The 72,089-nt window shown below is 41.1% G+C and overlaps 2 protein-coding genes across 2 annotated transcripts in view; both read right to left on the bottom strand.

Moving 5' to 3' along the window:
* Positions 1-6,761: 6,761 nt before the first annotated feature.
* Positions 6,762-49,319, bottom strand: lmx1bb (LIM homeobox transcription factor 1, beta b). The gene is made up of 11 exons (XM_061279627.1): positions 49,238-49,319; positions 48,878-48,994; positions 48,706-48,765; positions 48,364-48,483; positions 47,956-48,142; positions 13,887-14,119; positions 11,193-11,371; positions 10,788-10,865; positions 10,350-10,416; positions 8,850-9,011; positions 6,762-7,887 (listed from the first exon to the last, which is right to left on the bottom strand). The coding sequence occupies exons 2-11, from the start codon at positions 48,978-48,980 to the stop codon at positions 7,730-7,732; spliced, it is 1,347 nt and encodes a 448-aa protein (XP_061135611.1). The 5' UTR covers positions 48,981-48,994; positions 49,238-49,319; the 3' UTR covers positions 6,762-7,729.
* A 10,945-nt stretch (positions 49,320-60,264) lies between these two features.
* The window catches only part of LOC133154279 (multivesicular body subunit 12B-like), a 26,562-nt gene continuing 14,737 nt past the window's right edge, over positions 60,265-72,089 (bottom strand). Inside the window, exons 8-10 of the mRNA XM_061278867.1 lie at positions 65,027-65,082; positions 64,234-64,293; positions 60,265-60,820 (exon numbers count right to left, since the gene is read on the bottom strand). Of these exons, the coding sequence (XP_061134851.1) occupies positions 60,779-60,820; positions 64,234-64,293; positions 65,027-65,082 (158 nt within the window). The 3' untranslated portion in view covers positions 60,265-60,778. The remainder of the gene's footprint in view (positions 60,821-64,233; positions 64,294-65,026; positions 65,083-72,089) is intronic.

Genomic DNA, 72,089 nt, shown 5'->3' on the forward strand with positions numbered 1-72,089 from the left:
GTTGTTTTGATTGTGTTCTTAAATTGTCGTGCAGTGGAATTTATGTTTTATGTTTTTAACCACAAGGAGGTTTGCACAAATTGCATAGAGTTTTTGTGCAACACTGTTACGCGTTAGTAGAAGTGATATTTTTCCATTTTATTATTATTATTATCATTCTGCTGTTTTTAATCGTCATTGGTCTGTCGTTTGAAAAGCTGTCCAATCTATCAGAGCATTCCAAAATGTCAGGCGAAAAAAAGCCTAATCACACAGCCATCTCTCAAAATCTGCCAATTTAATAACGAAAGCAAATGTATACACTTCATAATGAATTTGGCTATGTAGTGTGTTGTATAACAGAGTTTCACTTATTCAACTGCAAAGTCCCGCTCAGTGGCACGGCGTTCAACACCACACGGCGTCATGTCTGGCTTGTCAGCAGAGGAAGTCAACAGAGAAGCTTCACTGAGGCAGGCATAGCAAGCGTGATGACATACACGAAGGCTGGGGCGATGAACGTGTGAACTCAGATACCGCCATACCATCCTGGGAGTCAGCCAGGCGAGAAAGCCAGGGGGAGTACCTTGACTTTGAGATTCAGGAGCCATATTCAGACAGACTGCCGCGAAGGTCTGACTTCACCACATTGGAGCTCACCGTAACTCGAGCCCGGCGCAGAGCCGCGCATGCTGATTTGCACAGCAGAAAGAAACCCATTGGCTGAGACGAAGGAAGAGCCAAGGCTGGGATTAGGCGAGATATTACTCCTTTCAAAAACATCACAGTGCACGTCTGTGTTCTCCGGTGGTGGCTCTGCCTAAGTGACTGACTGTAGTGTAATCAATATTTACTCATAACACCAACTCTGGGAGGTTATGACCTTTAGTGTTTGTGATTGAAATGGAGCTCAGACATTCACTGATAATGCCGCCGCAGTCGCTCAAAACTAATTGTTGATCAAATGTGTTGCAGTACACCGCAATGAATAAATAAAAATCTAGTTGCAGCATTTGTTTCTTTAAATGTTTTACAAAGGTATGACTTTACTAAAGGTCATGCTGTCTTTACCAGACCAAACATTTCATCTTTAAGGACATCTTCATTAAACACGGAAGAGGGACAATGGCCTTCCTTGCAGTGTCAACACTTAACCTCACCAGGAACTGCAATATTGTAAAAGAGCAAATCTCTTGCCAAATTGCCCCACAGTTAATAATTAAGCCATGACATTTAGGCCAGGCACCAAAAATCCATATGGTGAAATTTACTAACCTTTTGGAGCGCGCACCAGCGGAGGCTGTTCATGTGCACTTTATTTGTGTCCCTTTAGTCTTCATAATAAAACTGTCAAAAACACACTAAAAGACCAAGCTGTGCGCGAAGAAGGATTGTCTGCTGTTAACTGGAGGGGAGCATGAGGCTAATCAATGGGCCTCAAATCAAAGCGTTTTTCTAGGAGCTTCACCTCTAGGGGAATTGGACAGCGTTCCAGCTGATAAACGATATTCATATCTAACATTATGGATTATTAATTGCCCTGATGAACTGATGATGAGGTTGGTGCACACTACAATCTAAAAGGTCATTCAGGGCAGAACAGCACTGACCCCTGTTTACAAAAAAAATATCATTATCATGTCAGTGCGGGTCATCGAGGAGGTCAAATGTGACACAAAGGTCATTAAATCTCAGAGCAATAGCTCCACTCTAAGTACAGCATCGATTGCCTGTGTGACACAAGATTTACAGCTTTATAAAGGTCTGTATGGAATCCCGTGGCTTATATCTAATTTATATAAACAAATGAACACGCAACAAGGCAGATGACTTGTAAGACACAACCTTGAAAAAAAAGGTCAAGCTTTATTTTCCAAGAAGTAATATTTTGAATAAATCAGTGATGTTCACAAGAGCGCCGAAGCTCTCATCACACTCATCAAGGGTACATTGAAAACAAGGCAAAAATGACAGGAAATAAGCCAAATACAGAATTCCCGACAGTTTGAATTAGCTGTTGACATTCAGATTTACTGTCCACGCTTAACTTGCCGTGTACACTGACGGTGATTTATCAGCCTCACAGGTGACTTCTGTCAAAACCTGCAGCGCTTAAATATACAGCTGAGGGCTCACCTTGTCCTTTTCAGTATCCCAACGTCCAGAGTTAATGTTTGTGAGAGTTGCTGTGGACAGCAACTTTGCTCTGAAGTTCATTCCTGAGCAAGGGCAATGTTTTCTCTCCTCTTCATCCAGATCAGAAATGGGGAGTTAGTGTCTTTCTAACTGGATTGTGTTGAAACAGACAAGAAAAAAAAAGACTTCAAACATTCCTCTTTTTATATGCTAACATGTTTTAAGAAGAGGAGTAACACATAAAGTGGATCCTTACTGATGTGATCATTTGTAAATTGTCAGAGTAACCTGAACTGCACTCTGAACTCGTCTCCAAACCTTGTGGACAGGATGGTCGGCTTTATCTCGCTCACTGACAGCTTTAATACTGGTGTCCTTGAACCGACTAGGAAGTGTATATGAATCACGTGGGGAGACAAAAAGATACGGTACAATTATTTGTGTTAGCGCTGTGTCAAGTTGTTGATTCAGATCTGCAATTTTGCATAATGCAATCAAGTTATTTACCGTGTAAACATTGGAGAAGCATTTCTAGTTTTTCCTTATACAAAGAGAACATGCAGTCATCCCTCCGCCCCGCCACTTGTACTTATATCTTTATAAAATTCCACAGTAGTTTCAGCAGAGAGATGGTTTGGTTTGATTCTCAAAGCTGGATCCATAATTCTCCAGAGTATTTGGGAAAGTCAAGGGATTTTAAGATAGGTGATTGGGCGGGGCTTGGATTCCAACATCAAGAAAGGCTCCTAGAGGTTAGAAGTGCTGGCTTGTGTTAGACCCTAAGGTCATCATTCCTTCAACTCATGCCCCTGGCATCACCTTCCTCCTTCACTTCAAACACCCTGGCCACATTCCTGGACCATGTACCAATAAGCACTAATAATGCAGAAAAACGAAAAGCAAAACAGATGAGCTCCAATACTGAGGGGGATTACTGAGCCACTATCCGGGGCTCTATCTGCACCCTGGGCACTGAGAGGTGAAGCCCACACCATCTTTTCTCAGGACGGGGAAAGAGGCGAGAGGTTAAAACATGGCAGCATATCAAATAAATGTGTGCAATGAACTTTTGGTTCTCAGCATGGAGGGATACATAATGGAATGCACCTCCTTTATTTTCATTTGGTGCAAGAATTTTCTTTCATTGCAAGTCAAAATAGGCTCATGTTCTTGGTAAACCTGTGTTTCCTCATGCACATTATATCACGCAAACAGTCGAGGCAGCGGCGTTTTGAACTGCAGACTACCCCAATAAAGCAACGCACACTGCTGCAAAGACACTTGGCTGAGAGCCATGTTTCTGGTCAAACCAAACTACAGCCTGTCATGGCATCACGCAAACCCTCAAGGCACAAAAAAAATATGTGGCAGCCGCTGGTTAAATATCTCCCTTTAACAATTAACCACACAGCATGGAAAATGCCCAATGAAAACACCCAAAAGCGCCCCTTTGCTCCGGCTAGGGACTTACTGTGAACTCCTGTGAACTCTCTGAAATCATGATACCTTTAGACTGTATTTAGCCTGCAAAATATATTTTTAGCTCGTGCTTTTGTAGTCATCCTGAAAAATAGCCTTTTGAAAGTCGCGTGTATACTGTCTGTTGTAGACTTTCAACAAACGTTGCTGTTTGTTCTGCTCAGGCAGCAACGTACTTGAATTTACCGTTACAATAACAACAAATCACGAGACAGACGTTTTCTAAATGTCTGCCACCACAAACCTCCAATTGTGTTTCGGGGAGAAATTTCAGGATTTTGACTATCGAGTGAAAATATTGTCACTGGGCTCATTTCCTATGTGGTTAGAGGACAGCAGAAGAGTAAACGTGTGAAGCGTTTACTGAAGGGGGGCTCTTAATTCGCCATGAGTTCGTGTGTGTGTCCGTCTGAGGCTCCAGCTCAGGTTTCAGCTCCACTGTTTTCATATTGAGACCACACTTACCTCAACCTCTGAGAGACTTCTTTGGCTGATTCTCACCCAACGAACAGGCAATGATGTTGATTAAAGTCACTCATTGGCTCCACTGTTTGTCAAGATTGAGGTGAGGAAAATATCTTAGAGGTTTTGTATAAGGATACCATTTGGAGCCATTCCGTGCACTCTAGTTGAAATTAACTTTCAAAACAAACTTTTCAGGAACTGGCTGGTCAAATGTTTTTAAGTGTTGCCCGAAGCTGGCAAAGAACATTTGCATTAGTGATTGATTTATCGCTTTGAGTAAAGTAATAAGAAGCAGAAGTGGTAATATTAATTTGTAGTTAAGCAAAAGAACGAGAATTGTTTTCTTTTATTTACTGGGCAAATGAAATTATGAAATCAAACCATTTATAAGGAATTACTGACTGGTTTTACAATATTTTTTTCAAATATTTAGGGAGCGGTGCCTCTCCAGCTGTCTTTGTCCATCCACTTTGTGTGCAGGGGCACTACAGGCGACACCAGGAAAAAAAGCGCAACAATTGCATTCTGCGCTTATCCTTGCTCACAGTTACACTGGCCTGGTCTCGACTGGTCTTGATCAGAAATCCCCAGTCCGCCCAGTCCAAGACTGAGACAAGACCGAGTATAAATGCCTTTGATTTTGAGACGAGACCAAGTCCCTTAAAATGTGTTTTGGAGACCTCGACCAATCTATAGAACTACAACATTACATTCAATTAGACAGAGAATGTTGAAAGTTTTGTTATTTCAGGTTTGGAAGGAAATCAAATTATTATTGTCGTCAAAAACATCAAACAATTCTCATAAAGCCACAAATGGGGAATAACTTGCTTCACCGAATGTCGCGGATCGGAATGGAGCAGGGTGACCAAATGCAGCTTGGACCAGGGTTTATTGAAGGGAAAAGGTAGCTGGAAGAGAGGATAAGGGGAACAAACTAACAGAACCGGCAAACAGACATAACTTACGGGCCGACCGACAGACTGGCTAACCGAAACAGACCTGACAAAGACAGGAACCAAGAAACAAGAACGATCCGCGAGGGAGTGACACCCAGGCAGGACTTAAATACAAGACAAGTAACGAGAGGCAGGCGACTGTGATTAGTAGATTGATTGTGGGTAGACACAGGAAGGGAGGGGCGGGTACACCGACCCGGACAGAAACCATGACAACCAACACATAATAAAACAACCGGGGACAAGTCGTGACACCGAATCTCTTGCAATTGCCATTATTGGCCCTTAGTTCCCATTATTCTTCTGCTGTCTCTGTTTTCAACCTTATAACCCCCCTAGATCTCAATCAATCAAGATCTTAGAAGTGGTTAATTTTTTTTGTCTTTTTAACATCCAGTTGTCATCTGTAGAGTTTAAAAAGAAGTAACACCTATTTGGAGAAAATAAGGGGTTGGAACTGGTATGTTTTTAAATGTTTAAAGTAAAAGTAGAAAGTCGTGAGAAAATATGTCCTATATTTCTAATATTTTCCACCACTGACAAAGATGGCTCCAAATGTCACAGCATTTTGCCTCTGGGGATCCATCACCTTGAGGTGTTACACGTGAGGAGATTTTGAAACCTGGGTGTCATCTTGATAGTGGAGATTTAGTGCTGGAATGTTTCAAAACTTTGACATCTCTAGTTCCCTTTGCTCAGGGTGTCACTTTCACAGTGAGAGCATAGTCTTGCAAAACAACAAAAATATTATTGGAGAGTTTTTGGAATCTGTGCGTTCATGTGACAATGCTGATTGAGGGTGGAAGAAAACATGACTGTAGTGACAAGCCGTCACGGAGATGAAGGATGAAAGCACACCCAGGTGGCTCTTGCAAGCAGCCGCCATACGAAGCCTCGGGACCTGGGCGAGGTTTACGCTCCAGTGTTATAGGGCTACAGCCACTCCTTGCACTCTAACCAACTCAAAATGTTGGTTTGTATTTTTATTATGATTTCAATGCTGTCACCTATGGTGTTGCCATCTATCACTGTATGTACATGGGTCGAAGTAATCCAAGCCTGTCCAGTGGCCACAGCCTTTACAATATTATCTGTACCATGCGTTCTTAGAATTCTGTTTATTATGATGAATTTTAATCAGTTTATAATGTCTTTATGAATTGGAACTGAACTTGTGATACTTTGTTGTTTTTTGCATTTTTAATTGAACTAGCAATTTGTAACAATTGAAGGATAAGTGATTTTGATAATGGATGGATGGAAGTTATGAACGGTAGGCTGTGATGTTCATGTTACAATCTTTTTAGAAATCACCTGTGCAACCAAATTCTTCATACAACATACTGTATATAGCCTATTGTAGTCTGCACATACTATTTTCTTCTTTGTCAAATATGATTTTAACTCATTCTTTGCAAAACTGCTCTTTTTCAATCGGTTTCCTGAAAATCAGCAGCGATGGTTCACTTGTCTCACTTGTGTTTCTGTTTACAATGTCCACATTGCAGCACATGGATTAGGGTTTATCATAAAGAACCCAATGTCCTTGTCTGGCCTCTAACAGAGTGAAACGTATAAGCCTGCTGTCAGTTTTGAAATCTGAGCTGTTGACAAGGATTTGTGCATGACTACCTCATTTCACCCTTCCTGTCGCAATTATGAAACTGAATAAATATTTGTCACGTTATTGTTATTTAATGTTTTAAATTCAGTACTCTGAATAAGGCCATTGGTTCAATGTGATCAGGAGAAAGACATTGTTTATTCATCAAACCAGTCAACTTTGGTCAATTAGCAACTTTAACATTTTGAGAATGCACATATGACAATGACAACAAAGAGTGTATGGTCTGTACGAAATAAATAGCACATTGCTCATTTACAGCTGGGCTTGGGAAAAGGGTTAATCTTCATATTAAAATGGCACACAGATAAGTTGTGAAACTTGTGAACTCACTAATTGCTCAACCAAAAAGTTCTCCTTTTTAAATAAAGCTTCTCATTTTTAATATGTACCTTCAAGAGCCTGTTATAGTTAAATAAATAGAATGCTTTCCATTTTTAACATGCACATCCAATTTGCCTCGGAAAATTATTTACATTTCACTGATCTTACTAGTTCACCATATTCTCCACCTTTTTTTTTCTTAGTCGTCTAAACGCTTCTTCCTCTCCACAAACTCTCAAACACACAAATGTACAGTCACGCTCGCAGACATGCTGCACCTATTTACTATTAACACAATATCTAGTACCTATCCATAGTGATCAAAATGCTAGCGGTAAACCATGTAGTGTTAAGAAGAAACAATCCAAACACCACATCTTAACCGAGGGGGATGAACTCGAAATGTTTTGTTCACAATTGATCATGCACTGTATAAATTCACGCTGTTATTTGGTTTGGGAGTGTATCAGCGGCTTTAACATCTACTCGTGAACCAAGGAAAGAGTAATGTGGATCTCCTGTTAGGGATGAGCGATCCTACTGAATGGTTTCTAAGAATTAACAAGTCTTGTTTTCTTCACTGTCCTACAAGTGGTTTTGCAATCTTGGAGTAAGCGTCCACGCATAACCGGGAGCAAGCCAAAGCAGGCGTTTTCTTCTGTCGTATCCGTGCTTGTCTACAAACTCCCGAACGGCAGGCTTTAGGTAGAGATGCGCAGTTTGTTCTGTGCTGTTTTTTCCCCCTCATCCTTTCTTTGTCGTTTCATGAAGCAAAATAGGAGTTTTGCATGGAGTACAGGCGGTCGATTGGATTCCCCACACGGGCCTGCATGGAGTTGACTTCTGATGATGCCATGAAGCAGTCACTTAGGCTGGTTAACGACGTGTCACTGTCGATGTCGTGGAATGCAGAATCGTTACCTGTGTGGAATAAAGAACCAAATCTGTCAGAAGCAGAGGGATGAAAAGCAACAAATGCACAAATCACTGTAATCTTGCGACTGATGGTAGCGTTGGGAAATTAGAATGACTAATTGTCACTATGAGGAATTGTGTTTTTGTGTCATCACAATTGTGAAAACTGTTTCCTCAGATATCATCAAAGCTCACTTTTTGCGGCCCTCGCTGGGACAATTGTGCTCTGTGAGGGCGCATGTAAACAAGGGGCTTCCTCCTAAAAGATCCGGCTAATAGCAACTGTTTACGCCTTTCATAAAACCTCAACATGTTATTTCTCTAAAGGGAATAGTTAACTTTATTACACTCTGGATCTTAATGATAGTGCACAAAATGGGGACAGTGTTTCGAGACATATCTTTTAATGCCTTGCCAATATTGTTCTTTTCCCCAAACCAAAGGAGAGTGATGAGACCGGGGATTTCGGTTCTTACTATCAAGAAGAACTAAATGGAGGCAAATTATAAAGAAGTTATGAACTTGAGCAAATGGTCCCTCTGGGCTTTGTTGAGGACATCACTCTGAAAAGTGTTATTCCGGGAACATCCTGTGGATTGAAACTTGATTGACTGATATTTTCCCTCTCCTCTCGTTTGCAATTTAATGTTTTAGCAAAATCTGCGAGGAGTTGCGCTCGCTTCCTGATGTGCTGGCAGATAGGACCCCCAGTCACCCACGCTGACCGAGCACATGTTTCTAACCGCCAACATCATCAGCAACGGGATGTCTCAAAACTTGGGGGCAGAGATCTTGAAACCACATGATCCCCCAAACACAAACGCGTATCTTATCTCATGTGGGAGGAGAAGCTGCTGGCACTTAAATCAGGTTGCTGTGGCTTGAAAATATGTTCCACGCTGGGGAGCTATGAGATTGATCAATGGGGGTGGGGGCAGACAAGTAAGCGGGGGTTACTGGATGCTCACCATATGGGTTCATGTGGTCCCCGGGCATTTGTGGGGGGGTAAGCCCCTGTTGGAATGGGTCTGTGCTGTAGCCATTCTGATCCATGGCAACCAGCTGCTGCTGTGGCGGTGGGAGAGGTGTGAAGGAGCTCATCATCCCCTCCATTCGATTTGACATTACTTCTGCAAGAAAGTGAGCGCATGGGAGGACAAGTTTGCACAATGAACAAATGTTGGATTGTTTGAAGATAAATCTCCATGCAGTCACCTGTGTATGTAATTTCTTGTGTCTTTGAAAAGGCACGCATTAGAATATTCTTTTTCTCTAATTTAAAATTCCAATTACTTATTGGTGTACATTACACTTTGATTTTATTGTTTCATTTTTTGGTATAAACCATGGGGTAGTATTCTATTTATTTGTAATTACTTTATTATTTCCTAAATTACTGATAGTCATTTTCTGTCAGACAATATGATATGATAAGCCATTAACCCACAACAGAGGACTTTTGTATTGTCAGGAAAAAAAGATCCATTCCAACCCACACGCACGCACACAGACAAACACACACAAACATATATTGAGATTTTGCGAACACAAAATGTATTGATCATTTTTATTATATAGGTGATAATGATTGGAGGTGTCGAATTTTGTAATGATTTATTTAGCCATTCAAGTAAGACTAATGGGGAAAAAAAAGGGCAGTTCTTGTGAGGTAGCCACAAGCTCCAAATAGCAAACTGGCGTGCATGCCTTTGTTGGTATTACCTTGGAAACCTCCTGAAACGCACTCGGCTACAGTCCTATTGCCAGTTCCTTTGACAAACACTGCTCTGAGCAAAGTGACTGATGAAGACCCAGCTCTGGGGCTACTTCCAAGGCAATCCCAACCGCTTGCACAATTCTATCTGTCCACAAACTCTTCAAAAATAACTTTTAAATTACTTTTGGTGTGTTTTCGTTCACACATTTGATATATTTTTTAATCTGGGCAAAATGTGTATTTAACTGTTATATTTTTTTGCTTGAGAGAATTACAACTAATTGTGAACAATAAAGAAGCATAAGGGGAAGATCATTTTAGATTCAGTCTTTCAATGATATTTTAGTGCTACTCTAGTACTTTTCTTTTATATGCTCATCATGGCTTTATGTTCACGTAAAACACATGCTGCATGTAATATCTTTGCCACGGGGATATGATTAAAATGTAAAATGTAGTGGAAAGTGAATATGTGTAGGTATATATTTTTTCATCATCAAAACTTAAAGTGACACGCTTAAGTGTGTTGCTGATTTTGTACTATTAAAGAGAATAACAAAATCTTCTATATTTTTTAAAGGAGGAAGATTTTTCTCGTTTTTTTTGTGGATTTTAGAAGATTCTTGAAGATATCTTTGTTTTTAAAGATCTTTTCTTGTTGACTCATACTGTTCTGTCATACTGTAGAATGAAATAAAAGAGTAGAGCATCAGCTGAGAGTGAAAGCTCCTTGTGTGTACTCAGTCACTACCTTGCCCAAGTCTCTGGGAATTCTGTTGTTCTTGTTGTTGCTGCTGTCTTCTGGCCAACTTCTTCATCTAAACGAAAGAGTCAAAGTTGAGAGGAACTCCCAAAACTAACATGCGCTCTTTAATTTAGAAAGGATGCTTCAGGCTCTTCACCCTCGCGTGAACTGCATGAAATCTGTATCGGAGTGCATTTCATTGTCAAGAATCAAAGGATTTTACAAGATAGTCATCAGCCTGAGGGAGGGCGTAGACATTTAGTGCATCAGTGTGCTAGATTTGCAACTTGAAGTGATATTTCTTTTCGTTTTGCAGTCGTGAAAGGAATGCAGTGATAACTTTAACACACATACTTTTGGTGATTTATTCACTGGGCTCTTTCTGTTAATTCAAGATGGAAAAGGGCTGTCCGTTACGTACGCAAATTGTCTAGTTTCTCCCACCTTAGCTCTCTGGTTCTGGAACCACACCTGGACCACCCGAACACTGAGCCCTGTCTCTGCAGCCAACGTCTCCCTCACCTGAAGACAATAATTTTAAGCACCATGAACAACGTATAAACATACAGCATCATGCTATAAAACAGGGATGTTCCAGCGTTTGCTTTGTTTTTTAGGGACCTTGGAAATGCCGCTTTTTGTCGCTGGCCACGTCGAACCTTTCGAGGCACATCTATTGCAATATGTTTATTATATCAGCTTCAAAACTCAATTGGTTCAAATGAAACTTCAAATGTACTGCAGCTTATTTGACTGTATATTAAGCCAAACATGTTCAAAATGAATGAGTAAATGTCGATGTGATCAAAAATGCATTCCCAACATTATTTATTGCAGCCTCATACGTACCTTCCTGCAAGGTTTTGAGGATACCTCAAAGGATGCCTTGAAGGCTCGTCTCTGCTGAGTAGTCAAAATGGTCCGTGGTCTTTTAGGTCTCCTGGGATCCTTGCTGTCATCCCCTTTTCCCTGGCCTCCCATGCCTCCTTTCTCAGGCTTGATGTCCAATTCCTCATCGTCACTTTTTTCTGCAAGAGTTTGCATCATCAGTACGTTTGAACTAACTACACCCTTTTGTCTGTGACAGGCTACTGATGAATATACATTTATTCTTCGCTCTTCCAGAAGACTCACACACCACAAATGCATATTCAACGGACAGGCATGTGTTTTGAATATGGTTATCAATTAGTTTCAAACGAAAACTTTTCACATGCATGATTGCATTCACAGACATCTACAGCGTGCGCTTGGAGTGCACAGTGAAGTATGTCCATTTATCATTAGACTGGACACTGTGTCACTTGTAACATATTGCCCTCAGCTTTAGCTGATTTGCACCGAATCAATCTCTGATAAGAATACTATGTTAAGTTTAACAAAGGTAGTGCTCGGACACATGGAGAATGCATCTTCGACAATGAAGCATAAGAAAGAGCGAACTTAGAGTGACGTATATTTTTATTGTCAGGAGCAGGATATTAGACCAAAAGAAAATAAGTGCAAACTACATTAAAAAAACTAAAAAAGAAAAGTAAAACTCCGTGAAGGAGAAAATAGCAATGACATTGTACCACTGTTGTGAAATTTAAATTAATTTTAAAAGCCAATTTACATAGAAAAAATAAAACTCATCCAATGCACCAAAACAGAAACATTTTCGACTTTATTTGATGCACTAACATCAGAACAGCCGCATGTCGACTTAAGTTTCAGGGGCAGCTGCTCTGAGAAAATGGGTGTGTGATTATTCTGCAGGAGCGGTACGGGGTAGCCCCTCACACAATGACGTCACACAGTGAGGACCCAGTTGTTTTCATGGACTGGGCTGGTGTTTAGAGCAGAGGAATGAGCAGATATGTAGATTTGCGTTTCTTTATGGTGAGGTATTACCATTCTAACATGGCTAAAAGCTAATACAAAAAAATCTTTAGCATTATATAACTCCTTTAAAGTGAACGAATCTAACCTGAGTATGAATAAAACATTTTTTGGAGAGGCAAACATGATTTCTTAGTGTCTGGTTCTGATGTGTAAATACATTTGTCTATTGCAAATATATATTCTGTCTAGCACAGACTAAGGTTAACCTCTGTTCATGTCAACATTTTCTCCATCTTGAAATTTGGAGACATGCACAAAAGCCTGTGCGATACTCTGGGACGCGAGCGAACAAGGATGAGGCAGAGCAAATATTCCCACAAGTTGACAAAAGTTGACATAGGCACAGATGTATTTGACAAATTCCCTGCTTTTGTGCGTGTTTAAATGTGAGCCAGATGGTAGTGAACAGTGAGACTTGGCGACCTGCCTCATTGTGTGAGGAGGCTATAGGCGAGGAACACTCGAGCCGATAAGAGCGGAGATGCAGGCGTTGTGCAGAAAGGCCCCAAATCCCTTTGTCACTCACCATGATACAGTGATTTAATTCTTTCCAGCACCACAGCCTACCCACGCATGGATAGCTATTAGAACAGAGGGGCTTGGCTGAGTCCTGGATCCACTTCCTACTGTATCATAAACTTGTGCTCCCTGCTCGAATTAGAAAGCTACCAAAACAACAGATCAAGTATAGTTGTAAGCTTTTACAGCAAGTGATGTCTGCCGAATTGCAGCCGTTTAAGGATAAATCATGGTTTCGTTGTTATCTTTTCGATACGCTCACGGACCACATCTTTAGCTACACCTGCACAATCCAGTATAAGAGCTGATGAATTGGATTAATTAGAGATAAGGAATTAAAACATGTTATATTGCAGGCAACCCAAAGATTGGAAACACCACTCAGCAGTGCAGTTTGACACCACTTCAAAATATAACTAGCGATCAGATAAATAAATTAATATCACTGGCAAGACAGCGGGGTGACTGTTCAGAGGTGCAGAAATCAATTACAGCTTCGGCCTTCCTGTGTGGACTTTGGATGTTTTCTGTGAGGGTTTCCTTCGCCTGCTCCGGTTTCACACCACAACTTCAAAACAAAGACTGACCACTCCAAATTGTGTCTCGGTGTGATTGTGAGTGGTTGTTTGTCTATGTGTGCCCTGCAATTGGCTGGCGACCAGATCAGGGTGTACCCTGCCTAGTGCCCAAAGACTGCTGCGTACTCCAGTACGCTGGCCACCCTCGTGGGGATAAGCGGTTCTGATGAATGAATGCATATTGCTGCCCAGTAAATGTCAAGTACCAATAAAAACAACCTGCACCTATAATGAAAAAAGTACAATAAAATGCTACTTAAAAAAATGATGATTGTGTGAAGTCGACACACATTTTTACAGTGTACAAAAGTAAACATAACACATTAGATTGTGTGTTATACTTGATGGTAGAAGATGTGCACGTATGCTTAAAATTGTAGTCAGTGTGTGTGTGTGTGTGTGTGTGTATAGCATGTGAACACCACTTGACTCCAGTTAGGACCTCAGAGCTAGCTGTCACTGCAATGGCACCGCACGCATAAAACCCAACACCTTGGTGTCATGTGATGGTCGCACCTCAGTACTGTTCTCACTCTGCTGTGAAAGGGCGCACAGGGCTCACCTGAGTCTGAGTCATCTGGGCTGACTGAGCTGAGTAAGTCCTTCTCCCTCTCATAGTCGACCTTGCACAGCAGCTGACCCTCCTTCAGGACAAACTCGTCGCCTTTTCTCAGCTGGCGGTCGCACACGCAGCAGCAGAAGCAGTTCAGGTGGTAGACACACTCCAGAGCTCGCATCACAAACTCTGTCGGGGCAATCTTCTCCATGCACCCGCTGCACTTGGTTGCAAACAACCTAGAGATGAAAAGAAGCATTTGTTTTTCTCCAAAATTATAGTTTTACAGAAAAGTTTGAAAAATATATAACAGAGGTAAGTATTGTATCACCATATGTACTTCAAGGACTAGTGGTAATTGCTAACCTACTTGTTGCATGGGTGTAGATTTGGAGAAGATTGGTTAGTTTTTACCCACCATTGGGTTAATTAATTTTGACCCATCAGATTGGGTTGATAATTGGATTGGCCCAGGCTGAATTAGCTGAAGATGGTCATCATCTTGGCCAGTTTTGTTGTGTACTGAAGTTGAAATCAATTAAATGTAACATTCTTGGGAGATGTTTGCAGCTAGATGGCCATTGATGTTGGATGCATCAGTTAGCATATCAGAGTCCATGATTCATTACTGACTGCTGAGTGTCATATCTTATCTAACAATCTGACATCATGCCTCCGTGCTGCAACACCGCTTGGGTCGTCTGTCCAATACCGTCGTCTTCTTTTGTGATCATTCAGCAAAATGCTTGGATTGTTTCATTGGTGACTTTGAGTCATTTAATTTGTGCTTGTATGTTCAGAAGAAGCCATATAGAAATGAAGCAAGGAGGCATCGAGCGTGGTTGATGTTGTCCAGCCGTAAAGCTGGATTTATTGGCAGCGTCTTTGTTTGTCCGGGTGAGGAAGACAGCTGGCAGCCGCCTATCTATTTGTGGTGAGCATCCATTTCATTGTGCGACGCAGGGAGGCAACGAGAGGACTATTTAACATCATGGACTGTTTCGGGGCAGGGATGAGCGATGGTGATGAATATAATGTGTAAATATGAGAAGAGGGTTTTGTCATGGTAATTGTGTTCTTGGTGCTGATTGAGTGCTGATAGGGTGTGTGTGTTTGTCCGTGTTAACACGTGTGCAAGCAGCACCCGGCAGCTGTATGCATGCTGGAAAGAAGTGTGGTTTCTATTGTTGACTGCATGCAGCTCTCTTTGAAGGTGATTGCGTCACTATTGCTCAGCGCAACCAGCTTTTTATGTTACCTTAATTACACATCAACAAGTCCAATCTACCTGCATTTGACACAACTGTGCAGTGTATAGAACATGTTTAAACGTTATTAACTTTTCAGCCTTCGCACAGCAGCAATCTAGCCCAAGCAAGGTTCAGAAAATCCTATAATCTTCCATTTATTACAATAAGTTAAGAAGATTATTATTCAACTATGGAAAAAGTGGAAAACAACGTTGGCAAGTTTCTAAAACAAGCGTCCGTCTTTTCTAAGTGAACTGGCAACGTGGACATATTGTAGCTTCTAAACAAACTACTAGGCTTGTCCATTTGATGAAAGAAAAATCAGAAAGCGCTTTTTTTTTCTTTATTTGGGAAAACAAAAAAAAGCAAAAGCTCACCCTGGCAAAACTGAATATTCAGGAACTAGTTGCACATTTTTAGAAGGATTAGTGTGTTACATGCTGGGATCAGTGGAAAGAAGTGATGAATCTCTCAAGACAAGTTCCCAGCTCTAATGTTTAGCTAATGATTGACGGCTTAGGCTAAGAAAGAGAGCAAAAAGTTGAGGAAATGACTTGTTAGCACGGTTTGGATATGTTCAGGAGTCTGCATTCACCTACAGCCGCTCTCTCAAATCTTCTCATCTAGATGAAAACATTCTCATTCAGCCCCCGTTCCTTTCTTCTCTTCCGTGCACCGAGTCTAATCTTGTAAGCCATTATTTTTCTATTTCCCCTCTCTGTCACTTTGCATTATTTTTGCTGCTGTAATTCCTATTCGTCCCTTCTGGAATCTTCCTGTCCTGCTTTGTCCTCGACTCTAATCCGGACTTTCTGCCTGTTTTCAGCCCCTGGTCCCCATTCTCTGCGGGGTTCAGATGGAATAGCCATGCATGACGCCCCTTCTATGGCAACCACACCTCCACAGGAAGGCAACGGCGACTTTTCGGATGGGCAGAGAGGGCCTTTGAGAATCTGGCAGCAGAAGTAAATCCTTCTCTAAGGAACAAGGAGAATTAGCAGGGAGCAGTGGACTAGGGATTTAACCCTACCCCTCTCCTTTGAAAGGCACAGTCAGGCCCACTCCTGCGGCTCGCCACAATCAAACAGAAGAGGAGTGGGGAGGTGGCAGTGGGGAGAGGAGAACACAAACTCCCTGAATGACACAAGCAGTGGATTGTGGAGGAGCCTAATCCCACTTTAATACCTTTCCAAGTTCAGCTGCTAAAGAATGCTCTTTAAAACAACACCGCTGTGTGAGCAGTGAAGGTTGACCAGGGGGAGGCACGCCATTCAACCTCCCCAACATTACCTGATTAGTGGTTTGAGGTCCGGGGCCACTGGGCCAACGTGCCAGCGGGAGGCAGGCCAGAGGACATAAAAAATGATTTCATGTCGACAAGAAGCAGATCTGTGGTAACATTACGAGAGTCAAAATCTATACTGGGACGTCCCGCTTCAAAAAAAGAAGCCCAGAGCAGCCTATCTAGATGTATGGCTATGGTAATTTTTTTAGTAGTTGACAGATTCTTTTTTTATGTTATTAAATTAATACATGGATGGCAGAACATTTGCTCTGGCTTTGACCCTGGTGAGGATTAATGGTTCATAGAATGGATGGATGGATGGATGGATGGATGGATGGATGGATGGGTGGATGGATGGATGGATGGATGGATGGATGGATGGATGGATGGATGGATGGATGGATGGATGGATGGATGGATGGATGGATGGATGGATGGATGGATGGATGGATGGATGGATGTCTATGTCACAACAATACCTAATATATTTAAAAAGTTTGGGAAATTCTATCCTAAAACACTTGGCTATCTTCTTAGTAATAAAGACACGGGTGATACTATTGCAAAAAAACTCTTTTTAGTGATGGAAAAAGTGCAGGTATATATTTATTTCCTGGCTATTTCCAAGCTGTATATTTTCACGCTGTATATTTCCAACCTGTTAGTCAAGTGGCAAGGAAGGCAAGCAGTAGTGACAAGCTCCAAAAAGTTGTCGTTTTTTGTCTGGCGTGGTGTCATTTCCAACCTCTACATGAACCGCTGGCTGACCTTGTGGACGTGCAGCTGCCTGTGTAACATGACTCCAATTGTCGCAGCCAGGACCACCAGCATCAACAATTCCCATCCTGCCTTTCGCTTTCCACCTCCCTTTCCACACCTGAGCGCACAGATCAAGGGATGAGCGCCTCCTCTGTGGATCAATAGCCGCATCTCAAGCAGAGAGCTGTCAATATTTACCTAGGCCTCCCCGACGGACTCATATATGAAAGAAAAAGGGCCTATCTCAGCACAGAGCTCTCTCCCAGAGGACTCATCACGTCCTTCTTTTTAATCCTGTGTCCACATACCTGTAATCCCTTGTCTGTTCTTTCTCAATTTAGCTGTGATTGGGTTCATCGACTCTGACAGATTATCACACTGGTGGTAAAGCGGTGTTTTTCGGAAATATAAAAAGACACAGCCAAGAGTAAAAAGTATTATATAGAAGACAAGGACAACAGGGAGCAGCACTTATTTTGTCTGATGAACACTTCAGGCTGGCCAAGTACAGCTGAGAGACTTCAGCATCTTCTTCTTTCCCCTTTTACAGGCACTCTGGAGAACTATGCGCTATCCCTTTGAACAGATTATAGGCAACTTAAAGTGTGACAACATCTTAAGCTCTCACCGCATGCTGCCAATGATTTCCCTTCCACAGACATTACATTTAATGCTTCTGCTGCAGTGATAAACATCGGGAGGACTGGGCAGGATGAAAGAAAGTACTGAGAAGCCTAAGGGAGAAGGGGTGGGGGGGTGATGAATTGATCATGCCACATTTAGCAACACGTGCGACACACTCAGATTTTGCTGACCAGTACTCTGAGTAATACCATAACAGTTTCGGGAACAATACACCTCAGCCTCTTATGTCAGCGACTCTCATCCGAGCCTGAGGGGATAAGGATTATCTCAGCAGCAGCTGTAAACTATTACTTTTAAGATTGTTTTGGCTAGGCAACCTGCGGCCACGCCAATCATGTGAGGGTGTGACATGATGACTGTGTGACGGGTCAGAAGAAGGTCTCGGGACAGGATGGGTGACACGCCATCAGAGGTCCCTTTACATTTCCTTTTTCCCTCCAATTTGCTGATGCTAAATCTTGGAAAGGTTTACAGTTTATTTTTGATTAACTGCATTTTTAGGCATGAAAAATCATTTGAACATTTGAAAAGTGCTGTGATTATTTTCAACATAAAAATAGATATGTTAAAATGTTGCATTTACAAGTGTTGACATTTAATAATTGCATGATGATTTACATACAAAACAAAAGAAAGAAAGAAGGAAAGAAAGACCTTCAATCCTCATGAATGCAGTGCCCCCCCCCCCCCCCCTCAAAAATATTTTCAGTGTAGAATATTGCAATGGCTGACCTTGTTTTATATTATCAGCATTTCTCTTTGGACTATAGATTCATGGAGAGTAATGAAGCCAAATAAAAAGTGCCATCCTCCTGCTCCCAAGGGCTAGCTCCAGTCAGCTCTAAAAGCTGCTTAATCACCATCCCATGCTTACAACATTAGCATAATAATGGCCTTTAAATTGAGCCTCTTTGTTTTTTAATTAAACTCCCAGCAGGTAAAAGTAAAACACATTAACCAGAGATGTGTACACCGTTAATGGCCCAACGGTGCCTTCTTCATCACCCGGCTCTGGCCACGGGGTTCTGCTCGTTCCCCTCCCTGGAGCACAGCCCCGGCTGCCTCCAAAGCTCACCGGGGAGGAATGAGACGACCTGATTGCACTTGGCATGGCGAAGATAATAGCGGAGACGTGTCGGAAGTGTCGGTGCACGCGTCCGCACCTGCCTTACTTCGAAGAGGGCGAACACTTAGGGGAAAAGCTGCTCAACGGATCTTAACGGAATCTGTGAAAACACACGGCTAACAGTTAGTTTGGAGCTAAGTGTTTTCCAGGATCATCTATCCCGCAAGTCTGATAGTGTGAAAATAAATATGGCCGCTTTAATTCTATGGCAGCATGAGCTCCCAAATTGAGGAATGTGCAGCTCCTGAGACGAGTCTTCGGCCAAACAGACATCTCAGTCTGATATCTGTGCATGGATACTGCAACTGGACAGCTGCACAAAGAAATCCTAAACCTCAATTCATTATTCAAATGATGTCACTTTGGCCAGCGCACATTTTAGATTACGCAAAGCCCTAAAGCTTGCATGTAACAGGGTATGTTACTATGTCAAGTGTCTTATGCCTTGCAAGTTGAGCATGCATACGATAATGTTACACACGGGTCTGTGCGCGGCTCCGAAAGCGAATTGTCTTGCAGCATCAAGTGAGCGGCTGCTTCGCATTCACATGTATCCACTAATGAGTCTGAGGGGGAAAATAGGATCCCTCTCTTCTCTTTCTCCCTGCTCCCTCTCTGAGGGTGGAAATAATCCTCCTCCCAGCCACACAGGTAGAACAAAGCTGACAGAGTGAAAGGGACAGTGTACTGGGCAGCAGAGGAGGCTAAGTACACATCTAAATACAAGAGTAAGCAGACAGGCACATAGGATGCTGTTTGGACAGCTGCTGTTCCTGAGTTTCCGAAATGTGTGTAACATCACATTTTTTCCACCTCCATTGAAGAAAAGGGATTGCGGTAATGGAATAATAATGAATTTTCACTGTAAAGATTTACAAAAACACAAAATTATCCCTCTGCGCAAATTAAACTAAATTACTATTAATAATAATAATAATAATAATAATAATAATAATAATAATAATAATAATAATAATAATAATAATAATAATAATAATAATAATAATAATAATATATGGGTGAATAACAATAATGATAATAATTGATGGGTGGATAATAATAATAATAATGATAATAATAATAATAATGACAAGAATTTAAGAATAATATGAACATGACCAAGAATATGTATAAATATGTCAAAGGATTATTGTATTATATTTCTGACTACATGCGCAAGGAACAATGATGCATTTTGCAACCATTATGTTTCTGTTTGTCCTCTTCCAAACTAATCTGCATCAGATAACAATTGAAGGCTTGGCCTGGTTGACGAGCCACTGGGAGCAATTGCAGCTTCTGAAAGAGCTGGGAGAGCACAGAGTGATGGCTACAATAAGGCTAATGGCTATCACATGTTATAGAGCTCCAACTGACTATAACTGCACACAGAAACACGGTTCCCCCTTGTGCAACTTTCTGCAAATTCGGCCTTTACAACACAAGCGAGGCACTGATTTATCAGCGAGTTTGTTTTGATACTGTAGTTTGCAGTGCTATTGGTCTGCCTTATATGAGAGCTTCTTTAATATTTTGGCCACACCAGGACCTTTAAATACATGTACTGTGCAAAAGAAATCTTAGTCATAAAATATAAACTGGAATTGTTTTAGTGTCATGAACTACCAGACAGTATTTTAATTGTATGAACGTACTTGTTGAAATGTTCAAATGACTAGTCTTGACATGTATAATTGATACTTTCCTGATTAAACAATTATGATTTCATGTCTAATAAAGTCAAATTTAGTTCACTTACATTATTTTTTAATCTATTAAGCAAAAGAAAAAAGAAAGAAGAAAGAAACCCACACATTCTATATTGTTTATGAAAATAAACTTGCCAATCCAGTGCTGGAATGGTTAAAAAACAACATTTGGATTGGAGGGCTTTATAATTACTATTGACCCGGAGGTTCTGTGTATAAGAAATAAAACAAACAGTAATATGAGGTGTTCTAAAGCACAAGTCTACAAATATGCAAAGACAGGGTCTGGTGGAGAGCATCGCGCTTTGGCTTCTTTTCTTCGCTCCTAATCTGGGGTTCTACACAATATTAAGACGGCTTTGGAGCCACTTGTGACCCAGCTGTGCACTAATGAAAAATTCCACAGTACTGCGCAGAGGCCAATGGAGCTTGACCCCTTTCCACCACGAACCAAGCAATGTCCATCTTGAGGAGTTTACCAGTGCTGGAAGATACTGGATTAATAGGTATCAAAGAAGAATGGGAGACAATCTGGGAAAGGCTGTGAAAAGCCCCTGTGCGTTCCCTCTCTTTTCTTTCTCTGCAATCTTGTGTTCTTCTGGCGTATTGGCAGAAAGTAAAGAGTTTGACCAGGTCTTAAGGGGCTGAGATGATCAGGAGATCATTGTGATGGATGTAGAGTGTATGACGGAGCTCTGTTTACTTAACAAAGATTCAGTCTAAGACCAAAATTAGTTTGAAGAGAGAGAATGTGAGGCAACCAGGAATTAGATGTTTTTTCACAAGATCAGTGTTTGTATGCGTGTGATGGCACTGCCCTTCATCCTACACAGCCTCATATATGACGGAGAAGTGTACTGACTGCAGAAATATTTTACAGGGAGGCGCCACGAAGGATGGACTCCAACCACAGAGTCCACCCCCATTGACAAGTAAACGTTTTAATGGGAGACAATCTGGGACAATCTTATCAAATATTTATTTATTTATTTATTTATTTATTTATTTATTTATTTATTTATTTATTTATTTATTTATTTATTTATTTATTTATTTATTTATTTATTTATTTATTTATTTATTTAAAAATGTGAAGACATGTCTGTGTTTTTTTTTTTTTTTTATCGGGACTGGTCCTACTCATCTTTGCAACATTGTAATGCAAAATGATTTATTCGAAAAATTACATTTGTGTGCATATTGACCAATAAAATAAATTGCTCACATTTGCTACAGTACGGCATAGCATAGTTTAGCATAGCATATTAAAATATAAAAAATAATAATAAACAAATTAATAATAATAAACAATAATAAAATTGTTTACTTTAATACAGGGAAACAAATTGCTAAATTTGGACATTTGAAAGATGAACATGAGCTGTATCTATTGCAGAACTGATGAATAAACTTGATAAAACACCAACATCAAATTCAGTTCTAATTATACTAAATACTTTAAGCATCAAAATCACTACTCACCAATCTGGTCACACACTCTAAAAGGCATCCTATAACCGCCTTTAAGGAATTCAATTTATATTAAAAGTTACAAGTTGCAAGCATAGGCTGGAGAAAATGAAAAAGGGATCGCAAATGAAAAATAAACAGTTGTTGAAAGACAGGATGCTTTAAGACCTCGGGGCTGGGGATTAACATTCAGATTAGCATTCAATTAATATGTTTGAATTTCTGATCAGCAATCCTCTTCAAAGCACAAAATCCCAAGATTAGCATGTGTTATGCTAAAAGTCTGTGGGCTTTTTTGTCAGAACATAGCTACACTAGCCAAACAAATATGTCTGAAGAGCTGACGTGGATGTATGGCTGTAACCATGACCACCGAATAGTAGTTTGGAGCCTTGGAGAAGGGTGCAGTGCTGGAATGTTTCAAAGAGACAGAGGGGTGCGTATACACACACACTCACACACAGACAACCAAAAACCTGCTGTTTCACTAAAGAGTATCAGCCACAATATTAAGACCACCTACAAGGTCCAGAGGTCTTTGGGTCGAGAGATGCAAAGGTTATTCTCCATCATTATGTGTTTTTTTGATATGCACATGATCTAATTGTGACCCAATACATGAAGCGTACAACATCCAACTGCAAATGAGGCATATTATATATTACTAATATAAGTGCAGTATATGCAAAGAGATGAATTTAGCACAATGGGATTTTTCAAATCAGAGGCAAATTGTGTTGAGTGTTCATTTTTTAAAGCCTTTGAAAGGCAGATGCAAACCAGGTGAAAAGTTGTGTCAAAGTAGCGTAACAAAAATAAGAGGCGGCGGGGAGAATTTAGAGCTGTAATCATTCATGAAATGAGAATTGTGAAAAGATGTCATCTGTTCAGCAAAGCAATCTCGGAGCTTCTGAATGATCTAAGGGCTGACATTGAGACAGTCACGAGGAGTCATGCCATATCTACAACGACAAAACTACTGAGTCGAGTTGATGTGAAATGAGTAGAATTTCACATCAAACTGCCACACACTAAGCGAGCAAAATTAGAGAAATCAGAAAAATAAAAAGTGGCTTTCATGCACTTTCTATATTCCCCAAATTAGTACTACTTTTTTATTTAACCTATATTTACCCAGGCAAACAATTAAGAGCAAGTTCTTATTTACAACTGCGGCCTGACAACTCTAGTAATATGATTGTTTGTTTTGTCCACAAATACTTCCAATTACATAATTTGTTTCTTTGAGTTTGTGGTTCATTCCCAATTATTCCATTTAATACAGGATACAAGCTATTAGGATGTTTTGTGTGGAAAACCATTATGACGGAGGTGAAAAACCAGGCTGTGGTCTTCCTGGCCTACAGATCTCTAATAAATTCCAACCCAGGACAACCTGTTGTTTGCCTGAATATATATAAATACTGCACAGTACTTAGCACCAAAGGAAGAAAAAACAATTACATTTTAACTTTGATTATTTCACATCTGCTGTTTTGGATCACTTTAAGTATGATTGACATTTCACAATATTTCACAAGGACAACCAATGAATTGTCTCTCATCGAGATATCTACTTAAACGAGCATTGTGTTTTTTTTTTTTTTTTAGTCTTGAAGGTGAAACATCATCTCAATCAAAACAGCTCGTTTCTGTGAAACTATTTTGCTCTTCTTGCCTTCAAGTATTCAAGCATGCAGTTGGCCTTAAGCAAGACTTAGAAGTTCTCTGATGTCTACCCTGTTCTTTCTCTTGACTTTTGTTCAAATACCCGACCCTGACAGCACCACACCCCCAATCACACAAACGCACACCAAACAGAGCACCTCTCTGTCATGTGTTTGGCGGTGTGTAAAGTCTTATCTCTCCAGCTGGAAGAGAACAGGTTTGACAATATTCTCTCTCCTCCACGTGGAGCCTCGGGGCAAATAGTGGAATGGCAGAAGCATGGCACGGCACGTTTGCTCTTTCCACGAACCAACGAACAAAGTTTCTGCATGGCCCTACGGCGCTGACTTCAAGTCACCTTAGTTGTCATTGCCCGGCTCTTGAAGTGACTGCATTATGACCCTTAACACAGGCCGGGATTTTGTCATCCTGCTTTCAGATTAATGCATATGCCAAGGCTTAAAATAAGTGGCTTCACAGCTTTTTGCACCTTGTTAAAACTCATATCAACAACGACAATCTCAATTTTTTTTTAAAAAGTATACAGAAGCGCCAATTGACAATCAGCTATGATTGAACTACATGTGGAGCAAACATGTAAGAATATGGCTTTACATGCAAAGGTTTGTTGCAAAAGATTAGTTTATAATGCAAATATAGTATTGCACATGAGAAAACACATGGAAGGAGCAGACTTAAAAACTAAAACTTAAGTAGTTTGGTGTGAACAGGTTTGAGAGCCCTGACCTCAACCCCATGAAATGCCTTTAGGACTAACCCGAGAACACCATTTCCTCTAACTAACGTTTCCCTTGATGAATGGAGAAAAAAATACGACACATTAAAACTGTAGAAAAAAATATCAGGCGAGTTTTAGCTATCATGGATGCAACACTACAATCTCATCTCTTTTTCTATTTTTACTTTCTGTAGGGTAAAGGCCCGGTCTTGTAATACTTTGGTCTATATTATGTATATGAGGCATATGAGGCACAGTTTAATGCTTCAATATGAATTCTAAAGCGAGGGCAGCAGCTGTAGTTATGCATATTTGGCTATAAAGGAGGACGTTGTTCATCTCCCTGCCACTCATTGTTCATATTATTGGGCTGATATGGATCCTTATTTGTCTTCCGATGCGATAACAAAGTCTCCCGCCTTGGTGACACCCCCGTTCAGCCCTCTCAGCAAGGAAAAAGGTTTTCATTCACGCACAAATTTTACACCCTCTTTGGATCCACGTGCGTCTTTGTGTGCTGGAGAGCAGCCCATTCTCTATGGCTGTCCAAAAAAGCAGCTGTTTCTATAATGCTGTGGCAGCACTTTATGTTGCAGCATGATAAATGAAGGGGAAGGAGGAAGGCTGCAGCTGAAACACACAAGCAGAAACAATAGCATGGGCGTGTCTGTGCGTCGTAAGGCTATGTCATTTTGCTGCGCGTACACTCTCTACTAGGGCTGGGCGATTAATCGAAATTTAAATTGCGATTATGCAATGATTATTATGCGAATTATGTTGGGCTCTCTTGATCTCTAAATGTTAGAATTGAAGATAAATGATTAATGTGCAGACGATGCAGTGTGTTTGCAAGTTCCCAATGTTATGGAATTACTGTTAAAAGGACTAATAATTACTATTATTTCATTATATTCTTATTTACCTTTTAACACATTTCTATTATCGTTGTCCTTTCTAATCATATTTAAAGTGGGTTTCTAGGAATCAAGGAATTTTCCTTTCTGCAAAATGCAAGGGTACAAAGATCCAAAAACTGTCTTTTTGTCTTATTTCCTTATTTCCACATGACTTGGTATTAATATAATCCCCGAGATCCCAGGTTAGCCCAGTTTGTCCCAATACTTCTGAAGATAAAATAAAATAAATATGATAGTCCCTATTCTAGTCTTGTATGTATGCAAAGATGTAAGGCATATAATGTGTAGATGTAGCAGAATAAATTGCAAGAGCCTTGAATTCCACATCATATGTGCAAGGAATTTTTGTAGTTGACAAAAAGAATAATGTTCAGACAACATGCAGGAATAAATGCACATGGGACTATGATGATGGCTTTGAGTACAGTAGTTGTGTTTTAGTGTGGTTGAATAAATACCAAGTTTGTAGTTTAATAAGTACTAGGTTTTGTAAATCAATAATGCTAATAATAATGATTTTACTCTCAATCAAAATAAACAACTTTGTTTTGTTTTTTCCACAATCACCCAGCCCTTGTCTCTACAGGTTAAACTCCCGGAGCGCACTCATAGCTACCGATTACGAGTGTGTGTTGATGCATGTGCGGGTTAATAGATGAACACAGGCCACCAGCTTCAGTGCATACCCAAGGGAGTGAGCGGTTGAGGTGGCTGTCCTACTGGGACCCGTCGCTCCTCTGTCCTCAGGGCAGTCATCTTCCTTCCTACCACCACCCTAATGACACACCCCCTGAGGCCTGGTCACCCCCACAGGCTGCCGCTCGCCTCCCAGCTTCTCCCTTCCCGTTGTCCTACCCAGGTGCCTGTCAGAGGGGTGTCTGTCCCGCAACTGGTGTAGCTGTCCACATAAAGGCAGCAATCCCCCTCCCTCCCACCATAGCCTCCTCAAAATGGCCTCGGGCTCTCTGCCTTTCATTTTGAAGTGGCGCGAGCCAGCTCCGCAGCAGCCTGGGCCATCCGCCTGCAGCCTCCTCCATTGTTTTGCCTCAGAGAAAGACTATTATTTCAACTCAATTTACTGTGAGTAAACATTGAATGATAAGGCGGCCTGTCCAATCCCTCACACACACTCAGACACGCACATGCCCACACCACACACACTTGAGTGTTCCCTCCCTGACCGTGGGCTGTAATATACACGGCCAACAAATCACTGCTCACAGGCCCTTGCTATCACTGGCTTAAGAATGGAGCACACTAATTCACTTTCCAACATAGAGCATTGGACAGGCCTCATGTGTTTGAGAATATGGTGCCACCACCAAGTGGCATTTAAAGGGCTTGTGGCCCTATGGTGGACTGTTGTAAATTGTATGCAACAGCATTCCCACATCTTTAACACATGCAAAACATGCATGGCCTGCTAATATGCAAATCACTAAACCGTGATTCCAGTTTCTGGCTCTTGGCTTAGGTACACTACAGTGTCATCAAAATGGAAGAATTTGTTTCCCCAAGACAAAGGATTAGTGATGTAGCAGCCACAACACAATTGCATTAATTAATAGCGCCTAAGCCTTCTTGTGGCCAACCCCAACAAATGATCTCACAATTGTTGCTATTCTTTCCAACAGATGAGGCTTGTACACTGCTAATTTTCTTTCCAGAAGAAAAGCCTGTGCGCCTTACTTCCGTGAGAAGCTGTGCTAGGTCATTATAATAATAATACCAAATTATCAGCCGTCTTTAAATAGCTGTCGTTTGTACCGTGGCAGCCTTAGCTAAGCTAATGTAATTATTTGGAGCCTACTTTATCTTAGGTAGAAAGAGGCTGACACAGTCACACACACTAATGTGATAAAAGCTTTGCATATCATGGCTTGATTCAAGGATTCGAGAGGTGAGTGTTTATGACAAGGTAATAATGGCTCATGAAAAAAGCCGGTCTGTGAATTGGTTAGTTAAGGTATGATGGATGAGGGCAAGCCTAACCTTATTTCCAATAAAAGTCTCTTGATTTCTAGAGGTGAAGATAATGAATTTGATGTAATTAGGCCATCACTCATTTAATTAAGAATGGGAGAAACCTGACCCTGTGTGCTCCATTTAAGTGGGCAATACAATAATGACATATGTGCAGTTCTTTTACACTGAAAGAAAGAAATGGCGTGATGTTAGCAAATGTTTGCACTTAGCCAACCCATCTTTCACAACATAAGGAGCAAAAACATTTACAAAGAAAATGCATATTACTGCATGAAAGAACCAAGGACCAGTGACCCCATTAAGATACCGTTTAAAAGATATAACTAGATTTACAGCTATAATGATCCAATTAAAGCAGTGATTCATCATCAGATTATTAAGGATGTTTGCAAGGCCCTTATGCGGTACAGTAATGGGAATGGGCTACCTTCTCCTAAATCCTCTGGGTGGGTCCGCTCCTTACACTGCCACGGTAATTTCTTTAACGGCAGAGGAGATCCAGAGAACAGCCCCCCTAAAGGCACCCACCGGTTCCCTCTCAGTGCGGCCCCTCACAGGGTTGACACCTCTCATTATAGCTTCAACTTTTCCACCTCGGAGAAAAACTCACTAAACTTGATCATTGTGGCAGCCCCAGGTGTTGCATTTGTCATCCTGCGACTAACTGGACACCCTTGCAAGCTGATGTCGAATATTCCTTTTTCACAGTTGGATATGGGGACCGGCTGTGATCTATACCTCAGGCTGTGTTAACATTCAGCATGTGGATGGCTAAAATATGTGAAATCAGCCATTATGAGTCCACATACTCACAGGATTTACAATACTTATCATTGCCACTTCATCCCATTATGCTCCTTGAAACCTGAAAACAAAACAATGCACAACTCATAGATGCTTATGTAGCACACACACACACCACATATCCAATTACCTGTAATACACAGTTGAGTTTATCTCACTCCCAGTCATTATCTAAATTGCCAACGTATTATTAAAGCACCTGTTTGAGACGTGTATCTTTTTCTCTCCTAATAGAGCCCAAAGGGAGTGTTGTTTCGGATGCAACCCTCTGTAGAGTCCAGAGGAATCAGCTTTACAACCATTTTCCAAAACAGAAGCATGGGAAAGTGCACCACACCTCACCATTATGCACTGAACAAAAACGTATCTGTCATGACACAGCGAGAGGTGCAATCGAGAGATTAATTATGTGATTGTAGAAAAAGAGCTCACCCCTCAGTCAGCGTTGCGCCTTATTACATTACATTGGCCTCCGGAGAAGGCCAATTGACTTTCGAGGCACATATAGCTTCTCCACAATGAGCCGTCCACACAGCAACATCGACGCTGATTGAGAGCAGTGACAACATTTGAAGGTGCACCACATTTACTGGTTTGCTGCAATTCCCGCAGCATCAAATTAAACCGCTTAAGTTAAATACATCACTAGGCTGTAACATGGGAGTCAATTAATGTTTTGGATAGTATTTGTTTACGCTCGTCGGACAGAAGTAGCTCTGGACTAAGAAGTAATTCTCGAAAGGTAAGGAAAATCAGAGGGCAATGAATTTGAAACGAAAATGATCTGACCAATATATAAAATAAGTGAGTCAGTCATCCATAAATGCCGAATTTGGTTTTTGGTTCAACACCAAATAGTAGCGGAATGGATACCCACATCCTGCATGTGTTAATTGTGTCAATAAAGCAAATAAAGTAAATAAGATAAAATTAATAAACATAAACGAAAAAAAGTCCAATGAAACTAAATCATAATTTGCAGCTCTATCCTGATCAATATCAATCTTCCCCTCAAAAGCTTGATTTTGAAATTGGTGAGTCTCAGCTGTGGCTGACCACAGGTCTTGAGTAAGTGCTATCATTGTTTTATGATGTTTTACTCTTCTCTTGGAGTTTAATAAAAAGCTGCGGTGCATAGCAGCCGACCCTCCTCAAATGCAAGAGTATCTCAGGAAGTTAAAAAAAATGAGAAAATGAACTATAATAGACTGGGGGAATACTGCAATACCCGATATATTCCTCCAGTCAAACTGTTTTCTCTCAAGACACTCTTGTGTCTTTCGCTTGGTAGCCACACGTGTTTAATCAGGAGCCCAAATTGATCCAAGTCCCAGGACCACCACAACACACAGAAGCAGAAGTGAAAGCCCATCGCATGCTTGCATCATTCAAATCAAGTCCACGCAAGAGAGACAAGCTCATGACACTGCCCACTCCTCGGAGAGCCATATATGCAATTGCAGCATGGCTGAAAGGCTGAAAATGTCTCATCCATAGGGACCCTCACAAGCAATAACACAATATGAGAGACAGACAGCTAGATTGAATAGGGGGACAGCTAGACAGGCAGAGATCAAGTCCAATCCCGCTCCTGTCATGAGGCTGGATGTTCGGTGGTCAGGCTTGGCTAATCTAATTCCTGTGCTTTCCCACAAAAAAAAAAAGAGCCAAGTGCCACTCAGGAGAAGTGAATGTGGAGACGAGAGGGGCGCTGGCGCTGGTGGTAAGCTTGAATAATTATGAATCAGGGAGCTTAACCTTCAGGGGAGTTAATTTGAGGAGCACTGGGGATAGGGGAGTGGGACTCTTTATTTCCCTGGGGTGCCCCTAATGCCATTGTGAGGGAATGGAGAGATCAGGACACGCAGCAATATTGTGTCTGTTAGCCACCATATGACGATCTGACCCCTGAGCCTCGCTCACAATCACACCTGCCGTCATCGCGGCTAATTTGCTAAACATATCAATAGCGCGCTGCCGCTGGCCTTTTCTCGACTGCGCCGAGCCATTGATTCAGTCGCTGTGCCGAGTGACAATACCTGACCCCCGAATCCCTCCAACCCCAGCCGACCCAACCGCCCACTGGCCCGCCTAGACAAATCAAATCCTTTAGTAGATAGCGAGGCTTACACATGTACTGGATTTGGCTCCGCAAATATTAAGGGAGTTGTACGATAAGATCATAACTAAAATCAATCAGTGTAATATTTCCTGGCACTTGTTCAACAATTTGATGTCAATCTTTTATTTGATTAGCACCGCCTTTAATCTTTTTTTTTTTTTTTTTTAAACACCCCCACCTGGGTTCCCAAAAACAGAGTGAAGGCCAGGGGAAGACAAAAAGCGGACAGAGACACAAAGCCAGAGTTTGATAAATCACATTATCAAGACTTGGCTCAGCGTGAGTTGGAATTCTTTTATTTGAAGAGGGGCCTCTTGTCATGTTTGTAGCATGGAAGCTGAAAGATGGTCTGGGCGCCTGGCAGAAAGACCCCGTTGTGTGGCAGCGGACGTCTTTGGCAGCACAGACCTTGACATCTGGATCCAGTTTGCTGGGAGCACACGCAGACACGCCTGACTCTGCCAACTGGGAATCTCGCTCCTTTGATTCCAACTCCCATGGTCTGCTCTAATTGTCATCCCTCATTATTTAGTCAAAGGTGGAGGGATGAATCATAAACTATTACAGAGCAGTGACATTTCCTGATCCTCCCCAACCTCACTCCCTCTGCTCATCTCAGCTGATAAGAACGATGAATCTCATCCACGGCCCGAGTGCAAACATCTCTTGTATCTTTTAAGGAGGAGCTTTGCGTTCTTCTGAAATCCCACAGATGCAAGAGGGGAGGGGCTGTAGTTGCCGCTCAACTGATGACAGTGTTCAATTAGAGGAGGGCTATTTGCTGTCTGAAATGTCGGTAGATGAAAGTCTGTGTTCAAATTGGGCCTTAACAGCAGCAATTGCAGGGATTACTGCAAATAAAAGCAGCATGTTTTCTGCGGTAGTGTAAGGAAAACAACCCCCCAGGGAGGGGCTCAAATACTATTTTGTGAGTGAATACTCGGGGATGTTAATATAGTCTCAACAAATTTAATTCTAAAATCTAATTAAGAGTCTTTGGTGCATTTTAACACATTCTTTTACCAAAACAAGCACCGGCCAGAACATTAAATATCTTCCAGTCACGTAAAAACTGGACCAAAAATATAGCCCTTAAAAATAATCGGGATAAAACAATATATTTCAATAATAGTACTGAGTTTATAATTTTATCGTCAGTTTTTAAACCAATTCATTTGTAGCTTCTTTCAAACAAAACTTAATCACCTCTTTGAGATTGAGACATTGTTTCAACCAAGATTAGTACGATGGCATAGAATTATTTCAGTTACTTCAAGTACCTTCAATACATGTAATATAATCAATTATTATTGAGTAATACAAATAATACTCTAGTACATCAAATCTAATTCAATAGTACACGACATTGATAATAATAATAATAATAATAATAATAATAATAATAATAATTCATACTAAACATTTTAAAAATACTTGTTGCAGTTGGATCAGCAGGACCATGTCATACTGGACAAAAAAAAGTAAGATTTGAACGTACACAGTAACTAATGCACTTTCAATGCAGCCTTCTAATCACAAAAGTTTACACAATTTAATTATGACCTCTGAACTGACAGCTATGTTAAGGCATGCAGCACTCACCAAGTGAGAACAAGTTTTGCTGATGTAAAGTTGATCAAGGACATGCCGAAGCTTTGATGGTTTTGGAAGCCGTGAAGCGTGAGTATTTGTTGTGCTGCGGTGTGTACGTTTGATTGTGTAACGTGCCCTGTTCATTGCCGCTCAAGTGGAAAAAAGTGTGTGTCATGTACACACAATATGACATCCTGTGTTCAGTCACTGACTTTCTCATCTCAACCAGTTTCACACTAATAATATTTTTTATCTTTAACAAATAAAATATAATTGCAGGTGAACTGTTAAAAATGTAATGTTTGTGGAATTGCCCAAGATGTTATTAGTGGAATAAACATTCGGGGGAAATGGAGGTGTTTGATGAATAGTGTGTAGCGGGGGCAATTATAGGACCAGAAGACTAAGGGTGCTGGGCTTCTACACAGGCAAGGTAAATTACATTTTTTGTACATTTTAACACAATTTAATTTGCACACGTAGTGTAAGCTTTTATTTTTTTCTAGGTTGTTTGAAATGGAAATAATACACAGAAAAGAAAAACAAAAGATCTCTGAAATTTTAGGGGTGCTGGGCAACATTGCATTTTTTTTTAAAGGGCAGGAAACACCTATGGTTTATATTATCGTCTAATTCCTTGTGGTCTGGACTCAAACAAATATCAGTGTCCCCTTAATCATATTACATGAATACAGGACAATTACATGTAATGTTTATATAATAGCTGCAATATTCCACACCTTGCTTTGACTCATCTTTTTACAACGGCCACCTCTCACTCATCGTAGAGTAAATGCCATTTTTCCTATTGAATGCTGAGCCCAGCAGCAGATTGAGCGGGCTCTGATTTCAGTGTTAATTGCGTACGTCCACTTAAGGAGCTGACAGCCTGGAGAATGAGGATGCTTGCAGGCCTGTGCAGCACGACACTCATCCATCACAGCCTAACCGATTGCATCCCTCGGTAGGCTCAACACGCTAACACCATTAGCTCTACTGCTGGGCATCTAACTAGCACATCACTCACACAGCTACATGCTAACAGCATTACAGCTAATGCTGGCCCTCTAACTAACACATCCGTCAAAGGACTGCAAATCCTCCAGCGCAACCGAATCACACACTGTTGTGGGACACAATCAGCCGCATTATTTGGCTACTGTTATTTGTGTCCCTCTGTTGTTAATGTCCTTTATCTCTGAATGCCACTGATGTGATACTGCACTTGTGACCGTATGGTTGAATGAGCTTGTCTCTTTCGAGGGAATCGTTTACATCTGATTGTGATTGCCGATTTAACAATGACAATACACCTCTTGGATGATTTTTAATTAGAACAAGAATCAGTGAAATAATGGTGTATGGAAACCATAAAGTGGGGAAGCGTCCATCCATGGGATGATTTTCTTGCTTTATTTAAGATCTGTGCCAATGTGCTAACAGCATTAATGAAGTTATAAAGAATTATGAGAGGAAATCAAATTTGCCTCGCCACTTGAGCGCCACAAAAATGCCAAACAATAAACTACCAGATTGCAAATTAGATCAGTAAAAATATCAAACACATTGCAGTGCAGGAAAATCCATAATTGCATTTAGAGCCTTGCCGCTCCTGAGGGAAAAGACACTAAAGATCATCAGCAGGCTACATGGGGGCCGCTATTGACAGAGTGGTAAAAATCGACAGGCTAACTAAATAAACACTGCAGGCTCCATTAAATATTCAACTGCTGAGATTTGACAGTCTAGCGTGCCTGCCTCTCCCCATTGCCTCCATTGGCTTCCCCCTGCAGCACATCTTTTCTGTCTCCCCTTCTCCTGCACACACACTCACACACACACAGCATCCGCACACGTACTCTTGCTCTTCCCCCTCGCTCCCCCCCTCCTATGTGGCTCCTGACAGCAATAAATGATGCAGTGCCTGAGGGTGCTGTACCAGTGGGAGACCTGAAAGGATAGAGCAGGAGAGCAAAAGAAATAAAGGGGAGACAGCCTATGACCAATGGCCATTAACCAAGGCCTGAGACAGGGCCCTATGACATCCAATGATATCTTCCCCCTTAATACACACTCTTCTCTCAGGCAGAAGCACACACACATGCTCTGTACACCAACACATTTGCAGGAGAAACACATTGAAAGTCTGCTAGACCAAAGAAACGTTATTTTTGTTTGTTCGTCAATGTAAAACCCTGCAAAACAAATCATCTGGAAAATCGTGGGGTGGCTGGGTACATAAAGTAGAACAGAAAACAAAGGTGCATATTATGGAATTGGTTATATATATATTTTTAAGGCTGCATCTTTTAAAATGAATAAATAATGAATCTTAAAAACAAGTGTTTCCGGGAAATGACTCTCTGTGAAAGGTTATAGTTTGGAGCTGATCCAAATTTGAGTTGTTGCCACTTCTAGTTTATGTTTCAATACTACAAAGACTGTCAAGCCTGTTTATACAGAGTAGTTACGGAGTCCTCATTGTTGCTAATTTGAACAACTGACTGAAATAAAGGTCACACCTAAAATTCTTCCTAGAAGGAAAGAAAAAAAATCCACATGCCACCTACTCTTGTAGCCTTTGGACAAGATCTAATGCATTCATCAGTTGTGGCGAGGCGAGTGACTTTATGCAAAAGAGAGATGACAGTGTTATTGCACAAGGAATATCAATGGAGTAATTACTGTTCCATGGCTGTTGGCTCACTGCTGCCGCGCCCAGCCACTGCGCTTCATTTCTCAGCCTTCCTCTCAGGGGAGAGATGAGCGGCGGGCTCCTGAGAGCAGAGCTAATAATGGCAGCTCGGATACAGGCATGGCTTAGACGAGCCCCGGGGTCCTGTGCTGCAGACTGCTAAACGTTGCTGGGGTCTCAAGAGAGCCCCAGAGCAAAGATGAAATGATTAAAAAACAGCCCGACCTGACTGACAAGCTGACCAGCTACCTATAACTCTTACGTGGAGGGTCAAACTACCAGTATGCTCTTCAATCATAACAGTGGGTGAATTCTTTGGACATTAACTTGTGATATTGAATGATTAGAAGAAAAAAAAAAGAAGATATATATGGCATAACACCATGCTCTCTAATAATACGCATAACAGAATATTTAATAAAATAATTAATGGTTATTTACATCAAGTGGCAGTGTCATCTATAGGGCTAACTACAAAGCCATAAAGTATGTTTAAGTGCGCCATCATAATAATTACATCTCATGACTATGATCTATGGGCCAAACTGCTTTGGCATGTGAAGTGTCATCAAATTAGTTTTGGGGCTTAAACATAGCATTCTTTTAAACGTGCGATACCAGTGAGTGCCTGTAACATGTCATCGTCATCATCTTTACATGTGAGGGAATGTGTCATAAATAAAAGCTGTGAGGGGCTGAGAGTTCACCTGGTGTGAAGAAGGCAGCGAGGGGAGAGATGCCAAAGAACAAAGGCGGGGATAGGCCCTGGAGCTTAGTGAGCTAAAGGAATGCTTCTCCCACACACCTTAAAGAGGAAAAAACTTCTACTACAGATTTAGGATTTGTTTTTTTTCTTCTGAGTTCAAGGTTGAACTTTAATATTTCCGCCACAATGTGGGACATTTCGACATGCAACAAACAAGTGATGATGAAAAAGGTGATGCCTTGCCATTTGTTTCCAGGTCAGGTGTATCTGTCACACTGTCCTGACACCTCATACATCTTGCAGGAAAGAACCAGCTTATCTCCATACTTATCTCACCAGCAATAATTCCTACTTATAGCTGTAGCCGTTAGCAAATGGTTGAACATGATGGGAATCGCAGACCCGGGTGGTACACCACTCCCACACCAGCAGTTACACACTGCCAGATGCCACTGAAGCAAGTCACGTGATTACTGCAAAAAGAAAGATTGTTGACAAAGACCAACCCTGCACAACCGGCGACGTGGCTGAACGTTGAGTCCATGATAGACCCACCGTTGACACCTAGTTTTACTATGATTCAAAATTTGAAACGCAGATGAACGGCAGTCGCAATGTCATAGATGTAATGGCCTATCAAAAACACCCTGAGGTATCACGTGATCTTTCACAACAAAATAATAACAAAACATTTGAATTGTAACACTTTTAAGTCCTTGTAATACCAGTGCGACAGACACACGGTACAAAAATATACTGTACAGACATATGAAATAAAATAGTGGGGTGCATTTAATTACAAAAATTACATTTCCAGGTGCCAAGCAAGATCCCGCTGGCCCCTGCCAAGCTCTATCAATACAGTATATATAAATACATCTTAGGGCTGCACGATATTGGAAAAACAGCAGCAAACTAAGCAAGCACAAGGATTATGCCCAACTATTGGGTAGCGGTGTGCATTTAAGTTTGCATTTGACTGGTCAAATTCAGATAAAAACATACAATTCCATGATAAAATTGTTGCATGTCTTTGCAATTTGCATATTGTATAGGGTATTATTGCGATTACAATATCTTTTCGATAAACCACGCAGCCCCAATACTACATACTACTTTCATCATAATTCTCTCTCTCTCTCTCTCTCTCTCTCTCTCTCTCTCTCTCTCTCTCTCTCTCTCTCTCTCTCTCTCTCTCTCTCTCTCTCTCTCTCTCTCTCTCTCTCTCTCTCTCTCTCTCTCTCTCTCTCTCTCTCTCTCTCTCTCTCTCTCTCTCTCTCTCTCTCTCTCTCTCTCTCTCGCTCTCTCTCTTTCGCTTTCTCTCTCGCTCTCTCTCTCGCTTTCTCTCTCGCTCTCTCTGTGTGACACCAAAGTTTTGAATGGTAGTGTATATATATTTCATATATATATATGTACATAATCTTTTGGCTAAAACTTAAGACTGTGTACTTCAAAGACAAATGTGTGGATATAGTAAATAAAACAAATTGGGGACCTAGAAAGACGGGAATGTAACATTGCTGTGCAAAGTAAGAGTTTCCATGAGCATTTGCCAAAATACCATTAAATGTTATGGGCACACACAGCATGTTGGTCAGCACAGTGGGAGAATGACATCTTACACTGTGCAGGGCCTCATTTTGGACCGTGCAGACGGCTTCAAAAAGAACTTAACTGTCAGGGAAAAACAGCCTATCCACTTAAACAACGGGGAAAAAAACAACTCACTGTGACATTAAACCAAAAGGAAAACATCATGCCTTTTGCATTGCAGATAGTTATGCAATATTATTTTACTATAAGCCACAACAAGCTGATCCTAATAAGAAGGCGAGGCCAAAGGCTGTTAACAAGGAGAATCAGGTAGAATTCTATAAAAGTAATGATGCATAGCGGCAACACTGTGACAGAAATAATGGAGCTCCACTGCCCATGAGAGATGGTTCAAAGGCACTCCAACACTTGTCAGCCACAGTTTATTACTTCCCTGAAATATCTGTAAAGGAGGGAACCATTGAGCAAAAGAAAACTGTTTTAGAGCTGGTGGTGTAAATCTTTTTTAATGCTACTGCGTCGTAGTGCCGCTTCCAGAAACCGCTCGCTGTTTCTCCTTCCCCATGGTTCCCTCATTATACATTGTCTTGAAGAAATGGCGACCTTTTCACTTCACCCTCTCGAATATTGCAAACTGTAAGCACTTTCCAAAGTTCGAACTGCTGCCATGACGTCTGCCAAGATTCTGTCAATTGCAGTTAAGTTTTTTTCGCTCTTTAATTCCTGTGGCTGTTGTTAAAGGAGGCCACGACACAAAGCCAAACTTGTGATACACAGAAGCATGCTGTTAAAGTACAAACTTGATATGGATATTTGTGATATCATGCGGCACGTTCTGGTGGCTACTGCGCTACTAAGTCAACTTCACTCAAAGTATCACCCCTTCGATCAAGCTTTGGATGTTTTTTTTCGTGCCGAGAGGAAGGATTTAGACATGAGTCCTGAAGCCCTCCTCTAGCTCACCCCCAGGATAGGTTGGTTCCTAGTGGGATGTTTTTGTGTGGAGAGGCCAACTCTCTTTCTTATCTTTCTGTCATCTCTGTGGGACAGCGGGGCATGACTCCTTCTCTGGCTCCAGAGCCACAGGCTTCCCCTGGACACCAAACCGCTGCGCCTGGCTCCACACTCTTTTTGTGAGGGTGGTTGTTTAGGGTGTGTCAGAGCCTATTAGCGCCAGAATGTGTGAAAAAAGCAGAGCTGGGTGTAGCAGAATTTGTACAAAAAAAAAAAAAAGAAACCGTTTTTATGGCTCATTTTGCCCGTCTTATGTGCCAGCAGCGCTGGCTTTACCACATTAGGTAGTGCAGGCGGAAAGAAACTTTTGGACAATCATGAAAGAGTATGAAGGTCTGTTTGGTCTATTCTGCAGCTTACCTAAGACCATCTGAATTTTCTGAGTTGGTAAACCACAACCCACTGTATTATTTTATTATTTAATCAGATCAGATTAAGGGCACTTGGGAAAATTCAAAAAAACATTCACATATATTTTTGTCCAAGAAATGTCACCTGTATTTTTGTAGGTATATATTATTAAACAGTTATATATAGTTACAGTTATATCTTGGTATAAAAACCGCCCCCTTTGAAAGACTGCAAACTTTGCTGTAAAATTGTAATCAAAATGAAATTCTATCATAAAATGAGGAATAGCATCATTTCTGAACGTTGTTCCTCAAATAGTTATTGAAGTCGGAAAAGTGTCATTCTGGACCGCTTAATCTACACTCATGTGGGAACTCTGTAATTTGGAAGCAGGACTAATTTTGCTATGAATTTATGTTGCCAAAACAAATAGGTCTGCACCATTGTGGCTAAAGGAAACTGTAACTTAAATGGGTCTAAATTCATATTGTTTAGCTCTCGCATCTCTCTTTGTACTGTGTACTGACGCTTTTGACCTGGGTCCTGCAGCCGTGACTTTTGGTTAGTATAAGCAGAATGCAACTGAAAGCTGCCAAGTTGCCTTCGTGTGATGTTTCCAGGCAAAGATGGACCAATTAATCTGATTATAGTTGCAAATCCTCTGACATGTAAAGGACCTTGCGCAGCCATGTGCAGTACAGATGTGTATGAGTCACGATGTACCTGTATGTATTATAGCAAAGGTATGGCACCATGTGGCGGGTAAAAATACACACTACGTTCTCGAAGATTTATGACAAACTTCAAGTGGCATTTTGCAAATATGAATCAGTCTGATGAATGGGAATGGAATTGTTGATGTGAGAGATGTAAGAAGCTGTAACTGCATATAAGCAAAAAAGTGGCCGCTGTTCAGAGGTGCCAAATTGAAATCCGCGCTAAAATAGTAAATGGTCTGTCAAAGACCTCAGTCTGTTTAAAAACACAACACCCATGCTCTGAATGGCTTTAAACAACCACTTTTCATTGGCATGGCAATACGAAACGGGAGATCCTCACAGCGTCAATCTTGAGATGCGAGCCAGTCACAGCTCCATGTCCCGGCAGGACTAAGTGAATGTTTGTACCACTGACTGCGGCGGCCTATCAAAGGTGCTGAGGAAGTGGAACGGGGAGCTGACAGACAGAGCCTGATACTGCACTTCCACTCGGGTCCAATCCCCAGCAAACCCCGGTGCTGACAGCCAGGATATAGCACTCATCCACAGGCCACAGCCCAGACGCTGGGGCCCAGCAAAGGAGAGCGAGGAGAGGGCCGCTTGGCTGATGATAGAGACAAGAGGGTTACGGGGGCAGTGGGGTGGGGGGGTACGCAAAGGCGGTCTGGTGGCACGCACCGCGTACCGACTCCCGAAGCAACATGACCAGCGGGAGAATCCACAGACTATGTCGCTTGCTGCCAACAGCATGTCCAATTCTTGGCCAAGTGAAAGACCCACTTCACAAACACGCAAGCGGCAGCGCTCCTCACGCAGTCGTTCGGTTACACACAGGCGAGCCATTTCACACAGGAATGCAAAACACACGATCAAATGAAGAGATAAACAGGCTGTATTAAGAAACTGCAAAGACACATTCAATGCAGAGACGCTTTAGATGGCATTTTTCCTAAAACCATATTTTACGGTTATTTAGCAGACTCAGATTTGAGGGGGAAACCATTGAACGCAGTCATAACAGATGGTGACCTCACTGTAGTCTCACTGGCAGTATGTCATTACTGACATTAAAATTCACACAAAACATTCATCCAATTTTTTTTTTAACATTTTGGGTCGCTGAACCTCTCGTGCCAGATGAGTCGATAAACATGACCTCATCAAAACTTCAGGTCTTCTGGTATTTGTTGCAAAGCATATCCTTAGAAGTGACTGCGAGTCAATAAATAATGTCGTCTGAGTGTGTGCAGTGCAGAAGCACTACGGAGTGATGGAGGTTGAGAGGCCACTGGTGACCTCTGCTGCATGCTGCGAGAGGGCTCCGCTAGAGATGTCTCTCCAGCTGGGATCACAACACAACTTCGAAGCTCTGGTTTCACGGAACAGCTCCGGCGCACCCCTGTGTGCTTGGGCCTGCAGGGCTAACGTGAGACAGACAGATACTCGGGGGGCCACTGTGCTTACTCAGCCCACCTACTCTCAGGAGGAGGCTGCGACATGTATAGGGCCCAAAGATTGATTGGGGGCTCCTTGAGATGGCATATTTTGTTCTCGTCCTATGGTGGTGTTTGAGCCAACTAGGCCTATTTCTGTTGAGCCTTTGCACTAAAACAAAATGATATGGCCAAAAGTATAAAGACTATGCTAGTAATCGTTAGTTCTCTTTGAATATTAATTCTTCATCTTCCCAAGTTATGTTGAACAATTCTATGCTTTAGATTTTGTACTAAGAACTTGACTTGACCTTGGACCTCAATCCTATTTTGGATGAACAAAAAAAAAAAACTAAATTGTAAACCAGGCCATGAGAGCCTGTGCTTTAAGGTTGAAACAAAAAACTTCACAGGCTTTGTAATAAAACATTAATAGAATATACAAACCAACTTTGAATTCATAGCACGTTGAATTCTCATAGTCATCGACTTTGTGTGACCAAAAAGAGCTGCAAGATGCCATGCGCTCCCACAAAAAATTCTTTGGAATCTCTTCCAAGTTTTATCCCTTTATCCATCAGCCTCTGAGAGGCACTATATCAGTTTGCAGGAGTCGGGAGTCCTGGAATTTCCCTAGAAGATGTATTTGAAGCAGCTTTCAGAGAAACATTAATCCACTGCAAACAGAAGAAGAAATGTAGAGGAGCAGGAGGAAGGACTAGCTGTGTACAGCAGGGGAGTAGGGCCTAGAATATCGGTATCCTAGGTACACTCGGATGATTTCTTTTTTCACGTCATGCATGTACAAGATGGGCCTTTAGATGGCGGTTGCCTGGATGAGGCTCTGGGAGGAAGACTCATCTTCTGGACCCCCCTACTCCCAACTCCACCAAGCTTTAATGCAGACTCTTCACATCTGCTTCGGCTTACATCAGCACCTACCACGTCCCCATCATCTCCACCTCCCTCCCTCTTCTTCACTCCCCCATCAGGATCATCCAAATATTTCCCCTGGCTGCTTTTTGAAGCTTCCATGGGTCACGGGACCTTATGCACAAATCATGCTGGCTAGCTGTGGGGGGGCTGGTCACAGGGAGCGAAGTGAGTCAGACTCAAAGAAACCCAATCTGCACTCTTTTCTTACAGAGTGAGTTTTCTTGCCAAGAAAGCCATCAACAGTCAGCACGCTGATGCTAACCAGCGTATTTTGAGAGCTGTCACTGTAGATGCCATCCTGGCAACAGATCGCAGCCGAATTCCCTAGCCACACCAGGCGGACAGACAGAGAGTAAATTCAGCGAGTCTGACAGCCTGCAATGGTTTAACATGGGGTTTAGCCCCAAATACATGCTCTGGGTTGATGTTGATGGATGGATAACCAAATCCATCTCAGTGTTGGCAAGAAAACATAGATGTTGGTTTTTACACTGTGACACCAGGCAGATATGATGCTGAATGATGGATGACTGAGAAAGGGTCTCAAACAAATGCAAACTTAGAGAATGCTGTGAGCTTCTCATTAAAACAAAACAAATCAGACTCTAAGACTTATAGAAATACTACATCTAATTCCAGACTGTAGAAGAATGAGCCAGCATGAAGCGATCCTTCGACTTGCAGAGGAGATGCTTGGCAGAAATCTGCAGTGCTGGTTAAAGTAATCACATTGGTCTCACTGCATCTGATCTGCAGTCTAACAGACTTCCAAACAGTTGAATGAGTAAATAAAGTGCCCCAAGGGAGTCCCGCGGGAGATGGATTACCACAAGGGTGCGCACACAAAGGAGCTGATGCCCCACAACCCGATGTGAGCCGAAGACAAAAGCCAGCGCTGGACCTTGACCAGCGAAGCGGCAAACTTTATTAATCTCATCCTCGACTGAATTGCAAGTACGAGATGAGCATATCGTCTGCTATGTGCAGGTACATGCTTGGAAATGAACTCCGTGCCTGCGTGGATGCAAAGCGCGTTTGTGCCGATATTTCGTCATCACTGTTGTGCTTATGTTGGCGTGGACATGTCCGCTCGGGTGCATGGACCACATAAGATGCGTCTCATGCTCACTTGGCTGTGGAGGCCAGGTCTCGGGGGGTACTAAGGGCTCTGGCATTCTGTGGCCTGGCCCCATTCTTCCTTCTTTTTGGGTCTGACACAAATAAAAGGATTAGGAGCCCCCGTTTCCGTCAGACCCTCTATTCAAGACAAAGCTCTGACCAGCTTAGTGTCACACTTAATGATAAAAGTGCAGATCTCTGTCAGTCACTTTGGCGCAGGAATACCGGTTTTGGGGGGCTAATCTCCTTTGATGAAGATTAAATGTTGTAAGGTAGGAAAGACAAAGAAATGTGTTTTGTAGTATCTGTACAAATATCTAGATTGTTAAAATTTAGAATGACGGTCAGCCAGCGAGACAAGTGCTAAAATGGAAGGTGAATGTGGGCCGGTGGAAGGATCTTAGATTACAGACAAAGAGGGGGGTGGGGGGGGGACGGCAAGTGCACACGCATATTTGCCCACACCCTCCCCAAATGTGGGGTGCACATTGGCAAATGCACTGCTCTGCCCATTGCCATGTAGAACTAGAATGTGTGACATGAGTGTGAGAGTAAGCCTTGAGCACACAAGAGTCTGAATGCAGCACTTGCCACTGTGATGCCAGTCCTCTCTAGTGTATCTGTGAAAAGCCTACGTGTTGGAAAAACATTCCAGACTGGGATCACATATACTCGGCTGGGGCCAATAGTGACTCTGGTAGCCAGCAGCAGAGGCCGGGTCTCCATTTCTCATGCGCGTTTCAACGTCCCGCCTGAAGAAACAAGTGGGGGCTATTTCCAAACAAATGTGCCTCGCACATGAGCAAAATGAGACAAACGGATGTGAAATGTTATTGAAAATGCGGCAAAAATTTGCACCAGCACGCCCGTGACAATATTAAACATGAAACATTTTAGTGCAGCCGCATTATAACATTTTAAATCTCTTGATTTAAATGTGTAAGTGGCAAATTAAGCGGCAAATGATAATTGAAAACATTTGCTCAGAGAAATTCAGAAGCAGTATTTCACACATTTCGACAAAATCTAATTTGTAAATTGCTTTTAATGGGTTGTGGTTGCTTTCCCTTTTTGTTATGAAAAGTTGTCATGCTGTGAAAATAAACCTGAAGGCCTGAGGTCTTGGAGCCAGTAATGAAAATGACTCTGTTGCCAAGCCTAGGACTTTCTCTCTGCAGTGTCACTGATTAGCTTACCCGATTGACTGACATGTCCCACTGGCTGCCTAACAGCCGGCTTTGGGAGATGAGGTTAAATTGTGGCTACCAACAAATTGCATGCTTGAGTTCCTCTGGACCCCTCCGCTATCATGCAGTGTAATGTGAGCACACCAGGCAGATCCCTCTGCAGATCCTTCTCCTCCCCTGCACCACTGCACCGACCACGCCATCACACACTCATACACGTGCGCGCGCACACACACACAAACACGCAGACACACAGTGCCGCACGGCCTTCTTTTTCACATCCTTCGCCACTACTCTTGCCTCTAAAGTGGTGATGGCATTACCATGGCTAGAGCCTCTGTGGCTTCACAAAGCATCCTGCAAAATGCTTTGTTTCCCAACTGCACACAAATACATAAACACACATTTATTACCCTGTATTTAAGTCCACTGAAAAACGACAACAGGCAATGTCTTATTAGAATAAAGCTTTATAAAATCATTTAATTTAGTAATAGAAGTATTTTCATTACCTTTTTATATCTGATGTCGCATTTTTAATACCCTTAAACACAGCAAATAATATGTATTAAACAATGTGAGGGTATTCGTTATTTTCCTCTATTAATATCCCAATTTTTTAACTTCACGTAATACCACTACAGGCAAATGGGCCAGAATTTGTGATAAGGCAGAAGATGCAGCCGAGTGTGCTGCTTGGTCAGGCCGGCCCATGTTGACTTAGAACCCAATACTTCCTTAAAGAGGAACAGGGTCAGTGTGAGCTAGCTGCTCACTGAGCATTAAAAATCCCAGCAAGCTGAAGCAATATTATGCAGCTTAGCTTTTCTAACATTACCTAAGAACAGAGCTGAAAAATAAAATTGTATCCTTTATACTATAAAGGATAACGTTTATAGAGTAAATTATGAAAAATCAAATGTGAAAAAAAGGTCTTCCACAAAGGAACAAAGATGAACTTGGAAAATGCTTGGTTGTTTTTAATCCCAAAACGTAGGACAGTCTTTAATTAACTTTGAAACTAACCTACTGGGAAGACAACACAAAGAGCATCTTTTTATTTTTTTTATCTTTAGTTTTTGGTCTATGGGCAATAGTATGTACACAGGCCGCACGGGAGTGTCCCTGGACTGAACGAAATACACACAGGCGCGCACACACACGCACAGTGGAAAAGCGAACACAGAAAGCCAGCCGTCAGCATCTATCCGGCACCACTGCTGCAGCGTCACAAGCTCAGCTAATTAAAAAACAACAAGTTCACAGGAGGCAACTCCAAACAGTTCTAAAAAGGCAGCTCTCAGCACACTTGGGGATCGTCCAGCATGCATGGGAGGTGAGACCGATTCTGGGAGCTCCACTTTTATGGCTTCATCACTGCTGTTTTGATCTACTCCTCATACTCATATGACCTGATTTGAAATTTGGCTTACGTTTGTATAGAAAATGTCTGGCATTCATAAATGCTGCTGTCGCCACTTTTGGCTTGTTTCATCAAGGGTCACTACAGAGAAAAAACGGTTTGATAGTCAAATATAATTATGCATTTCAATACATCCATAATAGCTGGCTCTAGGTTATTCGGTGTAGTATGATGAGGGTTACATTTGTAGATGTAGCCCATGGCACTTTCTAACGAGGCAGTCTATTACAGGGGTGTTGCCCAATACCTCGGCCCACTGATGGCCTCACTACATGGATGCATGGTTAAAGGAAAGGTCCCTCTAGGGAAATGATCTCATTTCTAATGATGCGTGATTGACCTGCGAAGACCAGCGTGCAAACACAAAGTCTCTCAGGGTAGTGTAATTCCAGCGCCTGTCTCGTTCAAGCTTGTTGCTGTCGACGGCTCTGACTGCCATCCACCCGAAAGCTCTCAACATGGTCATATTCACCACAAAATAATATTTTATGTTGTGTTTCTTGTTTGGAGATGTAAAAAAAAAAAAACTAGCTCTGTTGAAGTACATTAAAATCCTATTTGCCAATTTTGATGAAAAAATAAACGGTCAAACATAATTTCATATAAATTTCAATTTCCTTAAATTTAGGTCAACACAACAATAAACAGTGGCAGGGTCAGTGGCATGGTGTTAAAAAAAAGAAAAACATATGGGATAAAAGGATAATAAAATCCAATCTTGTCACTATATAATTGCACTATATAGAGTAAGACAGGTTGAACCGTGTTGGTGGGAGTTTTAATAACACGGTACACAATTGTTTTCCCCTGTCTACCCTTACAGCTGTACCAAAGGTGTGAAAAAAAGAATGCTTGCCAATTCCTTGATTTATTATAGTTGGTGAGAGCTGATTACGAAGCATGAATCAGTTGCTGTAGGAATGTAATTAGGCAGGAGAACCTAGAACGCTAGGAGCTCTCCTCACAGCCCCAGGCAGTTTGTGGGCTGACAAATGCATCTTAAATGGGTGTCATAAAAGTCAAAAAGGTGCCAATTACATCCTTAAATATCCCATCACTGCAAGTGGAATAAACAGGAAAAGGGGACACTGTCTGTCTTTGTACGCGAGTGTGTGACATGCGGGCCGGACCCTCCGCTGAGCTGTGGCCATAAATATGGAGGAGTAGGGGGTTGAAAAGTGTATGAAGAATTAAAAGATGTGTTGAATAGCAGCATGTGAGAAGGATGGCGCCCAGCGGGTTGTTGTTGTTCTGCCAGGCTCGGCTCTGATTTGATGTGCCACACAAGCTGACACCATTCCCAACATTGATCGCAAGGACAAAGGGAGTTGTTACCATTTAAGAGGAGGATCCAATGTATAAAATGTTCCAATCTTTAGAAACACATCGCTACAACTACAAATAGGCCTTGGTTAAAAAAAGGAAGAGGACTGAGGAAGAGATCCTTGTCTCGCTCTCTTTCCCTCCCAGCTTCCACCACCTCTGAGCGTTGACGCCATGACTCTGGTATCCCATAGTTACTGCTATGATTTTTACCCCCTATTGTTATCCCGCAACTACACTGTGACAAAGCTGCTTGAATGGCACACACGGCAATGGATGTAACTCTTTGTTGCTTGCAAGGTGTCTAGCAGGGAGCCACCATGTCCCAGTAATGAAAGTAGATTTGTTAAAAAGACCGCAGACAAAAAGGTGAACATTTGATGACAAGCATGAAAAGCTCCATGCAATGAGAAACTATAGAGCACCCCAGGGTCGTCAAGGCCCAAAAAGCAGTTAAATCTGTTGCTAAACTGCAATATCTGCTCCAATGCTATGTGATCAATGTAACAACAGCAATCGAAAAAAAGTACATACACATATATATATATATACATACACACACACACACACACACACAATAGCACATTAAAATAGTAATTGTAACAAAAAATCTGTATTTAATTATCTTTAAGATAGAATTGCTTTGCTGTCTAAAGACATGATCAAATCAATCATCAAATCACTGCGGCTTCAGTTATAATTACACAAATGTATAATTTAATTTTTTTTTTCAATGGGAATCTCTCAGTCCAACAGTAATTGGTGAACATCATCAAGTTATGCCTTCTATTGTGTCTAATTATGATGCTTTGTGTTAGGAAGTGGATATAGTCATAACCGGCACTCTAAATATTTTAATGACTCACATGCATCTTTTATTTGGCGCATGTTGAAACAAATGAGGAAATACAATTCGGTGTAATTAAAACACACACATTTATGCAAATATAAAATAACTAATACACTGCTGACTTGAAACTACAGATTTAGAGGTAAATTAAAATACAAAATACTGGTTTTATAGAGGCAAGATTTTCTTTCATTGTAAATTGCATGATGATCTTGGAAACGTAAAACATAATAAACTAAGGATTCCTGAATAGTGTTGGGCCGGTGTATGCTGATGAATTTTTTTTGTACTTATAATAATAATAATAATAATAATAATAATAATAATAATAATAATAATAATAATAATAATAATAATAATAATAATAATAATAATAATAATAATAATTAAATGTCTCAAATACATCTGAGTTTTAGAGCAGGCCTACGCAATTGCAGAGGTGTTGTATATGTCTAAGACGGCAATTGTAGAGGTTTTGTTTATTTCTAAGACTGCTCAGCATAAATTGCTTTTTTTATTATTATTATTTCTAGATTAGGTCTAATAAAATGTCAAACGTGGTTTAGCGCATTTCCCGAATGATGCGTTCAATACATGACTCACAAGCAGGCCAAATTGTCACCAAGCATCACCAAAACGCGCTCATACAAAAAGAGGAGCAATTGAAGAGGGAACAAAAAAGCAGTTCTTACTGTTGGTAGTCGTGCTTGCAGTAAAGTTTCCTTTCTCTGAAGTAGCAGCTGGTGATGAGAGGCTGTTGACACACTGTGCACTGCAAACACTCCTCGTGCCACGACGACTCGTTGACCCTCATCAGAAAGCGGTCAGAGATGGGACGGTGGCAGCCTTCACACACGGCCTGGTGGTGACAGTCTGTCCCTGGAAACCAAAGTAAACTTTAGTGGGAACATCCAGTTGCACGTGTATCAAAGCACAGCGTGTCTTTAAATTAAAAAAAGAAAAAGAAAAAGTCCAACGCGGTTTCAGTCACCAAGGATGCAATTAACGCAAATTAAAAAAAAAAACTATAATTGCATTTTCACTGGCGTTACATGTTTTGCTAATTTGTATATTTTTCTTCTTCTTTTGAACGGACTCACCGAGCATAACACCCAGCGCTTGTCCCGATCGCAGCGGATGCTCTTCTATTTTTATGCCGTCCAACATGATGCACGTCTCGGATTGTTCTCCCACGGGGAGTCGTTCCAGTGACACAGGACCTGTTGCAAGATCCATAAGAACACACAGATACACACAACGGGCACTGTCAGGGTAGAAATTAGTCCGACAAGCCGATCGGTCACAAAGCGGCCGTGTTCGGAACCTGTTGAGCCGCCGCCACCACCACCACGACTTTGAGAGACCAATAAAACATCCACCATGGTCGTGAGTGTATACACGTCACAGATAGAAAATAAATGCACAAAAGCGCTCGCTGTCACCTGTAAAAATCAGAACAGAAGACGCGTTTACGTGTTCTTCGAGAGCCGAGCGCTTCGGAGCTGATTTGAGGATCCAATCAGAGTTCGTCCAAGGAGAAAAGAGCAGACAATGAGGTCCAAAGACAGCAGAGTGGAGATGTCCCGGCACCAACCCATGCAGGAGCTTGCTTACTTGCTTGCTTGTGTTCGTGTTGCTGTTCAAGTCTCACATCGTGATTGAGGCGAGTGGAACCTCCCACTCGTGCATGCATGGCTGCACTTTTTTCACTCCCCATCAGGAATTGGGATGCTATTGGAGCACAGTGCAGTGAATCCACGCGGGCCAACAACAATAACATTGCACAAAATAATGGTCATCTCGATAATAGATCGTACGGGCCTTATCTCACGCTTAAACAAAAACGAGAATTTAAGGTTGTTGTTTTTTTAATCTAGAAAACAAGTCAACTTTAGGGTGATGAAATATAAAATCATAAATGTCCTCGCGTGTAATTTAAACGTATAGGGCGCGCGTGCGTGCGTGCGTGCGTACGTGCGTGCGTGTGAGCGCATCACATGGTTTCTTGGGTCTTTTGCGGACTGTTTCCACTGCAATTTGCTCACTCCTGTTAGTGGATGCACCTGGTGATCAGAGGTGATAACCAGAAGATGGAGCCAAGGATGACCAACGAAATTCATCAACGTCTAAATCATAACACTAATGCTACGACTAATAATAATAACAACAACAATAATAATAATATAGACAAAAAAAAAAACATTTAATCATAAAAAGCGGGGTTTTTTGCCATCATAGAACATTCTGTATAGTTAGATATTATTACACGTTGGTTTAGGCTGCTTTTTTATATAACAGTGCAATACACGCAGCGAATTGTCTTAAAATTACGTAATTTACGTATGTTTTTTTAAAAATCCAGGAACACAATCTAAGCACACGCAGGCCAGTGCTCCGACAATAACACAAATTAATTATAATCGATTTCCGTGTATAGAAAGGAAAATGCACGTATCGAAATAAAAATAAAATTAGCGGTCTGGTTGTGATTATTATACTTTTTTTTCTTTGCAAACACCATTCATTACTTTATATACTAGCCTATTTATGAGTAAATCACGATGTGGAAAAGAATGCAAGCATGTTGCAGCTACTACTACTACTACTACTAATACTAATAATAACAATAATAATAATAATAATGATAATAATAATTAACGAATGCAGATAAAGCGGTGAATTAAATACATGCCTTTCTGAGGGAGCTGTAGAGTGAATAAATCTTGTTTTTCGAGGCCTTTGTAGAGCATCCAGGCTGTGACCTGCAGCCCACGTCAGAAAGTAGAGCATATTGGTGGGCGCGCACTCTGCTGTTGACATTAAGAATTGCAGGACTAATCTGAAAATACTTGACTATAGCGCAATAATTTAATAATAACTTGCAACGTTAATGATTTCATTGATTGTCACAGATGCGCCTCCAAAATTGCATGGGCCACCTGACAGTCATAACGTCAAGTCTCTTATTTCCAGCACTTTAGTAGGGGGTTGATTCCAACCTTTCACTATATTCGATTATGGTACCACCGAACACCATTGGAAGCTGAGCATTATCAATACATTTTAATCAATACACTTGAAAAACACCCGCATATGTAGGCTGCGTATACTCACAGGCATTCAACTCTGCAGGTCGCTTGTGCAAATGGGATCATTAATTCAATAAATCAATCGTGTTTTAATGAGCCCCTGCTTGACAAGCCCACGCTCACTTAAAACAAAAAAAAAGAAAAAAACATGCAGCAGCAGTGCCAGCAGGTGTGGGAACACAACTAGAAGTTCTTGCTAAAGTTGAAACATAACGCCCTGCAAGCACCCACAACTACAGTTATGTTGGGTGCAGCCTGAAGGTAAGAGATGTAGTTTGTATATAATACAGTTTGAAGAGGCCGTGCACAACTGCATGAGACGAATATTTAACATTTAAATTCATGCACCTGCATGCTGTTTTTAGAGACTTTTATTCTCATTATTAGGCTATTTTAAATCCGACGGTGAAATATAAATTTCAGATCATGCAGTGTTTTAAGAGTAGTGTAGAAGCTTGCTTTAAAGTGTAACATTTTGCTGAAGCTGTCCCATCCAAAAATTGCCGGTCAACAATTCGATTGAAACAATTGCATACACAATAAAAATATCAATGTTGTTATTTATAAATAAAAACATTTTATTGTAGAGTCTATGCACTGCACCATGCACGTGCAGAAAACGTCAAACATATACAAAATGCGGTCATGTTAAAATACATTTAAACACGTGCGATGTAAGGTAACGTTTTTTTTTTTAGGGGTATGGCTTATTTAGTCCAATAATTAAATACAATTTGGCAAATTACATAGGGTCCACGAAGGACCAAGTCAATTATCGAAATCTAAATTGTAGAGCAAGAATTTGAGGTACTGATGTTAAAGATCACTGCATGTGGTTTGTTTTTTATTTTTTTTTTTTATTTTATTTATTTATTTAGTGACAGTATATATGACAGTTTTTGTGGCAACACGCAGACATCATTCAATCGTTTGGCATATTGCACTAAACATGCATCTTAAAAGCAGATATTTTATAATGGTCAGACATCTAAACATTTAAAGCTCAAATCTTTTTTTTTTTTTTTTGGTTTTTTTTGCATATTGTTGTGAAATAATAAAAACCGGTCCTGAAGGAAAGTATTTTCTCAGTGTAGGAAAGAGCTGTGGAGGTTTCCACGGCTCTTATCTCGTCGCTGATCAGCGCTGATGCCTATTGGAGGGCGCAATTGGTGACGAATCAGCTGTAATTGGACCAGTCTTTCGCGGAACTCACGGAACGTGCAATTTTAGTCATTTTACGGAACATATAAAACCACAACGACGTTCTGCCAAACTGGGCCCATGCATGCATGCCAGTCGGATCTTCACTTCCCTCTCACCTGGTTTTGACTGGGGGAGAACTTTGGATTCACAAATGCGGTTGAATTGATCACCATGCTGACAGAGTTATTTAAAATAAATAGCTTGCCGTAAGGCAAGAGAAAACATGCAGCTCGGTGCTCCCTCTCAATCATGCGCGCTGTTCTGCTTTCATTCTCCAGAACTGCCTTCACTGCCCTGATACAGGCTCAAAAATGTTCCCCGCCTGCGGATTAGGCAAAATCACTGCCAATAGACACCTCTATTTATTCTTGATCAACTGAATTTAACGGGATTTGCCATACGTAGAGAGACGAGATAGCCCGACAATTAGAATTCTGGACAAGTAAACTCGCATGTGATTCCAGCAAAAAAAAATAAAAAAAAATAATAATAATAATAATAACAATTGTAATTGTTGGTCGTACATCGCTTGTGGCCAACCTGCATGCGCGTAATATATCTTAATTTATAACTTATTTATTAGGAATGATTGTCTAATTATAGTCGCAAAGTGCACTCAAACATTAATTAAATAATAAAATATTGCTTTACTAACTAGTTCGTTGGAAAATAAGAGATGCTATACAGTGAAAAAGAAAAACAGATATTGAGTGGTATTGTGTTGTGTATTTTATTGTTTGACTCACCAATTTACTGAAAAAAATAAACGTTTTAAACAAGCTTGATGATAAAGCATGATTTTGTCTGATGACTGTGACTTCCTTTAATACCGGGATTTAAATTGACAACGTTATTTGAAGCCAATAACCTGCCTGGTGTCCTAATTACAACATTGCCTCCTGGTGGGCAAAAATGAATAATACAACATAGTGCTACAATTACACTACAGTACGATACGATACCGTGCATCTTTATTCATACAGCGCTTTCACAACCAGTAAGACATCTTAAGGGAACTCTGCGCAGATCAATCTTTTTCAAAACTTAAAATACTAAATAGAACCAAGGCCAAACGTAATTCATACTCACAGTATGAATAGTCAGTTTAATATTTAGTTTATTTCGGATTCCCCCTCAATATTCATGCATTTTTTAATAGGACAAAACGGTGGAATATTTAAAAACGAAAGAAAAAACTAAACATAAAATATGACGTAATATGAATTCTGTGGAGGTAGTTGGACGAATGAATGAGTTCAATAATGCTAATGTTTTATAGGTCTTTAAATCATAAGTCACTTGCAGTTTGAAATGGCTCACGATTAGTCATTCTGAGGTTACACGACAACGATACATAAAACGGTCCATACATATAAATGTGCATTCAATTAAAGTCGTCAGTCATTTTATCAATCTTTATAAAATATACATACATACGTACATACATACATACATACATACATACAAACATACATACATACATACATACATACATACATACATACATGCATAAATGTACATTCATTCATTCATACATACATACATACGATAACGATAAAGAAACATCGAGATAATAGAAATACCATTTGTCATAGATAAAAACATGGAAACTCTAAAGGTATTAAAATGTATTTGTGTCAGTTTTCAGGGAAAAAGGGCGCGGGTAGGGGGTGGGGGGGTGTATATAAAAAAATTGACAGCAAAAGAAAACACGTTGCAAATCATGAAGTTTCATTTGTGGCACAATGATCAAGATATTTTGACATGCAAAGTGTGAAAAATAATATTTCAAATGCTTTTGTTTTCTGTTAAACAATTACAGTATTGCCTTTTGAAAAATAACAACTGGCAAAATTTAAAACACTTAATATATATTGGTCGAATTATTTGATTTTTCAAAGTAAATGTTTCAAAAGCTTCTCATGGTTTTGTATTATTTTTTGAAAAGTTATGGAACACTCCTCAAGTTTATTGCACCACAGTATTTACCACCGGGATTTTTTTGACACATAAAGTGAAACCACCCCCGAAGTGATGAAATTTATCGGGTTCAGAATCCTAAATGAACTGAGAATAATTGAACCACCAATACAATCTTTGGGATGTTCATCCATAAGTCAGTGGAACACCTTGACATGTACACCACCTCTTTCGTAGCAGTCACGCATGCCTGACCAAGATCTGACAAAATTTCGGGAGTCACTGAAGCACATGCGTTTCTGATGCCTTCTTCAAGCATAGGGAGATCCCGAGGCCTTCATCCATAGGCTTTCAACAACAACAAAAAGTCTCATGGCGTGAGATCAGGTGAATGGGAGCCCAATTTCATGGGAACACATCATTAATTCACCAATGTGACAAAACCTAATGCGCTGGGACAGTCAGTTTTCTCCGTATGCTTCAGGAATTCTGTGTCCCAAACTGTCAGCTGCAGCTATCATGCAGCAAGTCATTTTCCAATAAAATGGTACCCCGCTGATAATGCCTTCACAATGCCACAAGTACACACATGCACACACACGATAGCCAAACAAGCCTCTATCTGAACACGTACGGAAAGACCTGGATAATTTCAGATAAAATGGACCCCTGGGCTCCAAATGCCTCCAAGATACACACCCCCACGTGAAATTTGATTTTCTCTGACTGTTGATGAGTGCCTTAAGAATCTTAAATCTCTCTATAACAATATGCACCAATGAGGTGTTAAGTGGAAGGACCACACTAAAACAAAGCAAGGCAGTACTCATTGAGGACTTTGAGAAAACATTGTAAAAACAACGGAACACCAGCATGGGCTACTGTGAGAAATGTAGCTTTTGATTTTAAATTTAGCAGATCTCTTTGCACAAAAAAACAATTGTTTACTTAAAAAAATGGCAGAAGAAATTTAAGACTGCAGAGGGTCAGGAGCAGGATTTTAGGATGTAGTATGCCAATGACGAAAAATGTGACCTTTGCTATGCTGCTAATTTGCAATCCATACGTTCTTTTGGAGAAATAAAACCAATTCATGTTCAACCAGACTGCATAAAAGTGAGCGGTGTTTGAAATACTTTCCCCCTTAAGTTAACTGGGTGAGGAAGATGGCCATCCCACACTGATGCCTGCTTCTGTTGCTCATTCAGGGTTCACTTGGTGCAGTTCTGGAACTGCGCCAAATGTTATGTGCCTTTAGACAAATTGCGTTGAGATTTGGCGGCGTATAAATAAAATAGAAATGAAGTTGAATTAAATTAGCCATCTAGTTAGCTATATAAAAAAAGTGTTACTCTACTACAAACTAAACCCACAACAATAGACAAATACAGTTTGCAATTCTGTTTCTACATTTCCACATTATACTGTACTCGGAAAATAATTTTATATCACGTTTGGCTTAATAATACAAAATCAAAATTAATTGGAGGGGAACTTTAACAATAGTACAATTTGACATGTTGCATACATGTTGTGTATGCGTCCGTAAAAATGCAACTATGTCTAAAGAAGGTAGAAACCTCCCAGATGTTTCGCAGCTGTTTGTATCTGATGGTGAAGATCCAGACAGCATCTGTCACAGGATCAGGCCATTTCTAATCTGTCCAGAACATTGGGCAGAGAGTACTAAAAACCCATCAGGTGCTGAGTGCCGCTCAGCTCACAATGTGCTCGCCACCGGCTCGGCTGGCTTCAAGTTAAAAACTAAAGAAGGACAAAGGAAGAGATGTGTTGAGCTCAGCCTGACACATAGGAAGACTATTTTAATCACATAATTTCCCTTTTAAACTCTTATGAGTGGAGTGAGGGCGATTGCATTGAGGAAAAAACAGAAAAAAACAAACAAAGGCTAACTGAAGTTATGAGGGTAGAGCGCCTCAGGCAAGAGACTGGAGCTTTGAACTCGAGGTCCAACACAGCTTATTGAGGTCAAGATCTGGCAAACACCAAGCAGAACTAACATCACTATAATCTGGACACAAACAACTTTTTGAGCCATAAGTATTTTTTATGAAATTACTTCTATATGGTACGAAATATAGCTACTCTATGTATCTAAGAGAAATTGGGTAGACTATGTCTAAATGTAATTTATGCACAGTATGACAGTATCTTCAAACTGGGATATTTTCCAGAAGTACAGGAGTAAGTAATATGTTCTTGCACACAAATCCATACATTGGAACATTGCACAACGACAATGAATCGTGCCAAAACACACAAAAACAACAATTTCCCAGAAAATCACACAATTTGGAATTACAAGGAGAATATAGTTATTTTCATAAAACTTGAATGATTTTTTTATCAAGTGCCTCCACACACGAAATGCTACTAATTGTATTGTGATCATTCTCATTTACCCCCCCTCCCCCCATTTTATTTCAAGAACAAAACGCCACACACAGGAAGCAAATCTCAAATTCCAATCTCGCTATGACTGCTGCCAAATTTCACTTGACACAGCGTTGACACGACTGCACCTCCGAGATGTGTTTAGCTAACATTCTAAGTTTAGGAATGTCTCTGGATTTTTCCCTTCCTGGGTTCATGCGCCTAGTTACCAGCCGGTCAACCTCGTGGCCTTGTGAACTGACCCTGTCCTCCCTCCGTGGTTTGAAAGAAAAAGAAACCCAACTCTCAGGGGAGAGCTCTGACTAACAAGAAAACTGCTGGCCCGAATCTCTCAGAAGTGCTGTGTTTTCCCACCGGACCACTTTCAGCTTAATAAACATCTTAACTAGCCAGAGGTCCCGCGGGAGCTGCTGGGAAATCCTCTGGGCAGTCAGAGCTCAGGAGCTGGCCCTTTATTGCATCCAGGTGCCTGTTAAGAAATGCTGGCCTGCCATTAATGTCAAATAAAATGCAAGTGGCACCTTCGAGGGTGGACAGGGTCAGCGCACCTGTCTATGGACGAAAGCTACACTGGCACCTCCCACCCCCATGTCCAAACAGTTTGATGTCGCAGTCTTGCTGTGCTTTGTCACAACAAGTCTGGTGCCTAATGCAATCAAATGTATGCCAGGGTCATAGGCATATTTTGTTTGACCTCTGCCAACTACTTGGCTGTTCAGTCGAGGAAGGCTATTGAAACGGTCTCTCGTTAGGGTACTTTCCGTTTGTTTCTGCCCACACCAGTCCGACTGTAGTATGTGCACGGTGCTTGATCTGGACAGGAGCAAAAAGGGCTAATTGTCCTGCAGGTTGTGGAGAGACCTGCAGGGTGATCAAGCGCTTTGATCAGACTTAAAAGGAGTTAATTGATTTCTGTGTTACAAGAGCCGGAGGCGGGGCAAAAGATGCTTGCTGGTCATTTGACAGAATATCTTCGAGGGGGATGCGGGGAGGGATGAAGAGAGAGATCACTTCACACCCGACTACATCCTCGCTCAATTATAATAATTTGACTCACATGTGGTGGCCGCAGCATGGCAGGGGAGAGCGTGGGGGCTGCATTGGGGAGGAGGAGGATCCGCGTTCTGGGAGATCACTCATGTAACCTCACATTTGATGTCCCGTTGGAGTGCAGCCAAGAGGCTTGTTGAGGTGGCGGCGGAGCAACGACCACACGGCTAACCTCTCACTTGGAGTCTCTGTGGGACATGCCGACCACGTTAGATGATGTCAGAATGTAAATAGAGAAGCAAGGGTCTTCTGGAACTTCATGACAGAAATGGCTTACAGGCGATTGTCTCCGGGCGGATCATAACATATTTATATCATCATTATTGTGTGAATAGTGAGACTTTGAGATGTTATTTGGCACATTATTATTCTTCTCAACCTAAAAACTTCCTTCCTGACATCAATATTTTTTATGAACTGAAAGGCTCTGATAATGATTGAACCAGATCAGCAACATTCCCATGAAGTCATCTCAAAACATTTACATGTATATGTATCCCATGGGCTCACTCTCTTGTCCTCATGTATGGGCTCAGAACCCCAAGAGGGCATAGTTGCATGGAACCTGCTCATTGCTTTTTAAACAAATTTCAAAATATTATGCCACCTTTTACAATGCGTTCAGTGATCAAGTTTGTACCTCAACTTGCTTGACAATCAAGTCAAATTACCAAATTGAAATATCCATTTCACTTCCTTATGAATGCGCATCTTTGAAAATGTCATACCTCCCTCCTAAAAAATAACATTTCTGGAAATTCATTTTCTGTACAGCTTGTCCCCACGGGGGTCGTGGGCGTGATGGAGCCTATCCCAGCAGTCAGCGGAAACCCGGAACTGGTTGCCAGCCAATCGCAGGGCACATAGAGACGAACAACCATCGGCACTTGGGCTCACACCTATGGGCAATTTGGGGTGCTCAATCGGCCTACCATGCAGGTTTTTGGGATGTGGGAGGAAACCGGAGTTCCTCGGGAAAACCCACGCAGACATGGGGAGAACATGCAAACTCCAAACAGGGAGGGCTGGCGGTGGAATCGAACCCGCATCCTCTGAACTGTGAGGCGGACATGCTGACCAGTGCTTCACCGTGCCACTTTTTTTAAAAACAAATACACATAAAAACAATCAAACAATTCGCTGTTCTCCTAGATTTTGAGCATATTGGGTTCATTTTACCCAAGATTGGGTTAATTATTCTGGTCATTAGTCTGGTCAGGACCTGTTTTGACAGGCATTCTGCCTTTCCTCCTTCACTTCTATCTGTCTCTGGTCACCCAAGTGCAGGGGGAAACAGGGCCGTCAGAGGGAGAGTGGCAAGCTAAGCCCGTCTTAACACGGCATCTCAAACCACCTCATAAATATGGGCTTCCTTTTCCAATTTCCAGGCAGCCAATCCACCCCTGTCTACATGCTTGCACACCGCTCCGTGTCATGCGCTCGAGTGTGAGTGTAAAAATGACCACGGGACATCTGGCGTACTCGCAGAGGGTGGAGCTTTGATGTGCAGCTCACCAGTTCAGCTCAGCTTTGGTGAGCCAAACCCTCTAAAACAACACTCCAGCCACTGAGCCACAAGTAGGCCTGGTGGGTCAGAGATACGAGCAAAAAAACTTTTAAAGAACAGATCTGCCAGTTGCACAACAGCCTTCAATTATCTCTTTGGTCTTGCAATTTCTTCTCAGAACAAACACACACATACTACTATTTTAATTTCCAAGTGTGGTCCAAAAAACATTATTTGACTTATCATACAGGCGTGAATGGAAAATGGAAACCATCTGTGGCAGCTTTTTTTTTTTTTTTTTTTTTAAAGGGGTTATTCTAGGCACGCAGCTCTGTGAATATTGTTTCTGTGTGCCCATCTGCAGACTTGCCTTGTTTCCAAACGCGATATAACAACACACATCTGTGCCACATAATCTGGAGCAGAATCGATATCTCTTATGTTATTAGATATATTTATTTATTTATATTTTATATTTATTTATATATTTATATGTGTATTTGTGTTTGTCATGCAAATGCTGATTACGAAATATATTAATATGTGGTAGATCACTACATACTATGTCTTCTGAGAGCAGTAAATGGGCTGTAACAAGTTTTGCTCTGATCAACCGGTCAGAAGATGAAACAATGTTAATGCTATCCTGCCAATTTGCTCTGAGAGGCGAGGCATATCATTATGCAAATTATTACTTTTAAATGGTATTTTCTTTAGTATAAGAGTAGTCAGGTATTTTCTGTGGTACGGATACGTTTGTAGAATTTAGTACTGTTGTCAATGAGGACCCACATTATTTAAATTGTTTTAGACAATAGAGACAGATAATTAAACTATGCTCATTGAATGGTCAGTGAACCATATTTTTTTTTCCCGATACAAAAGTATTTGCTGCACATTGCTGTTTACTCCGTGGGTGTGTACTTATTTATTTTAATTACACATGTTTCTAATATCCCTTGTCTGATTTGAATGGCTGTACTTCCTGTTACACAGGGTAGGAGTGTAAGGAAATGGCTAAGTAAATATTTACATGGACGGCTTGGTGGTGCACTGGTTAGCACGTTCACCTCACAGTTAGGAGAGTGCGGCTTTGATTTCACCTCCGGACCTACCTGTTTGGAGTTTGGATGTTCTCCCCATGTGGGTAAATACCCAGATTGTCACTGCTACACCAGCAGCAGAACTGAAAAGATAACACAACAAAAGTTATCAGGGGATATGCAAAAGTTGAGCTGAGGCAGCTGGACTCTTGGTTTGTCCAGATTGGTTTGTTGGTTTCTTCTTGAGTAAACCTGTGTGAATTACCATGCCCAGGATGACTGAAAGAAACACTACAGAGACACCCAAGAGTCATCAGGGATGGTTTTTAGAAAAGACAGCTATTTAGTTAGCAACTCCAAGTCTGGAATGGAAGAAGTTACTTGTGGTGCAATCTAAGTAGATGTTTTTTAGAGTCAAAGTTGCAGTACTGTAACAAAAAAATCATCAAAAATATTTCCACTATTCCCCCCTGACCATTTGTTTTGTGTGAACCTTTTGCTTTACTATTGAATGTCATTCTGTGACGCTTGTGCAGCTTCAGGGAGAAGCTAAAAAATATTTCAACCACATAAAATTAAACCAGGGGGAGGTATTACTGTACATATATAATATACTCAGTTTACAGTAATAACATGGATGAGACACAGTGAGTTGGTTAAAAATAATCAAAACTATGTCAATCCCATTTGTTTGTGTCACTGGGTGTGTCAGTGTCAGTGTACTGTAACCCATAAATTACTGCATATTTGGTCACTTTTACTGCTAGTCTTTTTATTCACAATTTTGTCTGTGAGACTGTAGGAAAAGGCATGCCGTGTATCAGAGCTGACATGTTATAATATTTGAATGATTTTCTTTAAGAGCTGACTCAGTTGATGTGTCACTGCATTGAAGTATGGGCGTCTGGGGTAAAGGCACAGCGCCTCAGAGCTCTGCTCGCTCGTTCTGCACACTGCATGATGAACTTTGTGATGGAAATATATTTCTGCTAGAACATGCAGACCCCTGAGAGCTGTCTGTTTGTTGTGCGTTTAGTCCCTCGGAGGCAACCAAATGTCAAAATCTCAGCCAACTTAAAAATACCCACATTAATTAGATACATATTTTTTTAGCATTTCACTATATTCACATTTTACAAAGGCATATTGTCAAATACATTTGAATCTAAACATTGTACACAGCCAGCTTTTATAACAGTAATGCATCTTATGTTTTCTCTTTTTTCACTTAATGACGATCCTTTTGTCCACAGTATGGTCCCATCATGTTGAAGGAAACCAGAGGATGTTATAGCACAATGCTTCGCTCTGTGCTGAAGTTGTAGTGGAACTGCATGAGGAGGAAATATACGATATTAGTGAACACATATTGCTCCAGAGAACAAGTGCTTCAATGCACTTTGACACTCAAATCCGATTAGCAGACAATTATTTCGACTAGTTTGAGTTAATAGCATGAGCATTTCATTCAGATGAAACACGACAGTAAGGAGTGTCCATATATACACGTTTTTGTTCATTTCAACAGTACAACACTCAGAAGCGAGAATGGGAAGGGGAAAAAAGTTTTACTGCCCTCTTCTGGTGATATCACTCTACTATGTGTCTCTCAACATTTTACTGAGCCATGCTGTATTTCCACTACTGACAACCTAATAAAAATGTCACAAAAATAGGCCTATACAACACGAATGATCTCGATTCCTACAAATCTACCAATAAAACAGGCCTGGAAGTTGATGATACACTTGCCGGGGGAGTCATTCAAATGTATGTAATTGAATAGTAAAAGTAATACAATTGTAAGAGCATTTACATGTTCTGCCTTTATGTATATATATGTCAATGTCATAGTCAATAAATGATAAATTTCAGACCAGTTAAGTAAAATTGGATATTTCCCTGCAGCACACTGGAATTCATTCCATGCCACAGCACAGTGGTTGAAAATCACTGCCCTTTAAAGGTCATGATATTAAGTACTATAGCTCTTTAGGTCAGAATTCTATACTTTATTGCCCGAATCTAAATGACCGATTAAAAAAATACACATAACACAAAACACACAAACTTCTATTTAATATGTAAAATATAAAACCAAAAATGTCAATCCGAAACATGCTGCAGGGTGTTTGAACGTGTCTCTGAACAATGTGACGTTTCCCCAAACCGTTGTACTACTGTATCAAAACACAAGAGAGCGCTGTAAGATCACTAGACTAAACGCTCCAAGCCTAACAAAAGCAAACGCACGCATTTTATCAATTGAATTGCAGGTTCTCCCTGTCTAAATACCTCCGATTTTGATTTCCATCCACTTGACGGATCCCCCAAAACCTGTCACATATCACAACCCGGTTAGTGGCGTCATTCAGGCCTCCACCGCGCGAGAATTCAGTTTCAACTGCTGGCACATCAAATAAATAATTCCAGTAGAAATGTACGTAGGCTATGTATGTATCCCATGTATTCAGATGTGGGTGAGTCTGTGTGGATGATGGATGGGGGAATGGGGTGTTATCGGGGCGAGCATGTATCAATGTCTGCCAGTTTTACACATGGGCTGACAGGACAGTGACACACTAGAACATGGGCGGCAGTCGCCCAGACGAGGCCAGCTTCATTTCCTGTTCCTGCTCCACTGCCAAAAATATGTGACATGTTGTCTTCATTAATTCCACCTCTATTTGGAGCGCACCCTCTCACACCACGCGCACACTGTCTATCTACCTCAGTGCTTCTGCACTCTTCTATGCTAGCACACATCGGAAGAAACTACACTTTCCCAAAGCAACGCTGAAAGGCCATCATGCATAGGTGCTAATGAAAATCCTGTCATGTGTGCACACACATTTCTGCATCTTCACACACTCCCTGCCTAAACTAAAATCATTAAGGCGGCCGCCGCCGACATCTTTCAGTGGAGCATACTACATAAAGACGTCACTTTAAATTGTGTACTAATTAACACTTAAAAAGACACAAATTAGATATGCGTGGCTAAGAGCAATTATAATATCCGCAAGTTTTGCCAGTCAATTGGGAACCGAAAAGAATGCCTAATTGCTGGAACCAACATCATTTTAGACGTATAGCTTAAGTGATGCCAGTTAGGAAATGGACCTATCTACAGTTGCGGCTGCAGCATTCCAGAGTCAGAGAGCACATTACTCTCAAGCATCAATATTTTTAAAGGGGTTACAATCAGAGGCACTTAGAGGCAAAGTGCCACTTGTTTCAAAGGATGTCATACGTACAAGGAGTAACAACTTTTGGATGAGAAAAGAAGACAGTTGCAATGTTTTTTTTTTTCTAATCAAATACCGTATAATCTTCTCAAAAGCTCAAGAACACGCCAACAGTCAAACGAGCCAACATCTCTGATGCCAGAAAACAAGTGCAGAGTTTATGTTGGTTGAAATGAAGCAAAGGCACATTAATATTTGATAATTATCACAACTACCTATTAGGGCATTAAAAATATTAATTAATTTTATGGCGCATAATGGATTTAAGTAAAAAAATTAAGAGTGAAACGGGTTTGGATTTTTAAGGCAATGATTCAAAGAAGTATTGTTTGGCCTTGTTGGAGGTCTGTGTTCCTCTGATGCTATTCTAGTTTCCTATGAAAATCACAGCTTGTGTTATGTTTTGTAAAAAGTCTCGCTAATTATATTTCTCTCCTGCTTCTGCAGATATCATCCTGGGATAATAACAAGGGGACGCTAGAAGTAAAAATAACACAATTGTGAGGGATGCTTCCACTTGCAAACTAATTATCAAGCTAAGCTGCGACTTCATCCTCATCAGCTAGGCCACGCCATTAATCTTGTGCTGTCGTCCACTTCACTAAATCCAGCGTGTTACACTATCTCACATTTACTTCATCAGCTCCAGTGCGGCGGTAATTAATGATTTCTCATGCCCTTCCCTTCCCCAGCTCAGCTCACCATGTGTCCGCCTGCTAATCACACCCGCTGAACAGAAAAGAAGGAGGCGAGGGAGCGACGAGTAGTGGAAGGAGAGGAGAAAACGGATAGGATGAGCAACCTGGTTGGGCTCACACGCTCACAGTGCGCATACATATGCACGCACACGCTTAATGCCTACTTTGACAGTGAGCTTCAATCAGATGACCGTATGACAGCATGGCGACTGTGATTTGGATAGTTTGTGACAGAAGACAGAGGCAGAGTGCAGAACAGACACCTGGTTTGATGAGGGAGTGTTTGCTCCGTATCACATCTCAAACCCAACAGCACCTGTTCTTTTACAGTGGTCTGTCACTTTCTGGCACTTCACATACCACAGCACCGTGCTAATGAGAGAGAAGGGAGTGGAGGGGCTCTCCCTCCATTTAAAGCACACCCATGTACTGCACTATACAACACACACAAGCTACAGTGTGGAGAGGAAATGGAGCATGTTCTCCACGCAAGCTCAGGTTTTCCCGGAGCCCTGCAAGAAGATCAAAACTTCAAGAACCTACAACATTCCGAGAGAAGCTTGATTGAACTGTTTGGGAGAAGAATTGGGGAATAAAAGTCAAGGGCTTTGGAACAGTAGACAAAGCTTTTAGGAGGGAATGGCTGCCTAGCCAGGGCATGCTTTTATTCAATTGGGGCTTAGTGGAGCCAACAGGGTCTCGCTGTCTCAGACACTTAATTACAAGCCCAAGACTGTTTGCTTTGCATTCTGGGCCAGCGGCGGCAGCTGCAGCCGAGCGTTGCAGCCTCTACTCACTTCCTCCTCGATCTCTGCCAGGGATTTGATCGTAATGCCCATTAAATTGACTTGCTGCATCTGAAATCAAAAGCATGGAGAGGAGGGAGAAGAGAAGGGGGGGGGGGGGAACACAAGGAACATGGCGGTTAGGCTCATGGCTAAGTAAGCATGCTTAAAATCTTTAATCCTCTCCCTCTGTGTCAATACGAACCGGCTATGGTGACAACCGCCGCCAGCCAGCCAAATGGACTGCATTGAGCCAGCGCTGCCTGAGTGCATGCATTCATCACTCAGGGTAAGGGAAAGGAAAGCAGATGAAGCAGATGAAGGGATAAGAGAAGAAAGAAACAGGAAAGAGATCGGTATGGATAAAAAGAATTGAAAAGACAGTGGTAGAACGGTGGGAGAGTAGAAATAAGAGAAAATAAAAGATAATCTAGAAATTAGGAAAGTAGGAGGTTGCAGGAATGGAAATTGCAGTGGAGAAGGGATGATGGGGAGAAGAGAAAGAGAGGGAATGAGTCAGAAAATCAGATGAAACAAATGTTTGCATTTGCGTGTATATATGTCTGTATGAATTGAAAACAAATTTAATGTCATGTGAAGAATATGTTCAGCCTGTGTCAATGTGACCGACATGGCAAGGGTTACACCAAATGAATGGATGGATTTTAAGGTAAAGTTGTAATAAAATGGGTGGTTACAAAATAAAACTGCCACGACAGTAGTCTTCCTCTGGACTTCAAATTGTGCCTTGGCTATGGCTATGGTTATAGTGATTTTTACTAGGAAAAAATTAACATGATTTTACCTCTTTTGATGTATCATAAAATCGCTGAGCGACCTCAAAGGGCACACCGTCCATGGCTGTAAAAAAATAAATAAAAAAGTATTTTTAAAATGTGACTTCATAGATCAAAATTGACCATTTTTTCCCTTTATTTTGAAAGTTTGAACAAAAGTACATGTGGCATAATGAAGCAACAAAGCTATCAACATCTCCAGGCCCCCCGACACCTCCCCTACCCATCTATGGAGACAAGATGAAAGCCTTTTCTTATTCTTTGCTTCTCTCCTCCAACCCAGCCCTTCCCAACCCTCTTCCACTTTAATTACTCTTGATTATTCCTGATTTTGTCTTGTCAGAGAGATGTTCAGCTCACAAACAAAGACACACTTACACCCGGCACAGAAAATTTGAAAGAAGAAAGACAAAACGCTGGATATGAAATTTGCATGAAAATAAGCCTCAGCGTTCAGCTCACAAAAAAAGGTAGATTGAAATGAGGACTTGCCAAAAGCACGGTGGTATAATTAGCATTTGACCAAACAAACGAGCTTCAACAGAGCTATAATTAAGCAGGCCTGTAATTAAGTGTATGCCCTTTATCATAATGATCGTGGTTAAAATGGTGTGATGGCTGCCAGTTGATTATTAATGGTGTAACCCAATACTGCCTGTATCCTGCACTGGAATCAAGGTGTCACCACTGTCAGGCTAGAGTGCAGGTCTTTGTTTATAAGAAAAACATTAGGGCACAAATTAACACGAGGTGACAAGAGATACAAAGCCTCTCGGTTCAGACTGAAGGAAAAACTGCAGCTGCTTGGCCTCATTAAAATGAAGAATTCAATTAAATAAAAATAAGACAACTAAAAATCTAGAGCTACGACACGTGATGCAAAGTGCTTTGACAAGGGCCCCAAATATCAGCAGGCGAAGTGTCCAACTGGTGTTTTAAAGGCGCTCGGCACAGAAAAAATAATTTTCAAATGTAAAGTGAAGCTGCTCCTGATTAAGGGTTTTGCGGTTCTTTATAGGAAATTCCAAATTGCCTCCCTTTGGCGGGCTTGACTGGGGAAATTTCAATCCTTCTTGGAGCAAAATAAAAAACTCACAATTTAGGACTAGCAAAATAAAATATATTAAGAAAAAGCAAGAGCATTGGATAACAATAGTGTACAAAAAGAAAAAAAGAAAATAAATAAAATAAAATAATATAAGCACATACCTCAAAAACTGAACCGTGACATAGCGGAGGTTTACTGTAATAGCTGTAGTCTGCTACGTAATGGTTTTAGCAACGTTTACTTAATATTTTGCAAGTCAAGTCAAATGTGTTTATATAGCCCTTCATCACAGAAACGTTTCAGAGGGCTTCAAATAATTTCATTTTTGTTTGTTTTGTCTTATTACAATATTTAAAGTATTTGGAACTATTGGCCAGTATTTTTGTGTATGTCTAATAATATTTTGACAGAAAAAAAATACCATTACTAATATCAGTATTGGTGTTGATGAAATTGCAAGAAAAAGTGTCGATATTGTATGGGGTACAAAAAGTGTGTTATCACCAAGCCCTTGTAGATATGATTACTTGTTTAAATTAATAATAAAAATGAAATAAAAAAAAAAAACAGAGAAAACACATTCACTACTGCTGTCACTGAGAGAGGAGAGAGGGAGGGAATACATTTGAATCAATAGGCGGCCATGGAGTACTGAGATTGCAGCGGTTGATGGATCTGTGTGGCGTGGACAGATGGCTGCACGGCACTGAAGGCCAGGGAATTTCCTTATTACATTTAAACCGGGTCTCACTTTGTATTCCACCACCGTCCATACTAGTAGGGCTATCTTACATCCAGATGAATGAAAAGGTGCTGAAGATGACTTGGTGTTAAGAAATGGATATCTGCGCCACGGCAGAATCCAACACAAAGGGCAAAAGTAATGTAAATACAATCTTCTGGCCAGGAACTCCATTATAAAGCATGTTGGAGCTGCTCAAAATGCTATGGTCCATTACCTTATGCGTGTCAAAGTATGGAGGGATTGGGTAGTTACTTGGCATGTGGAGTATGTGAGAGCAGTCAATAGGAAAATGTCACCTCAGATTTTTGGTGTGGTGACTGTGATGATGGTGATGATCATGGCAGTGAGCAGAGAGGTGGCGTTAAGTAAGGAGGACCCCATGGCTTGAGTGATTGTAGTGTAAAGAACGGAGTCAGCACAGGCCCCGTGTGGATCATTGCCTTATTAATGGCTCCGTCAGGTGCGATGAGCAATGGCTGCATTGTCATCTCCAATCCCTGGGCACAGATGAATGGCTGTTTCAGGGCGGGAAGGGCTCCCTCCAACGCCAGGTTGAGCACTAATCCCTCACCCCTCCGTTGTAGGATGCGCTGTCGCCCAGGACTTGTGCAACGCACCATTGGCTTTCCAGGGCTCCGCATTTGTATCTCAAATAATCTTTCCCCATTGATATGTATAGAAAAGCCATTAATCAGTTCCAGCTCCCAGAAATTTGTAATGTGCGTTTTAGTCAGAAACCAAGACATTATATTATACTGGCTAAAGACATACAATCATGACATTAAATAGAATTAAAATTGTGCACGCCTTGGCCACCTGGAGGACATATGGCTTTACCACGATGCTCTTAAATAGGAAATGCACATACAACATTGTCCTCGTTGTACCAAAGTACTGTGATATAGGCTGCATATAAGTTTTGGGGAAAGTAAAAACAAAAACGTTCAACGTAATACAATGAGTGTCCTATGAAGTGTTAGTTTGACATGCGTGTTATATATGCGTGACAAATTTACAAGTAAAGTTGCTCAGAACATTCTATATTTATTTTATTCAAACAATGTGACGCAGCCTGCTTTCCATGTGTAGCCTGGCTAGACAATGCACTACCTCTCATGTCACTGTGACTCTCAAATTGAGGGGGATTCTTTATGCAGACCACAGAAATGCTATTCTAGTTGCAGAGTATACGGCTCTCTGTCACCTCTGCAGATAATGGTGAGTAGAAGCCAAGTAAGCTGGAAGAGGACCCCCCCTATGCCCACTCACAGCCCTTAGCCGCAATCTGACATGAGAAATAGTGCCCAGGCCTGACAGCATCTCGGAGACATATTGTAGTTTATTTTGTCGCCCGGGCATGCCATCTGTGCCATTCCAATGGAGGGTGTGGGCTCAGGCTGCTGAGAGAGCGAGAGGGTGCCAGGCTGCGGGTCCCTCAGTAGCTCCGTAGCCACGGCAGGTCATTAGTCAAATTGCCTAATGAGAGAGAATACAAATGGCCTTCTACCCTGACAGGAGGAATTTTGGAGGTGTCAGAGCTCCTGACCCATGCTACGAGAACAGATGATAGCTAGTTGCTATTTTCAGATTCTTTTAATGACTCCATGGCTCAATCAAATCCATTATTTTTATTGTATCGCTCCACTGTTTTCCTCTTTAATTAAGTAATTTCCTCTTCCTCCAATAAAGGGGCATTTCAGTGAAGGAAAAGTCTCTAAAATGGGAACTCTATCTATTGAGTGAATTATTCATTTAATTTCATATTATTTATATGTTCACTGGGGCATCAGCTCACATATGAGAATGCATATGGTTACTGTCTAATTAATCAATTCCTTTCTTTTGTTTTTAAGTTTGTGGGGCTTTTCGGACATATTTTAAAGAATAGTAATCGACAAAAGCCTTTTGTCTTTTACAATGCTTACACACAATGTTGCACTTTAAGGTTTAATAAAGAGAAAACTTTTTGGGCAATTAATTGAACATCTTATTATTGTAATTATAATAAAATACCTCACTAAATATGCAGTCATCCTCAGCACTTTAGTTACAAATTCAAAATGCTAAATTAGAAATCAATTTTCCACCCGAGAGGTGTAAGAAACTTGGTGTAGAATGGCCCACTTACCGCTCCATCTTAGACACACATTTCTAAAAATCGGGATGTAGGAAGGGAGCCAGGAGGCAGTCCCAGATGGACTCTGGCCCATCAATCTTCCAGAAAGTGGGCAGAGTCTATGGTGAGTTTAATGCTCAGAGGATGAGGTAAGTTTGGAAACTCGAAAACCGCTGCACTAATGGTGTTTGAATTTAAAAAGAGTGGAATACGTTAATTTTCATGGAACAAAAGTAGAACAAAACCCTTTCAATCATTTTTCAATCTGGATGATCTCTTGTCCCTGGCTCGCTGTTGTGAAACTAAACGAACTACCAGACTTTAATCAGCAATCAGCAACACTGTGTCTTTTCCGACACTGCCAAGGCACCGCACCGATCCCCAGCTGTGGCCGCTGGTAAATGTGCAGCTGAATGTCTGTATAAATGGGCAGCGCCTCTCTGGACAAGTGTTAAAGCTGGCAGAGGGCTGACACTAAATTGCATGTGCCGGATGGGACACAGCAGACGGCACAATTACACAAATCCCCTCTTAATTAGCACTTCTGCGGGCAAACGAACCAGTAATGATGCAAGGAATGTGTCGAGTTCCAGAAAGCCTAACAAGAAAGGCCTACCTTTGGTGAACACTCACTCATGTGGTTATGGTTCCCCTGAATGAGTGACTAATGTGTGAGTCCTTTTGATCAGTGCAGCTACTTGGGTTAGCCTGCTCTCCACAACCCTGAGCACTCAGTGAGCAACTTGCCCTCTGTACTGTGGAACAGCGGGACCCACATGCTTGTGGTTGGCGTTATTAAGTTCTCCATGCTCACAGTACCAGGCAATGTAAAGTGGCATCTCATGCAGTGAGTAATGAACGGTGCCAGAGTGGAAGCAGGAGGGATGACAGCCAAAGAGGCCTCCTTGGCAGCCACTAACCTAGGCACGCACCAATTTATCATCTCTCAACGCCGATCCGCAAATGTAGTTGCGCCATTTGTCATTAATTACTCTAATAACAACAGGATTTTTCTCCAGGATAAAACGGCAACACTGATTATTAATATCGAAACACAATTGGGTTTACTTATTGCTCTGTTCATTGAAAATGGTAAAACCGAGAACAGAAAACTCCGACAGGTATTGTCGTGCCTTTACGGTACGAATAAAATTGTAAAATTGTTTGAACTTCTTAACAGCAAACTTTTACACCTGCCGGAGAAGTTTTCAGCATAACTTCCGAAATTCTCAGTTGCCCTTTTTTCCAGAGCGATTTCATCCCTGTGTTCTCGTTGTGCTTCCAAAATCGCATCAATGTATTAGAAAATCATTCATTACAAACTTAACAAGTCAGCAGAGCCATTAAAAGATTTAATGGCATATTTGATCATAAATCTTCTTAAACTATATTTAATGACTGGACTTTGTGAAATATTTTTATCAAGTTCTAATTAGATGTGTGATAACAAACCCTGCTGTACATGAGGCAAATGAGGCAGCCATGACAGGCCCATCCATTGAGGCTGTCCACGTCTGGACACTGGAACTAATGGAGCTCTGCTTCTATCTCAGGCACGGATAGAAAGCAATGAGGGATGAACCTCAGGACTCCAGTAAGGTCTGCAAACCTTACAGGCATTTAAAAGTCCGTCATTTAACAGTTAAAGGGGACCAGAATGTTTAAGCCGCAGGTCCCTTACTCATACATGAGCAACTTAAAAAAAAATAAAAATTAAGATTCACAGGTGATTGGTGCACAAATTCTTATTGGTAACATCAGATTAAAATCATTTGGGTTTTTTTTGTCATTAAATCTAGTTAGCAAAAATGTTCATAATTTTCCAAGATTAAAATGGGAATCGATTAATTAAAAAAAATACTGAACTATGATTGTACAATTCACAATACATTTTAAACATTAAAAAACATTAATCAGACAAACACAGAGCAAAGTACTGTGCCTTTTGCTGACCAGGAAAATTAAGAGGCAAAACTTGGATTTTAAGAGCGCTCTTTTCATGTCTTGATGTAAGCTCTGGCATTACTTCAAACATCAAGATTGATTTCATAGAAATCCTATTCCATCGAAAGGAAAAGCGCAGCAGTAAATCTGCCCATACCTCCCCCATAACACTTCCATAAATGATTCATTCAGTTCAGTTTAACTGACGCAAAACAGAATGTCAGTGAGCTGTGGCTGCCCGAGTCGTGTTGCAAGTGGAGTACAATCCCGTGCAGAAAAAAAGGTGACAAAAGACACAGAAGAGAATGGCATTCACTAAAAAGAGCTTTTCTGGCACGAGCTAGAGGTTGTATTTTATTTAATTCCTCAATTTAGATAACTGTGTTATTCTAAAATATTGGCCCGGCAGTATATGCAATCTATCGCTGAGTGAGAGAAGGACTCAAATGATCGCCTCCCCCGCACAGCCTGGCTCAGACCCACACAGCAAAAATAAGATGGAACTTTTGTTTGAAACCTGATGAGAAACCTCTTACGCCAAAATAATCTTTTTTCTCCAAGTTAGTCAATCAAGCAATGATGTAGTTTGGGGGGAAAGAAAAGAAAGGAAGTAATTTTGCTTAATCAGTGAGCACCATCTGGAACAATTAACCAAATTCCACAGAACTCAGAGGATAAGTCATATTGACTTATTAAAGATCCAGAATTATACAAGTTATAAATCCTTGGAAAAACCAAGCCTACGCCTGCCTGTCATGACTATTTTAACTTCAAATACAGTGGAATATTTGATAAGGCTGAAAAGAGGAGATTAATATATGCAAATTATGTTGAGCATTTAGAAGCCCCCCCACCCAACCACCCCAACAACTGTCTTGCTTTTTTCCTGTCTCTTATTACAGGGCTTTATGTTTTATTCATACACCAACTTACCTGTCATTCCATAAGCTGTAATATTACGAGGGTATTATTAAACAGCATAAAGTGGAGCCTTAATTGGAAAGCGCCATTGCATTTTTCCAATTATTTGCTGCAAATTAAATGAAGATGCGCACACTTTAATAAGAATTCTAATATTGTTTCCTGAGACTCAGAAATCACTGACACGCTGTCAAGATATTTTGCGAACCCAAGTTAATTTTGAGCTTTCTATTTTTTCTCCTCCTCTTCCTCTGAAGGATGAATTGTCTTATGTCTGTTAATTGAACTTCCTCTAAT

The sequence above is a fragment of the Syngnathus typhle genome, linkage group LG5 (assembly GCF_033458585.1).
Source record: "Syngnathus typhle isolate RoL2023-S1 ecotype Sweden linkage group LG5, RoL_Styp_1.0, whole genome shotgun sequence".
Lineage (NCBI taxonomy): Eukaryota > Metazoa > Chordata > Actinopteri > Syngnathiformes > Syngnathidae > Syngnathus > Syngnathus typhle.

Excerpts from the sequence above, each read along its gene's own strand:
- lmx1bb (XM_061279627.1), bottom strand. The coding sequence starts at position 48,980 with ATGGGGAGTGAAAAAAGTGCAGCCATGCATGCACGAGTGGGAGGTTCC. Across the intron at positions 48,143-48,363 it reads AGCGCTGGGTGTTATGCTCG|GGACAGACTGTCACCACCAG; the intron begins GTGAGTCCGTTC and ends TTTGGTTTCCAG. Across the intron at positions 11,372-13,886 it reads CCCAGATGACTCAGACTCAG|AAAAAAGTGACGATGAGGAA; the intron begins GTGAGCCCTGTG and ends AAACTCTTGCAG.